This window comes from Macrobrachium nipponense, chromosome 25 (assembly GCF_015104395.2).
Source record: "Macrobrachium nipponense isolate FS-2020 chromosome 25, ASM1510439v2, whole genome shotgun sequence".
Taxonomy (NCBI): domain Eukaryota; kingdom Metazoa; phylum Arthropoda; class Malacostraca; order Decapoda; family Palaemonidae; genus Macrobrachium; species Macrobrachium nipponense.
Genome location: NC_087214.1, coordinates 5,976,839 through 6,048,927, shown reverse-complemented (window position 1 = coordinate 6,048,927; position 72,089 = coordinate 5,976,839).

Below are 72,089 nucleotides of genomic sequence, written 5' to 3'. Positions count from 1 at the left end.
ACATATTTATATAAAGATTGCCTTTCCTTAACATCTATTATTGAATTGTTAATGTTCTTCCATATTCTCTCCCAACGCAACAAAGGATGATTACTTTCAACAATGGCAGGAACTTTAACAAATAAGACTATAAATAATTTTAACAAATAAGACACTATATAAATTTTTACTACTTACATTTAGAAAAATTGGATGTTTACAAACTAAACTCATACTTTCTGTTTCTCTGGAGTAGAAAATTGGAGGAACAAAGGATTCATCAACACATGGATCTGTTTTAATTAAATAACTCAATCAGATTTTGTTATAATACACATTCATAGCCCTTCCAAATAAGGCTTCTTTAAGATTTGTCGCTGCAAGTATGGCAGCAACTTTATGATAAACACTATGTTCAAGTCACCTTCATATTTGGGTAAAGACAAAGTTTCCTTTGCGTATTGGCTGATATTTCCCCTTCCATAAATACCTGAATATAATAGCATTTATTTTCTATGCATACGTTTTATTAAGTGGCAATGAGTGAGATATATACCAGACTTTTGACAACAGCAGTAAATTTACTATAATAGCTTTTTGAAAAATTGTAAGGTATCTATCTGATAACATATTTATACCCGTTTCTGTTTGACAGTAAAGAATTCCCAAAATTTTTAGTTCATCCTCTGTTCTTAACCATGGTATTAGCCACTGCTGTTTGTCCACCCTATTCCTGTGACACTACTTTTATCTCTGTTCAATTTGGCACCTGTTGCTTTTTCAAAATCACTTATTACACTACAGACTTCTACCACTGAATGATTGGTGGCAACAAAAACTGATGTGTCATCAGCAAATCCTTCCCATTGATACATAAAAAACTTCTACATTTTTTATAATAAATTCTTACCCACTCTACGTAGAAGTTTGGTATTCCTAATTTACACATAATTTTGAACAAAAAACTGTGGTGAACAGCATCTAAGGGCTTTGCCAAATCCAGTTTTTACAACATCATCCATTAGTTTTCATTTACATAATGAATTATATCACGGATGTTATTATTACAGTTGACAATGGTTTTCTCTTTGACACTGCAGTATTGTTCTTCAGATATTATTTTACCAATAACATTTTTAAGCCTGTTTCCTAATATCTTAGCTCTGACATTGAGGTGTCTTTGGATTCATTTTAGGGAACTTTTGTTCAGAGATTGGGATGATTTCTGGGAATCTCCCAACTTTTTTTTCAGTGAGGGAGAGAATTGGTGTAGACTCAAATTTTGTTGACGAGTGCTTTCCATACATGAAGGTTTTACAATCAACATTCAAAAGTAAAGTAGGTCTCCAGTCACTTAATATCTGACCCTTGGTCCCCTTACAACCAGTGTTTTGTGGTGAAGTCAGACGTTTACATTGAAAAACTTTCTTAACAACCAATAATAACTCATCTTTTATAACAGACCGAATTCCTTATAGAATTCAGCCGGTAGACCATCCATACCTGGTGCTTTCCCATTATTCAGGCTCATAATAACAACCATTAACTCCTTTTCATTAACATTTGCATTTAGCATGTCACAGTCATCTTCGTCAAGTTTATTATTACAGAGGGCCAGAAACTCCTGAAGATTCATAGCAACATTCACTTTCCAGATAAACGATTGTAAAAGTCTGTAGCATAGTGTAATATGGCATCTGAATTATACAATACTTGTCCTGGTCCCTTGATATAAGATAATGTGTTGTCATTTTGTGTTCTTTTCTTTTCCCTTAGCAACACGACAACCTTCTCACCTTCAACTTGTCCCTAATTCTCTCGCCCTAGTTTTCACCCCTTTACAAATGCCATTTTTCAAACGCTCAATCTTAGTTTTTATTGAAGTTATTGTTGCAAATTCCACCTTGTCGTCATTTGCTTCCATGTGTAATCCTTTTAACCTGTACTGCAAGAGACCATATTTCTCCGATGCCATCCTTTTAGCTAGCTTGATAAGTAATGCTTTAATCTGAACCTTAGATAATCCCACCATTCTAGTATATCAGAGAAATTACACTTCTCTTTTTAAAACCTCCCATAAGGCCCTGAAGTTTTCCTTTACCTCATCATTTGTCAGTAAACTTACATTTAATTTCCATACGCCCCTACCAGTTACAATAGTTTGATATTTTATTTTTGACAAAACCACGTTGTGATCTGAAAAGGATATGGGCACCGTTTCACATAAATTAATATTTGAATAAAGTGATTTTTTTTTTACATATAGTCTATCAATACGTGAAGCATAGTTCTCTCGTACATACGTGTATTCTTTTGTTACGTTTATATTTGAGACATCCTTCAAACCAATTTCCTTACATAAATTAATGAATTTCTTAGACATTATTTTGAGCATACGCATTCAATAAAAAGACCATCTGTTCGCCAATGCCTATTCTCAAACTCAATACTCTACGTTCATCGTCTTCTTGGCGAATTACTTTCAAAGGTGGCAATCGTTTAGTAATTAAAATTGCTACACCTCCTTTTAAAACAAGTTGTATAATTTATAAAGATTTCATAATATTCAACATAATTTAACTAATCAACATTTTTAACATTATGTTCCTGTAAAATTTTTATATCTAATTTATAGTAATTAGCCATCATTATGAGTTTCCTCTGCTTACTTTCTTCATTCAGACCATTAATATTAATTGTAGCAACAATCAGTGCCATGGTCAAGATAAAAAGTAAGCTGCAAATGTAACTAATAAGGAGGAAACTTACAGAACCCAACACACTAAAGTTATTGTGCTATTTTTTCTCTTCTTCGCATTATCTGGCCTTCGGTTCTTGTTCTTTTTCAACTTAAGTTTCCCTCCCTGCTTCATTTTGACTGACCATTCATTACCAACAACACTTTTTATGTCTGATGTACGTAGATACAGTACATTTACGTTCTGTCCAAGTTGATACCTCTAGGTTACCTAGGGCGCCCAGAATACGAAGAAATAACCGGAGCTCGAAAGCAGCACGTCTGTTTACGTTCGCGTTCTTCTCCTCCTCCTCTATGCTGTCACTTTTGTGTGTGTGTGTGTCCAACACAGTTCCTAACATTATAACTGTCTGGTGAATTGCTACTAGTCATGAGAATGGAGTTACACCAAAATTTAGAAGAGAATATAAAGGAGAATAAATACAAAAGTGGAGTGCAGCCTAAGAATTAAGGCTTTAAATTTTATATATATAGATTACTGCTCCATTTAATGCTTAAAAGGAGGTAAAATTGGCACTTTTTGTGAAGCAGATCCTGGAAGAAAATGAATGCTTCTGTCCAAAAACACAGACGACAAACCTTGCAAATGTTATTGATTAAGGGTAGGTCAGTAATGGGAAACCAAACTCGACTTGCATCTTATGCTATGCTTGCTTATACAAGCTTCAAGTAAGAAAAACCAAGACTTAAACTTTTTTGGATAAGAGGATCAAAGGTCATACAGCCTGTAAATTTAACTAGTTGACACTAAAATTTTTACATTACCTCTATGCTACAAATTATTGTACTAACTACAATAATGTATATAAAAAAAATTGTTCTCTCAATAGCAATATCAATCTATAGTTACTATAGGGACTGTTAACAGAGGTTTGTGGTAATTTCCTAAATCCTTTTTCCTTGTTTTCTCTTATTTTACTATTGTGCATATTATTTGTCAGATCTGTTTCTAAAATAACAACATCCGAGTCCAAAGAATTTATTACTTCTACATCACTGCATCTCTCAGGATCACTACAAGACTTTACGTTATTCAATGGATTACTTTTTTCCGGAAAATGACCCTGCCTGAGAATAATTTTCTCCTTTAACGCTGTGTAATCTCATATTCTCCCTGTATTCAACAGCTGTATTACCCAAATCCTGGTTAGATTTCTCTCATGTTCTTGAGTTAACATTCTCCTTTTGTTCATTTCCAGCCAGACTAACATCAGTTTTTGGGCAAACATCATTGTCATCTACTTGCACATTACACTCCTCCCTTTTACTTTTAGAAACTTCGACAACTATGCCCTTTTTCTCTGTATTTTCTTAAACATATGGGACTTTTTAATATGACGATTCAAATGGCTCAGAGTTACATATGACGTCTCACACAATTCACAAGAGTATGGCCTATCTTGATGTAACCTTAAATGAATTTTGACAGTCTTTACCAAGTTTCTTGAATCAGATTGGTCAGGATTACGAGCTCTTTGAGTTATTTATTGTCTTTGAGTATTTATGTTACAGAAACATTTTCAGAGGCAGTTGAAGAACTTTGTAAGGTAATGGGCCTAGGGTTCCTATTACTGCACACTGATAAGTAGACACTACAGCAGTCCACATTATTTCAAAGGCTACTTTTTCTCCTGTACCACTTTTTCTTTTATTTAAAAATCATATCATATTAGATGCTCTTCGGAGGGAAACTGCCCTCTTCATTACATTTTAACGTCACACTGATGAGGAACACCGTTCAAGTGTTCGAAAGTCTGTTTTATATTTTTACATGGAAATATATTTTTATATATAATTGTGGATATTTTTTAAACAATAATACATATTCTATATATGTAATTTATGCACACAAATGAAAAAAAAACAATAAAAAAAATCATACACATCAAACCAATTCCTATCTATTTTTCATAAACTTTAAAATACACAGTTGAGGTACTTATCTGTAAAAAAATTAATTAATTTTTTCTTTAAGGAGAATTTTCATCAAATACCTATCATAACTAAATTTACTTTTTATATACTGATATATTTCATTTATATCAAAATGTAACTGTCTCCCTATCCAAATTGAATATAAGTACCCTGTAGTTTTCGTTATCAATTTCGTCGTGTAATGGCTTGCTAGTCATGCCTGCATAGTTCGTCACTGAAGAAGAAGAAGAAGAAAAAACTCGCTTTAAACGAAATCCACATTTAAAACGGTTCAAATCACACCTAGAGCCATTGAATAATTACAGTCCAATGTAAGGTAATACTGTTCGAATATGTAAAACGTACCTCACTCGTTGGGCAAGACATAGAGGTTAGTTAAAAGCGATGAGTAAGAGTCCCGTATTATATGAAATTTTCCTCCTATTATGATATTGCTTTCGGCCCAATCGTCTACTTTTCGGCTTTATATATATATATATATATATATATATATATATATATATATATATATATATTAGATGTGTGTGTGTGTTGTGTGTGTGTGTGTATATAATATATAACCCGGTTAATCAACTTCGGACACTACTACTTTATAATACAAAACTCTTCTGCTTTGGACACTTCTACTTAATGAAACTTTTATCAATATGATAATAATAGTAACAATAATAGCATTATTACCCCCTCCTCTCTTGTAACACATACGTAAACGCACTTTCGAAATATAACCTCTGTACAATAAATACCTAAAACTTTGCGTCTCTCTCTCTCTCTCTCCCCAACCCCGGTCTTGGCATAGCCAACGACCGGACAGTAGTTGACTACCGTTACTGCGTTGTTTGGAAATTCAGCGGCCGCGTCCAGGCTACACCTCAAGTAATTCCTATTGTAAAGGACCGGCGGTTTGTATAGTTAGAAAAAATACAATTTACTTTCAAGAGTTGTGATATCGGATGGGCCTCTTGACCCCAGAAGAAGAAGAAGCCTTATTTGTTTACAAACGGCCCTTGGAAGGCTCCTCATTATTTCTGGTTTTTAGGCCGTATTTTGAGGTCTCTCTCGTGATTTTGGACTACAACTTGTGAGTAAGATGGCAGTGAACTAGGTAGTGCTTCAAGTTAACCTGTTTGTTGCATAGACTCTTTATTTAGAATTTTTTGCCTCAGACCCTCTAGGCGTTCTCAGGCCCGGGGTTTCGGGTCGCCTCAGGCGATGTGACGTCATCATAGAAAACGGACCGTTCTCTTCCTGATGGCGATGGCAAACTACCCCACCCCTATACCTATGAAACTTAAACCAAAGACTTCTATCGGTTTAAAGTTTCCTGTTCCCCTAATTACGACTCCGCATGTGATGTCATTTTCAATAAGTTGAAAATAAATGAAAAAGACATACGAGGATTTCAGAATATACCAAATAACAGAGTTGCTGTGAAATTTCTTGAGGCCAATGTTTTTGACGTCTTTATACGAGAGTATGAAGACAAAGTGATTAATTTTGGTGATGGGGAAAAGGCCCTAGTAATTAATTTGAGCAGTGTATATACTTATGTATCAGTACGTTATGCACCCTTTGATTTGGAAGACTCCCTTTTAACTAGTGTCCTCAGCCAGTATGGAAAAGTCCTCCATCTAAGACATAACACTTTTTCTCATGGGAGGGCGAGTGGTCTGCTAAATGGAACACGCACTGTGAAAATGGAAATAAAGAAAAACATCCCATCCTCCATAAATATCTGTGGTTATAATGTTGTTTTCTGTACAATGGACAAAAAAAGACGTGTTACAAATGCGGAAGAGACTCTCACATGGCAGTTAATTGTAACATGGATAGTGAACCGAAGTTAAATATTTTCAATTTGAATGACTTTCCAGCAATGCCTGGTAAGGATTCTGGTAAGGGTGATTTTCCTGACGGAAATGGAACTAATGATATTCAGCATGCGAAAAATAATGAAGGAAATGCGGAGCCACCTCTGATGAAATTAATGCTGGCAATGACAAAGCGAAATCTAGCATCCTTGATAAAGACCAGATGAGTAATGTATGCGAAGTAGTAGAACAACTTGTAACTTTTCCTTTATCCGAAAGTGTTTGATGAGTTTATTGGAGACCCAATTGAAATAGAAGATAAATCACAAGACTTGGACTGTAATGTTTCAACTAATAATTATGATATAAAGGATACTGACAGTGACAGTGATATCTTTGCAATAAAAAGTGCACCCGAAGGTGCTTCTCAAGTAATGGAAATAACTGATGATGAAGGACCTCGCTCACAAGACGAACCTCGTGTTTCCTTACACTATTGGGAGTCTCTCTCCCGTTGATGATGATAAAAAGAAGAACTGGACAGTCTTGAAGAAATTGTTGTAGCGGCTTCAGTGTATAGGAATGATGAATCTGTGGATGATATGCCAGAAGAATGTAATATGGATTCAGAGGTAAATAAAGAAAGTGATATTGAAGATGATTTGGAAAATGATGATAAGGTTCAAACATGATGTCAGAAAGTCAGTGGAATTTAGACCTAGAAACTGTAGGTAAATTAAGGTTCACTAAAGGAAAATCCACCAAAGAAAAAAGGAGGGAAGCAAAAATGAATGGGAAAGGTAGGTTGTCAAAGAAAAGAAATTTAATTGTTTAATTTTCGGTGATATAATGGCTCTTTCTGTTGCCACTTTAAATATTAATGGCTTAAATGAGGTAAATAAGCAAATGAAGGTTGTGTCTCTTATCATAGTACTATAAAATTGATATCCTGTTAATTCAAGAGCATAATGTTAAAGATTTTTTCAGTTTTGAGTTATCTCGCTCATTTTACAGTATAGTGTTTAATCCATCAATCAATTTAAAAGGAGGTACAATGATATGTATAAAATAATAAAACAAGTGTAAAACTTTTAACTAAGGAAATGGACACTAATGGAAGAATTGTGGGTGTAAGAATATGTTACAATAAATGTATTATACCTGTCCTAAATGTGTATGCTCCGTCTGGTACAAGTAAATCTGCAGAAAGGGAAAGAATTCTTTAGAAATGAAATTTTGTACTAACCTGAGACTAATAATGATTATCTAATCTTTGGGGTGACTTCAACTGCATAACAACACAAGAGATTGCAGTAATAATAACAAAGCCTTGTTGTCTAAGTCTATGAGTACTCTTGTGAAAAATCTGCCTTGAAAGATAATTACAAATTCTCAAACAGAATACCAGAGTACATTATACGAAAACTATGGATCAAGGATAGATAGGATGTATACTGTCAAGTTATTTGATAATATAATATCTGCTGACACTGTTCCAATAAGTTTTTCAGACCACAGTATGGTTGTTTTGAGGCTAAGAATTAACACGTCATGTAATTTGCACAGGGTATTGGAAGTTAAATGTGAAAGTTTTAGATTCTGATGAAACTGATGGAAATTTATGCATGTATGGCAGTGTATAAAGCAGAAAAAAGGTACATTTGATAACATACTTGTATGGTGGGACTGGGCAAAATTACAGTGTAAAACATTCTTTGTCAAATTATGTAAAAAGATATCACAAGAAAAGTATGGCTTGCTGAACTTGCTACAAACAAGATTACGGCATCTTTATGACATAAACTACAAAACTAGTGTAAATTATGACAATATTAAGCTTCTCAAAAATAGGATTTGTGACATCCAGAATGAAATTTTAGAGGGTATAAAGATAAGAGCCAAACTAAATGATCTACAATGGTGAAAAAATGTCTGCACATCTACTTGGTGCTGAAAAAAAGAAAAATCATACTAGCATTACCAGCATAAAACAACCAGATGGTTTCCATTATAGAAAGTACAGAGGAATATCTGCTTTTATTCAAGAGCATTTTGAAAGATTATTTAGTATGGTCTCAGGTCAGGAAAAAAGTCAAGACTATTTTCTTAGCTTCTGTAATTCTAGTTTGGACCAAGATGATGTACATTTGTTGAGCAGAGATTTAGAGGAAGCTGAGGTTTTCGATGCTGTCAAGAGTATGTGTAAAGGTAAATCACCAGGATATGACGGGCTTCCTATAGAATTCTACAAAAAGTTTTGGTGTATAATAAAATCTGATATAATGGAGGTGTTCAAATTCATTGCAACTATGAAATGCATGTCAGATAGTCAATCCTTAGGTATAAATAAAATTATTAGCTAAAACAGGAGATTTATCCGTGGTGGAAAACTGGAGACCTATAACCCTACTGAATGTGGACTATAAAATCTTTGCTAAAGTTTTAGCAAACAGATTGAGATGTGTTTTACTGAGAAGATTATCTCCCCGGAACAATATTGTGCAGTGAAAGGAAGGTCAATTGTGAATTGTAATAATACGATTCGAGATGTAATTTTTTCATGCAAAACAAAACAAAATGTCTAGATTTGGCAATCTTAAGCTTAGATTGGTCTAAAGCCTTTGATAGGGTAATATGGATTTTGTTTTTAAAATAATGAAGAAATTTGGTTTACCAGAGGAATTTGTGGACCTAGTTCGAGTTTTGTATAAGGATTGTAAAAGTCGTATTTTTGTAAATGGGTTTATTGGTTCCCCCTTTAGTATTAAAAGATCTGTAAGACAGGGCTGCCCGATGTCAATGCTGTTATATTGTATATTTCAAGAACCTTTATATAGGGCAATGAAGAGTAACAACAAGATAATAGGGCCAAGCCTACCTAACAGTGTAAATATAGTCTGCAGGGTTATGCAGATGATTTATCTATGATTTTGTCAACTGATGATTCAGTTAGAGAGTGCTATGAAGAAATACAATTGTTTGAAATTGCGACAGGTGCACAGCTAAACAAGGACAAAACTAGTATAATTGGGTTTGGTAAATGGGAGAACCGAAACACCTGGCCTCTCAGTTGGTTAAAAACTGTTGAAAGTATAAAAATTCTTGGTATGGTTTATTATAATGATTTTGAGATGACGTGTGAAGAGAATTGGTCTCGCCTTGCTAAAAATATTGAAATATCAGTAGCTATGCTTAGTCCAAGACAACTGTCTATTTTCCAGAAGGCTATTATTATTAATTCTCTAGTTTTGTCCAAAGTTTGGTATATTTCTCACACCTTGCCTCCATCAAAAAAAATACATTGCTCAAATAAATATGCATATTTTCCGGTATGTCTGGAGGGGTACTTACCATCCTGTAAGCAGAGAGACTCTTTGTTTGTCTAAAAAAAAGAAAAAAGGTGGATGGGAATAATAAATGTTTTTTTTAAATCATTAGCGATTTTCAGTTCGACAGCTTTGAGTGATATTAAAAAGGATATAGGTTTGAGCAATTTCTATTGCAAGATGAGAATAAGCTTCTTGTTAGATTTGAAGGAAATTAATGAAATTTCATTTTTATCAACATCATTTTACTCAGTAGCAATTGATGTCATCAGGAAAGTTTCTCGGCATGAAAAATTCCCAAACTTGAATAGTAAAGACTGCTATACTTTATAAGGCCAGAAAAATGCACCAAAAATTGAAGAGAGTTATCCACTTTTGGACTGGGAAATGGTATGGGAGAGCATAAACAAACCTTTCATTGGTATCATGGAAAGGGAGTTTGCCTTTAAATATGCACATGGAACCTTGGCGACCAACAACAGGCTAAAAATGTTAAATATCAAAAACAGTGATAGATGTGATCATTGTGAAGATGTTGAATACACCTTGCATATTTTTTACTTTTGTAGTCACATAAAAACATCATTGGAGTATTTCAAAAGTGTGCTATTCAATACTTGTAAAATAAATAGAGATAATGTTTTGAAAACATTAATGTTTAGTTTCAATTATAGGACTAAAAAGGATCTTAATAGTGCCACTGTATTAATTGTAGGGTATTTATATGCTGTTTGGGTTAGTAAAAAGAAACATTACACAAAAGAGGAAACAGATGCCTTTATTAAAAGCAAAATTTTGTTATATTAGTGGCTATTAAAGAACAATTACAAAGAAAGAATAAAAAATATTTTCACAATAGAGTACATTAATTACTGTTTTTAAATAGCCAGTATTAATTTTGTAAGTAATATCACAATTAATATATAGTGTTAAGGAAAAAAAGTTTTAAAGTCTAGTTAATAATAAAAAATAAAATCCAGTAATTTGTAAATATTGTAGGTGTACAATTTGTAATATTTTGTAATATTTTGTAATACCTTACTTATGTAAATGACATGTAATATTTTTCTAATAAAAGTTAAAAAAAAAAAACTTTGCGTCTCTCTCTCTCTCTCTCCCCAACCCCGGTCTTGGCATAGCCAACGACCGGACAGTAGTTGACTACCGTTACTGCGTTGTTTGGAAATTCAGCGGCCGCGTCCAGGCTACACCTCAAGTAATTCCTATTGTAAAGGACCGGCGGTTTGTATAGTTAGAAAAAATACAATTTACTTTCAAGAGTTGTGATATCGGATGGGCCTCTTGACCCGAGTATATTCTTGTAGAGTCTGCCCCGGGTTGGTTGAATTTGGCCGGTTAGTTCTCCTGGGTTGAATTTACACAAGTTGAAAGTCTTTTGCACAAATACATCAATTGCTCTATATATTATCCCATTGTTTTCCGTCTGAGTGGGAGAGAGAGAGAGAGAATTTCCCACTTTTTAAACCAAAATTGAAACTATTGGGAAAAACTTGATTACTATCCATTATATATTTGTAAGGATGTAAGTGTTTCTTCAAGAAACGAAGCTAAGCAAAAGAAAACTGCATAAGCCAGGTTCAGTACATCAATATTCAAAGTGTCAAGTTGAAACTTCTCTTCGTTTTTGCAAATTGCAAAGTCTGATGGATGTCATATTGCAGCCCTTGGCTCTGACTTCCAGTTTATGGCAGGAATATAATTTATTTTTTATCGTATTTCTTAGGAGCGGATTTAGCAGGAATGCCGACATTCACCGGTGCTGGTTAATAATATAAGTCTTCTGCAATTCTCTGGAAAGCTTTTGATCTTTGAATGAGTTTCAGTTCACTTATATAGGCCTAGGACTATGATGACTTTGTTCATTTATCTCTTATTTAAAAAAATGCATTTTAACGTTCATTTTACAATTCAATACGTATCCAGTATATGTAATTTACGTACATTTACTATGTATATGAATACGTATACAGATATCCACATACTGTAATTACATACCCATTACACTGACGTATATGTATATAATAAAATTCCAGGTAATTACGCGTAAAATGAAAACAAATGTTTTTTTTAAATGATTTACGCAATACATACCTATTCCTGTTATATACTTTCTCTTAGAACAATTAAGTGTGGATAGTCTTAAAAAAAACATATCTATATCCAAAACGTAACCTCATCATGAGTCATATCGAGGTGAACTCTACCATAAGTAAAATTAGTATTATGACCGAGTGGAGATTGTGGGAGGATTCATGCAATATTCCTTTTCCTCATTTGTTTCATAATCGTGTTATATTATTTCTAGCTTTTATATCTGTTCTGTTTATCACAGTAGTTGTTTAATATGTGCACTGACTCGTTCTCACTTCATAATGTTGCCATATATATATATATATAATGTAGATATATATATATTTAGATATATATATATATATATATATATATATATATATATATATATATATTCTATATATATATATATATATATATATATATTACGTTACAGTTGAGGGCAGGCCCTTGAAAGATGCTAACCTTGTGTTAGTCTTTCTTTAAGTTTGTCTTCCTTTAAAGGGGGGGGGGGGGGGGGGGGGGGGTGGGGGGGGGGGGGGGGGGCGTTGGATGTCACACGTTCTGCTATGTTTGGTTAGATTAGTATGGTAACCGATATGTTAGTGTTCCTTTCATTTTTTTTCCAAAAGCAGGTCCCATATAAAAATACGATCTTTTCCGGAAATAGACAGTAATGATAATAATGAATATTCTTGAATCTTGATAACATTTCATTCCTTATTACCTGCGTTACCCTCCGACTTCTATCTATATTACAATTTATACTTGAATAGTATGTGTAAATTCACACACACACATATATATGTGTGTATGTATGAATGATTCATAATTACTATGTAAAATGGGTGTCCCTGCCACAACATTTCATTGCACTATTGTTTCCTTTAATAATAATACACTATCTTTGGTTTCATGGAAATAAAAGAAACTTTTCACGATTTTACTCAGTATTACTTGTAAAGTTAACATTAACGCGCCCCCCCCCCCCCACCCCAAAAACTGGCGCCTCTGAACCTGTTCGTCTTTGTTTTACTCAGTATTGCGCACTTTTCTTTTTTCAAATTCGGCGTCAGTGTCACATAAGGTGGGAAATCAACCCGCCCACAATTCTTCCGACCAATCGGAGTCTTCATCACCCACGCACAACGTGTGAAATCAACCCCGCTCCCCCCGCAATAACCCGCCCACAATTCTTCCGATCAATCAGATACATTATCACCAACGAACAAGCATTGTGATAGGCGTACAGTGCACGCGTTCGCTACTTGTGCTAATGTCTGACGCCAGACGGTGAGACCTAGCTTACCCACGCCACCAGCACATAGTAACAGACACGTGGCAAAGTCCATCGGTGTAGCATCCTTTGTGCTCTTGTATTTTAGGTAAGATCATTGTGGTAAATGTTTTCCCTCATTCCCTCTAAACTCGCTCACTCTCTTTCCAATGTGTCGCATTGTAATTTTCATTGAAACGCATGGAGAATAGCCAGCGTAGCATTATTTATTTATCCAAAATTTCGAAATTGGGTCTTGTGTTCAGGGCTATCTCTGAGATGGCCCAAAAGACGATACCCAAAGTCTTGAAAATTCGGATAAGTAATGAATAATGCTACCCTGGCTTTTCGACATCCTGTTTGTATTTAGCAAGGTAAATAGAATAAGGGATCTATATACCTTGGTATTTAGAATTACGGCGTTCCAGATGCCCCAACCTTCCGTATAATTGAGGGCGTAAAGGCACTGAAGCTAAGCCTTTAAACTCGCGTGTGTTATACGCTAATAATTATATCCAGTCTCGTATATATTACATTTTCCCTCATTCTGGTTTTTGGTTTATTGAGAGTAATTTCCTTTTCAGGATGCAATTGCACTCATGTTGAGAAAGTAGGCCCATCTCCGTCACCTAATCGGTCAAGTTTGCCGGTAAGTGTTTCTGTGGTTATCCCTTATTATAGAGATGTGTAATGCAGACAGGAAACGGCTGTATAGGCCCTAGTGAACGTTGCACGTCTTAAAATGTAAACATAATTGCAGTTTCCCATAGCCCCCGGGGTGGGGTGAGGGTCATATCCCAATACATATGAATTTGTAACCTACCATTTTGTAACGAGCTCTTCACTCGTTATTTTGAACCCCATAAACACTTTGCAAATTATTAATAACTCGGATAATGTGTTTAACTTTATGGTAGGTCTATACAGGCTGATACTGTGGTTATGTAAATTCTAATATTTATGAAGTTGTAACTACAATTTGTAATGAGGTCTTCACTCGTTATTTTGAACCCCAGAAATGGATATTGAATTTAAATAATTAAACGTCATTATTACATTACCTTATACGCCAGCTACGGCAGGTTGAGACTTGAAATACAATTAGCGGCGTTGACACCTCCAATCTTGCCAATGGAGGTATTTAATTTAATGCAAAAGGGTACATTCATAGCGAATTTGTTTTAATGTATAAGTAATATATGTCATGTGCATGTATGCTTGCTTGTAAGGTATTCGTCCCCGCGAATACGAAAGCCATCAGGAAATGGGCCGTTAAATGTATTTCGCCCTGTTTAGGTCGAGTCCCTGTGGGATAATTACAGTCGTCTGATTAAATGTTCTCAAAATTCTTGTTCAGGAGGCAAAACTTAATAGAAAAAACAGCAACTGCTATAGTTTAGGCAGCCGCCGAATAGTAATATACTACCGAATTTAGGTCGAAGTAGTATAATGTTTTGATCAACGTGTTTTGCTTTTGTACCGACGAATGGAAGGAGGTTACAAGTAATTTTTATAAAGGCACAATGACTCTGAGGTCACTTCCCTTAATCATCCATACATGAGGGAATGGCAGTGCCGCTCTAAAAAGAAAGAAAAATACTAAATCCACCAAATTGTCACTTATTTCCTGAAAACTTTGAACGAGTTTGTGAAAATATGGCAGCAGTGCCAATCACCCTCAAGTCTTACAGATCAGTTGACCCAGTCGTCTCCAACGAGTTTGATTCCAGTGGGCTGGGTGTGGATTTGTTCTTTCTCCTTTTCTTCATGTCCTACCACGCATCCGAATTCCCCCAATGAATTTGAATTGCTTCCGGTGACGAAGTGGCAAATTACGTTGATGCCTGTTAATGGACCTTTAGGTGGGGTATAAGAATGGGTTTTCTGGCATATGTTCACGCGTTTTGAACGAATTTGGTCTACTTTCGTCGGAAATACAAAGTTTTGGGGGTAAAGGTATAGACACGAAGACCAAACCGTTCGATTGTGTTTTTTTTTCCTTGTCAATGAATTTCCGAAGGGAGTTTGTGTTCGGAAGACTACAGCCACCTCTTAACATTAAATATTCCCATCTGGAAGTGAATCTTGTTATCGCGCAGGGGTATTTTTTTTTTTTTTTTTGGGGGGGGGGGGGGCTAATTAATATCTGCACCTCTCGCCCCACGCTTTATTTCAACCTTTGGGCAACAGGTGTCGCCAATTGCGCGGTGGAAATAAATTCTAAAATTGATTTTCACCTGGAAGTGTTTCTTGAATTTATATATATGAAAAATGGTCAGTTACATTCACTGCCATTGTATTATTTAATATCCATTTCGTAAAACAAACAATACATGTGAGTAGGCGGAGTTCGATTTTGAAACTGACCCCTTGCTTGTTTTTATTTTATTTTTTTTTTAAGGTCAGTATCTGCCAAAGCACATGTTTGCTGTTCTTAGAGATCTTGAAGGTTTTGTGGCCGTAGAGCAGATCAGTAGTATTGCACTTTCGAGACTGAGGACGGTTGCGTTGATCTACCTTTATTGTTATGGCCACCCCAGCATTTCTCTCTCTCTCTCTCTCTCTCTCTCTCTCTCTCTCTCTCTCTCTCTCTCTCTCTCTCTCTCTCTCTCTCTCTCTCTCGTCGTTTTTGTCGAACGTAGCATTGTGAGCAACTAGGAAACTCACGGGCCCATAGCCTCCAGCCACTCTAGAAAACTTTCGTAGAGAATTGTCCATAGGCAACGATTCCCATTTCAACGGTTTCGCAGACGTTCTTTCATGAGAGTGCCGCTTTCGTTTTTCAGTTCATTCATCTTGAGCTCTGGGATGAACTGGCTTGGAGGGCGTTACATACTGCATAAACACGCCCTCATTGTGCGCAGCTGCTATTTGCAGTATGTCAACTCCTACATTGAGCCCACCGGTTTCTAAGTTGAAATAAACAAGTTTGCATTAAGCTGCGTCGCCTGGGCCTTTCCTTTTCCAGGTCTCGTTATAAGTTGGCTGGCATTCTCTTGCAAAGCCTGTGTCCTTCTTTTGCTTCCTCCTTAGAATATAATAAAATGCATTTTGCACGAGTCTCATTCACCTGCATCTTCTGACTTCCGTAGATGGGACTGAATTGAATGGGGAATGCAGAGCTGTCCACTCAACTTGTAAGAAGGATTTCTCTGTTGATTAGAATACCCATTGATGTTTCTTCTCGTAGAATCTTTGGAGGTGGCATTTTCGGGAGATAACTGACTCATGAGCATGACTGAAATTGAGCATCATTAAAAAAAATTTCTCTTGCTTCAAAATTAGATCCGTTTATACTAACTGTGAACTTTAATGTCCATTTGTCTCTGTCAGCCAACTTGAAGCAACTGGCTCACTGCAGACAGTCTTAGCTGATGTATTAGGTGCAAGAGTTGCGGGTTTGGCAGAACATTCACTAAAACTTTGTGTGTGTGTGTGTGGTCTGAACTCGCAGTTTGTGCAGACATTGAGAAACCACCAGTTAACGTCTTTATTGTATAATATTCACATCTAGCAAGTCATTATGCATTCGTGCGTGCGATACATCAGCTGCTATTGAAAGTCCTTTTGTAACTTTTACACTGACAGTTCTCTGATGACTATTCTCAACCTTTCCATGCAACGAAATTCTCATTTCTTCCTGTGTTCCCAATTTCAAAGTTGAGATTCTTGTTGTCGGGACACGTTGGATTTACATGTGAGACTCTCACTTGCGTCTATCTTCGATAATTTGGAGTGTTTCCAGAGAAGGGTTACCTGTCCTGTCTTCCGTCTAAATTTTGAAGGACTGCCAGTTTTTTTCTATTTACGATTTGTCAAGTGTAAGTGCTTCGAGGTGCCGTCATACCTCCCTTTACCATCCTCGATCATGATGTTCACGAAACGCTGGGAATTTTCTTTGGCAGGACACTCCAGTTTTTTCCCTTGTTGCAGTATGTGATGTATCCCTTTGATACCCTGTACTTTCGGGTGTGCGGCAAATGTCTCGATCATTTGCTCGACAGTAAATTCCTCGAAAGCCATTGCTCGAAAAATAATTGGTCGAACTGTCAATTCCTCGAAAGCCAATATTTTTTAAGAATATTAATGACCATTTTAAGAATGGATGTTGGCTTTCGAGAAAAATACTCTTTCTAGTTTACATGAGGAAAAAGGTTAAAGTAAGACGGCAATTAAGCAAATTGTAGTTGAAACAACATAGATTAAAATTTTGTTTAGCGAACAAATTTTACTTGAAATAATAATGACAGGCACGTTTTCATTATCGTTGTTCATTTTCATACGTCTCAAAAATATTTTTGCAATATGTTCAACTCTATCTTTCATAAGTGAAAAGGTTAAAAAAGTAAAACAAAATAAAGTATTATTGCCAAAATTTACTCGATCAAAATGAAGTATTATACGATTATTGATGGCAAGTACTTCATTGGTGTTCGAAAGTGTTGTGCCGCCCCTCGACTGCGTTGCTTGTTTTTGGCGTTCCTATGACATACTGAAAACAGTTCCATAATTCATGTTTGAAGAAAGGAGCGCGGCTACGGTTTATTTCTATATGGCCACCCTATCCAAGTGTCTAAAATTATGTGAGATTGTTCTGGGTTGCAAGAATTAAATTACGACCATTTGCGAGACCAGTCACAAGCAAGGAATACATCTTTGATGGTTTTTGTAAACACTTCCAGGATGATAAGATCGAAGCAGTTATTAAAATTCAAAGCAGGGCCAGCATTTTCCTTAGCTCGTAAATTGCGTGTAGTTCTTTTTCATATTTGCTACTGAAGGGAGCTTCACCGCCACGGCATCACTTACTCCATTGAAGCACATGATACAAAAGAATGTGGTGTATCTCAACTGTTAATTGCATGCGATTTCACATTCTCTTGGATTTTAGCAGCATCAGGTTTAGTACCGTCTCCTGCATAGTTGTGATCTCCACTTCGTTTTTGGATATCATCGATAGTGATAGCCAGTATTTTCTGACAAACTATTTAAAACTGGATCTAATTTATACTTTCTGTGATAGGAATTTACCGTTAAAACTTGAACGCGAGAACTGCATATATTTTAACTGTTATAACAACCGTTAACGGGAAACCCAAATAGCTAGTATTACTTTTTAAGTTTGTACCTGGTATTTGATGGCCTCATGCACCGAAATCCTGTTGTAGGTAGCATTTGAAGTATTCGGACATTAAAAATATTGTTAAAGTGGAAAAGTGGCGGAGTTTTCATGTCCTCTGCCAAATCTAATGATCCGTTTAACATAGTCAGTCTGGAGGGGGGAGATGTTAAACCACCTCACTGAATGCTACCTTAAGGTGGGTACACACGTGCGAACCGAACCTTGTATTGTAACCGATTCTTGTAACAAAAACGCTAGTGTGGACGGTTCCTCGAACCCGAACCCGCGAGGTTCGAGGCTCGGTTCGCCCTCCGTCCCGCCAATTGTCGGTTTTTGGGCCCCGCATCAAAGGGAGGTCTCTTTGAACGTTACACCATGTGTGGACGGGGCCTGTATGACACGCGTAACAACAGAGGTTGCTGAACTTGTTAACACCGACTATGAACAAGACCGTCCACAGTAGAGTCCCTTGTTTTGGTCAGTCAGTACGTATATGTCTACCATGGCTGATTGAAGTGACGAAGAGGTCCTTCAATTTATTAGCTATTATTAGTTTTATTGACAGGTTACTTGTATGCAATGGGGGTGGGTAAAGTGAAAAAGATGTCGTTGTCTGATTTGATAATGTATCTTAAGGGTAAACTTAATTATGATAGATGGGTTTTGCGGAATACATATAAAAAGAACTTTGGTAAGGTTTTCTCAAGGAAATATATGGAATATGTTTTTTAGAAAAGGATGCCTCAATTTGATATGATGCTGTTCTTAACATTTACGGTCTGTTAGCTCGAATTCTGTCCAAGAAGGGTATTAATTATTGTGTGTGACTCGGTTGAAGACTCCTGTCTAAAAATGTAAGGAAATTATTGTGAGCTGAATGTTTGTACAATTTTTTTTGTATACAAAAAAAAAAAAAGTGCTATTAAATTTATTAAGTGCTGTATATGAAAAATAAAATTAATAGTGCTCCTTAACAATGTAATAAAAAATGTATTGTACATTAGATATTTTAAATAAAAGAAAAAAAAAAAAAAGCTATTACGAAGAACAGACTTCTTGGAATCTCAAGTCAGCGAGTAATTCCCGTCCACTATTTCTACCCTTCTAGTATATAACCATCTTCTTTTATTTCGCTTCATCTTCGTTAAATAATGTGTATAAATGTACGCGGCAGCTGCTACTTGCATGGTGGCCATCGTCGGTAAACAACCCGGACAGAGACAGACTGGTGATCGCAGTGGATTGAAATGAAGTTACGTGCTTAACGTGGTTACGGTTCGTCCTCTACATTTTGACACCTTGTAACCGTATATGCGTAACTCAGTTACGCATACAAGGTTCGGCTCTCACGTGTGTACCCACCTTTAGGACAGGAAGAACCTTAAGGCCTACTTTCCTAAGTCATGGCCGCCTTCATTCATACGGGAAACATTAGCTTGTGTATCTATGTCGGGAATTCAATATTTTCAGTAATTTTATTCATCCATATTTTTACAAAGCATTTTTTTTTTTTTTTTACGACATACAGAACGGTTGGCTATTCAAGATGGAACTACTTTTCCTTCGCTGTTGGATTGAATTACGCAAATTTGAAAGAACTAGTAGCGTAGGAGAGATGATATTCAAATAAAAATATTTGGATTACAAGAAACAGCTGATGAGCCTCACTGCATATATCGATAAACGAATCAATGCCCATAAGTGTAATCAGCCAATCAGAGCCACCCTTACGTCCAGCCATTCGTTTGAAGTTCTAGGTAAATATCTTTCTCTCATTTCGTGTATTATGTGAATTTTATCAATATTTTTCGGTCGTTTTACCTATATTATTTGTTGTTTCAATGGGAAAATCAGAACTAGCTTTAAAAGGTTTAAGAGGTAAGAGAAAATCGTTACCGAAGTTATACATGGTTGGATAGTTGTCTATCTTACAAACATCTCCCTCTTCCCGAACACCCCCTTACCGACCCTGCTCTTCCATTTTCTACGTCATTTTCTAGAGTCAAACGCAATTGTATGATGACATTACTTTTTGTAATTTCCCTCTGTTACCGACTTATGTAATCTTGAAAAATCATGTATAAAACCATGAATCGCATTGTAGTTTGGTATTATTATTTTTTTCTTTTATCAGGTAATTTTATTTCTGTTCAAATATGCAAGTGAAATATGTTTTAGCCGGTAAGGAAAAGTCTCCACCAATAAGGCTTGCCTTTGCCGCCACAGCGATTCATTCTTACAACACTATCACATAAACAAAAGCGGCGTTGCCATTTAGCGGACTACACACACACACACACACACACACACACACACACACACACACACACACACACTCTCTCTCTCTCTCTCTCTCTCTCTCTCTCTCTCTCTCTCTCTCTCTCTCTCTCTCTCGATGTAGAATCATAAATAACAGTCTGTAAATATACCGACCGGTAGCTCGAATTTTAACACCGGGCCGCCTCCCCTTGAATTAAAGACACGGTTATCAGGTTTGAAAACCACATTTTGTCCATTTAGTGGAGTGTGCCAAGGTAGGCTACCGTGGCTCGGAAAAACACAACCAGCTGCTTTGTGTGTTACTTCTGAAGAACTTTTACACTGCAATACAGTTACGGGACAATCTGCCTGTCTCAAAGAAAACTATTTCCAAAGCAGACTGCGTTACACATAGTACACTGAACTTTTTATTTAGGGTGCAATCAATTTTAACTCTCCTCAGACTTGAAACACACATAATCAATAGTGTGCATGAGCAAAAGCAACAAATCAACTAATTTTTACACATTTCCAACATTTGTATTTAACTTTTAAATTTAAATTAAAGTTTTTCTTGACCTAAACCCTTACTGAATATATCGGCAATCATATCATATTTTTTGGGCAATATTGCAACTGAATTACATTTTTGTCACATTGATCTCGTACATAACGAAATTCAATAACAATATGGTTTGCAATACCATGAATCTTAAGAATCCTTGACATTACAATGGTAGACTGGACTGTCTTCTAAAATCAAAATTGGGCCTTACATTCAAAAATCAAATCTCTTAGCTTCTGCAACCAAACAGCTTCTCCTGTTGCGACAGCTAACTCTATGTACTCTGCTTCAGCAGTTGATCAAGCCCCACACTTTTGTTTTTTTACTACAACTCACAAACCACCACTAAGGTGAAAACAATAACCAGAAGTTGACTTGCGATCATTGGTGTCACCTGCCCAATCAGCATCTGAATGGCCAGTGATCTCTGAAATACCATTAATAAAATTCCAAAATATGTTTACCCTTTAGAGATATCATTATACGCTTCACTGCTTTCCAATGCTGAATGGTAGGTTTAGCACAATACTTATCAACACTACTCACTGCAAATACGATGACAGCCCTTGTTTTTAGACAAATACAATAAACTCCCAACAGCTGACTTGATACATGTTCTGGTAAAGTTCTATGTATTGATCAGATGCTTTACATAACTTCAGACTTGGATCAACTGGAGTTTCTATAAGCTTTGAATCCTCGCTACATTTTCAGTATAAGATGGTTGATCAATCCACACTCGACCTTTGGAAGAATCTTGTACAACTTTGACACCTAAAAAATAAGCAAGCTCACCATGGTCTCTCTCTCTCTCTCTCTCTCTCTCTCTCTCTCTCTCTCTCTCTCTCTCTCTCTCTCTCTCTGAGTGTGTGTGTGTGTGTGTATAGATTCATTTTTGAACAGCAAAGACAATCACAATACGAATAGGTTCAAATCTTACAAAAGGTTTCATCATAATCCACACGAAACTTGTGAAAAAAACTTTACATGTTCCTTTTGAAAACCCATCTGCTGTTATGGGTTTTTCTACCCTCAGGAAGTTCAACTAAATCATAAACTTCATTATCATGAATAGAATTAATTTTCTCATTCCATTAATCCAATACTCTCTCAGCTCATCAATGCTTCAGTGAATGATGCTAGTTCATTTGTCTCGTGCAACTGAAACCCACTCACCATAGTACATCTTTGGTGGTCGCTTCACTAGGAATATGAGCATACAAACACACCCAAAAACTAAAATGTTTAAAATTTGGCTAAATTCCAGTAAATTAAGTGCCCTAGCAGGACTTTTGTATTTCAGATAATAAGCAATTGACAATGCCTCTGCCTAAAATTTGAGGCAACTGTCCTTTAGTACATGTTTCACAAAACTCCAAATCTTTATTAACATCAAATTTCAAACCACCTACTAAACCTTCTTTCACTAACAGCCTTAAGCTATCATCAATACCTCAATGGCCATACTTTCTATGCCACATTTTCATTAGGCCTAACTAGTACAGACGACGTACTCGTATGATAATTTTTTTGCACATTTTAAATACTAATACAAATTACCTTTTTTCTCTGCAAATGCAATCAACTTATTGGCATAAAGTTTTACACATCCCCACAAAACGGAGTGACATGTACAAGTTTTGTAGAGCTTTACACAAACTAAGTAAATTAAAGACAACTTTGGTACATACATCATTCAATGTACAGTTCTTCACTTTACCATCAGGCAACAAGATTTTTATGGCTACTTTGCCAGAACCACAAGCCTCTAATGAATTACCATCTAATATCTTTATTACGTATAACAGGATGGTTTTTCTGGAATAGTTTCACGCATTTTGACCGAATTTGATGTCTGATTTTCCTCGGAAATACAAATTTTTGGGGTAAGGGTATCGACACCCTACACCCTAACTCCACTACTGTTGATTTCCGAACAAAATCGTCGTCAGATTCCTATAAACACGTGAGAATATTTCAGAAAAAAAACAATCTTTTCCAATTAGGAATATTGCAAATAATAAAATTCTACCGACATTTCAAACATTTCAAATAAGAATCGAAAATATTCGATTAAAAAAATCGATTTTGGAGCCGTTTCATAGGCGAAAACCAACTATTGCTACTACCTGTTACGATGCCTAATCCTACGGTGCATGCGCCATGTTACAGGGGAGCTTCCTCTCTCTCCTCTCATCTCTCTCTCTCTCTCTCTCTCTCTCTCTCTCTCTCTCTCTCTCTCTCTCTCTCTCTCTCTCCAGACCCACCTAATTGAGAGGAATGGTAAAAAGTGGGGAGGGGGTGTGGATTCATATACATTGAGTTACAAATACCTTTTCCTCATTTGTTTATCATGTTATATTATTTCAACTTTATATTTGTCTGTTCCCGTTTATCATAGTATTTGTTGAATTATGTGCCATTGTCGTCGTGTTCTCACTTCTTAATTTTGCTCTATCTCTCGCAATGTTGCCTTGTAATTGTCTTGGGGGTTGAGACCAGAAGGGGGTTTGCAGGACGATTCGATAAGTTTTTGTCAGTGACGTCAAATCAGAGGTTGCTTAGGGTTTTTTCATCCATGAATTATACAAGATTTGTACACAAGTCACTCTGCTTTCCATTATTCACGCCTGGCTCATTTCGTTTCATCTTTTAGAATGCATTTCTCACCCATAATTTCTGTTAAAATTGGACATTATTATTAGTAGAAACCGCTCGGACAATTGGAAACATACAATCATCCACCGGTGTCAAAAACTTCCAGTGCCACAGAGAACTCTCAAACTAACATTAATTTCCTCCCAACTCTCTGATCTCTGATTAGCTCCCCAAAATTAATTAAGTGTGCATACCCCATTGATTGATCAGCAACGCAAGCAGGGTTACGTCTCGCAATGAACTCCCAGTGAACAGAAACTGTACAGTTGCGTACGAATGAGTTTCCATAACTGATGATTATGGTGGTGGTTATTATTTTTATTATTTTTATCAATTTAATTATTATTTAATGTTTATTAATTATTATTATTAATTTTTATTTATTATTGACCAATGGTCACAGGACTTCATATTTAGTATCCATAAGACGCTTCCTGTTTTATTTCTGTTTTCCAATTTTAAATTTGGCTCTGTGGCAGAACTTAAATTTCGTGATTTTTTGTTCATATATATATACTTACGTTTCCCTTTAATCGTTAATATCATCATCAGTTTCAGTATTTTATAATTCTATTGTTGCTAATTATGAGTCTTCTTGTTAATGACTGCTTATTCTGGATGCTTTTAATACACCTACATTATAGATTTTTATCGCCACCGCTCGGCTCTCTCTCTCTCTACATTATAGATTTTTATCGCCACCGCTCGGCTCTCTCTCTCTCTCTCTCTCTCTCTCTCTCTCTCTCTCTCTCTCTCTCTCTCTCTCTCTCTCCAGAGACCCTTTATTGCTCACACCGCTGGACTGTTCCTGGTGCACTCCAGGCATTACTTGAACCCTAGTAATTGTGGTGTCCCTTCGGCCTCCCCTTAACTGCAACCCCTCTCATTCGTTTTGCTGTAACTACGTTCATATTTTATTTTTGTCAAAACTGATTTTAATTTTCCTCAACCCTTCCCAACAATTCTCAACCCCCTCCCAACAATGGTTCCATCACAGCCTTCTGATTGTCAAGTTCCGTGTCAGCGCTGAATAACCCCGTAGGTCTCTCTCTCTCTCTCTCTCTCTCTCTCTCTCTCTCTCTCTCTCTCTCTCTCTCTCTCTCTCTCTCTCTCTCTCTCCAGATAGGTGTCTCTCTTGTCTCCCAGGTAGGTGAGCGCATGATGTCTCCCCGGATGTGGACTTAAGTCTTTTAGACGTCTCTCTCTCTCTCTCTCCAGATAGGTGTCTCTCTTGTCTCCCAGGTAGGTGAGCGCATGATGTCTCCCCTTAAGACCTTACAGACCTTACATCTTGTTCGGGTTGCCCCAGGTCCCTCAGTGTGAGGCACCTCTAATGTCTACCAGAGAGTTGCTAGTACATCTTCCGGTATATTTTGCATCTTCCAATCTTGGATGGTCTGGGATGCAGTTTAGATATTTGTCGAGCTTATTCTTAAACACATCTACGCTCACTCCTGATATATTCCTCAGATGAGCTGGCAACGCATTGAATAGATGCTGCATTATCGATGCTGGTGCGTAGTGGATTAATGTCTTGTGTGCTTTCCTTATTTTTCCTGGTATATTTTTGGGCACTATTAATCTACCTCTGCTTGCTCTTTCTGATATTTTTAGTTCCATGATATTTTCTGCTATTCCTTCTATCTGTTTCCATGCTGAATTATCATGTAGCGTTCTCTTCTCCTTTCCAGACTATATAATTTAAGAATTGTAGTCTTTCCCAGTAGTCTAGGTCCTTAACTTCTTCTATTCTAGCTGTAAAGGACCTTTGTACACTCTCTATTTGTGCAATATCCTTTTGATAGTGTGGGTACCATATCATATTGCAATATTCAAGTGGACTACGAACATATGTTTTATAAAGCATAATCATGTGTTCAGCTTTTCTTGTTTTGAAGTGCCGTAACAACATTCCCATTTTTGCTTTACATTTTGCCACCAGAGTTGCTATTTGATCATTGCATAACATGTTCCTATTCATCATCACACCAAGGTCTTTAACTGCTTCCTTATTTTGTGATGGTCTCATTATTAGGTCCCTTATATGCATAGCTTTCTTTCTTTCTCTCTGTCTCCATAATTTATTGATTCAAATTTATCAGAGTTAAATACCATCCTATTTACCTCTGCCCAATCATATACTTTGTTAAGGTCTCTTTGTAGAGCGTTCCTATCTTCATCACAAGTAATTTCTCTACTTATTCTTGTGTCATCTGCGAAAAACTACTCACTACCGAATCCTTAACATTATTGTCTATGTCTTCAATCATAATCAACAAACAGTATTGCAGCTAACACCGTACCTTGCGGCACACCGGATATTACCTTGGCTTCATCCGATTTCTCGTCGTTTTGCAATAACTATCTGTTTTCGTGTTGTGTAAAAATTCTTTTAACCATCTTCCTACTTTATCCACGATATTGTGTTTTCTAATTTTCTTCGCTAATATATTATGGTCTACTTTATCAAAAGCTTTTGCAAAGTCTAAATAAACCACATCTGTTTTCATTTCCGCTTTTCATATTTTTGAATATGTTTTCACGGTGGACTAACAGTTGGGTTTGTGTACTTTTTCCGGGCGGTACGAAACCATGTTGTTCCTTTATTAAACAAATTATTTTTTATTAAAGTTTCATAATATTTTTCCTTCATTACCCTTTCATACACTTTCATTATATGTGATGTTAGACTCACAGGCCATAATTACTTGCCTCTAGTCTTGATCCACTTTTGAAAGTAGGGGTAATATACGCTAATTTGTGCTCATCATATATCTTGCCTGTATCTACACTTGTCTTAATAAATATTGCAAGTGTCTTTGCGATAGAATGAACTACTTTCTTTAACAAAATAGCAGGAATTCCATCAGGCCCTGCAGCAGCTCCATTTTAATTCATTAATAGCCTGCACAATATCAGCTTCATTAATATCTATGTCAGCTAAAATATTCACTATTTTCATCCCTTACTTCTATATCATTATCTTCATTATCTATTCTAGGGGTGAATTCTCTCTTATATCGTTCTGCCAGTATGTTGCAAATTTCCTTTTTTTCATTCGTTAATCTCCCTTCAATTCTCAGAGGCCTATTTCTATTCTTCTTTTATTCATCTTCTTCGCATATGAGTATAATAGTTTGGGTTTTGGCTTGATATTTAATAGGGTGGTTTTTCTTCCAAGTCCCGTTTTTCATTTTCTTTTGATTGTATAACTTTTTTTCTGCATTTTCTATCTTACTTTTTAGTTCTATAACTTTCCATGCATTTTTTTCTTTGCAAGACCTTTTTTCCACTTTCTGATTTTCTGGAACAAGATTCTTCTGTCTCTTGGTATGCATGAATGATGTTTACTTTTCTTCTTCGGTATATATTTTTCCACTATTATCTCAATATTTTATATAATATCTCCGTATTTACCCTTATGTCATCACTTACGAAAATGTTATCCCAATCTTTGTTTAATTCTTCATTAATTTCTGACCATTTATATTTTTACTGTAGAAGTTGTTATTTTTCCATAATCCTTCCCACTTTTTCATTTCTTGCTTATCTCTATTTTCACTTGCTTTGAATGAACTGTTAATTCTATGACATTATGGTCTGAAATACTCGCATTATAAACTATTATTTCTTTAACATAATTCATCTCGTTCACAAATACTAGGTCTAAAGTATTTTCCTTTCTTGTTGGCAGGTGATTTATTTGTTGAATGTTGTATTCTAGTAGCATATCTAATAGCTTTTCAAATTGCCTCTTATCTTCTGCACTACTATTACTCTCTTTTTTATATGTATAAGTACAACCACAATCTCCTATTCGTTCTTTCCATTCTACGAAAGGAAAGTTGAAGTCACAGATAGGAGAATAGTCCAGTCCTTGTGATTTCTACATATATCATCCAATTTTCAATTATTAAGTCAAACTCTTTAGTATTAGGAGGTCATATATATTACTATGTTCATCAATTTTTCAGATTCAATTCTACCGCTATTAGTTCACATTCTGAGTTACTATATTTCTCATATATTTTTCCTGTGTCTTTCCCATATATTGCGGTTCCCCCTTGATTCCTATTTTTTTCTATCTGATCTATAAGTTTGGAACCCTTTTATTTGATCATCATTCCCAGTCTCCTTGGGAATACCAGGTTTCACTTATATCATTATATCTATTTTCTTTTCATTTGGGTTAGTTCTTCTAAGTACTCTATTTTTCTTTTTGAGTTACTCGTAACTAAACCCTGCGCATTCATCACTATGATGGTTTGCGTGTTTTCTCCTTCATTTAATACTGATAGTAATAAGGATTTTCCCATGTCCTCTTTCCTGTTCTGGTATGTTGTTCTTTTTTCATTTCCAGAAATTCTGACATTAAAAAATCCAACTTTTCCATAATATTTGATCTTCCTTCATCATAATTATTCATTTTGTGTCTGAATCTGCAATTTTCTCCGTGTTTCTGCAATATCCTCTTGCATAATAAATACAGTTATTATCTCTTGAGTAGAATTTCGGAGCTGATGCTTTGAAATTCTTGCTGACACCTCTGCATATCTCATTCTGGTGTTTGCTTTTCTCTTTTACCTGATCTTCTTGATTTCTCTCTTATTTGTTTCTTTCTTATTTTGGATTTTGTTATTACTTGGTTGGTATTTATTTGATTATGATTCATGGCTACAGGGTGCATATATTTGCATTTTTTGTCGAAACTTACATCCTTTTCTTCTTTAGGTTTTACATATTTTTGGATGCGATCTCTGCAATCATCCCCATATCCATCTAAGTTATGCACATTTACCATATATTTCATAGTTTTGACATATCTTAGGATGTTTGTAGTAACATCTTTCTCCAAATCTGCAATTCCCTCTTTTCAAAAGGTTGCAGATTTTGTCTTTCTTGTCTATTTTTCCTCTTTCCCGTCATTGTATAGATCTGGGTAGAGCCTCTTCGGGATTTGCTTTTCTGTTGTCATATCGTAATTTATTTTCTTCGTAGGTATGCTGCTTTATTGCCTCATATGTAGTATCAATGAGTATCTCTGCATCCATACTTTTATCTTGTTCTTTGTTTTCCTTATTTTTTTCTGTCATTTCATTTTTGTTTACTTCTCTTCCGTTTTCCTCTTCTTCTTCTTCCTCTTCCTCTTCTTCTTCATCCTCAACTATTTGTACATTCAATCTTGATTTAATAACATTGTCTATCCATGATAGACATGTTGAACAAAAAACAAAAAATTCTTGTATCTTTTCTCAAATCTTGTATTACCTCAGCACACTGTGGATGGGTCGGAATGTTGCATGCAGGCACATTTTCTGATTAGGTTTTGTGGATTGACTATGCTATACCCAACCTTACACAGTTTGCATGCTTTTGGCATTCTTTTTCCTAATGCATCAATTAGGATATTCACAAGATTCACCTTATTCATTTTCTTTGTCGGAATATGTTGGTTTATGTATATTTTCTTATGAGTCTCTTGACCACTTGGATTTTATTTGGAACTTCTTCAATTATTTTCAAGATGTTTTCATTAGATTTGTTCCAGTTTGAAGGATTATATCCTAATATATCTATGAAGCTTTTGTATCTTTTTGGTTAGGACTGTTGCTGATTTCATAGATGAGAAATGCCAGTTCCCTTCCTGCTACCTCATCGTATTGCGAATGCTAGACACGCCAAATTACGCCACCTTTTCCCGCAGTTGGAACTTACTGCCATCTTGTTCTGATTTATAGTATTACACTTGATAAACTAACTTAGAAGACGCTTTATCCTACTATTTTCACACTAATCTTATCACCGATAGTTCACGAACACTTCTAGATATTTCTCAAATTCTAGTCGTATGTTAAACTTGTGATATCTGTTGATTATTGTGACTTCACGCGGGTACGTCTCACCAAGCAAGATGGCTACTACGAGAGAGAGGATGGACTTAAGTCTTTTAGACGTCCTGATTCTCTCTCTCTCTCTCTCTCTCTCTCTCTCTCTCTCTCTCTCTCTCTCTCTCTCTCTGTATTCTAATCTCATTATTTTGACTTTAAAAAAATTCTTCTCGACCTTGCATAGTTTTATTCTTGATCTTTGTATTTACCTGGTGACACTCCAAATGTAGCCAACTTCAGTATTTTCCAGCGAATAGCAGGCGGGGTTTTATCAAACCTGGTCTGTTTTTAATTCTGAAAGGTATATGGAAGGTAGATTGAATTCTAAATTTTTTGTTTTCAACTTATAAACGTAAACGTCTCTAAAGATTGTGTTAAAAATTAACGCACAGAGACCATAGTTTCGTATTGTAGGTCCAGGATCCATTCAGTCTGTATGGATCCTGTGTAGGTCTAGCCACGAATCATGAACTCGCTCAAGACGTTCGTAGTGTTCCCCTTGGCGTCCCCCTTGGACGGCAATGCTGTCAGTCCACCTCATGGTTGGGTGCAGTGTTACTTCGGCCCTTTAACCTTTTTACTTGACCTCCAGTGTGCTTCCTTCCTTTCTTCAGAATTTGTTGCGTCCCTTCGGCCCTGTTTAGCTGCAACCCCTTACATTCCTGCTAATGTATCTCCGGTTATGTTTTCTAGTTCAAACTGATTTTCATTGTCCTCTGCCCTTCCCCCCAACATTCTCTCTCTCTCTCTCTCTCTCTCTCTCTCTCTCTCTCTCTCTCTCTCTCTCTCTCTCTCTCTCGGTACCGCGAGTATTGTAAAGTAATATTATTTATTATCAATTATATTCATTATCATTATTCATTATCATCATTATCGTAATTAACATTATTATTATCGTAATTATCATTATCATCATTATTATTATCATTATTATTATATCATTATCATCCTTATTATCATTATCATCATTATCATCATCATCATCATCATCATTATTATTATTAATTTTTTTTTTTGCTCTATCACAGTCCTCCAATTCGACTGGGTGGTATTTATAGTGTGGGGTTCCGGGTTGCATCCTGCCTCCTTAGGAGTCCATCACTTTTCTTACTGTGTGTGCCGTTTCTAGGATCACACACTTCTGCATGGGTCCTGGAGCTACTTCAGCCTCTAGTTTTTCTAGATTCCTTTTCAGGGATCTTGGGATCGTGCCTAGTGCTCCTATGATTATGGGTACGATTTCCACTGGCATATCCTATATCCTTCTTATTTCTATTTTCAGATCTTGATACTTAAACATTTTTCCCTCTCTTTCTCTTCAACTCTGGTGTCCCATGGTATTGCGACATCAATGAGTGATACTTTGTTCTTGACTTTGTCAATCAACGTCACGTCTGGTCTGTTTGCACGTATCACCCTATCCGTTCTGATACCATAGTCCCAGAGGATCTTTGCCTAATCGTTTTCTATCACTCCCTCAGGTTGGTGCTCGTACCACTTATTACTGCAAGGTAGCTGATGTTTCTTGCACAGGCTCCAGTGGAGGGCTTTTGCCACTGAATCATGCCTCTTTTTGTACTGGTTCTGTGCAAGTGCCGGGCATTCACTTGCTATGTGGTTTATGGTTTCATTTTTCGTATTGCACTTCCTACATATGGGAGAGATGTTATTTCCGTCTATCGTTCTTTGAACATATCGGTTCTTAGGGCTGATCGTGTGCGCTGTTATCATTCCTTCAGTTTCCTTCTTGAGTCTCCCTCTGTAGCCATTTGCCAATTGTCATCGCTGGCTAGTTCTTTAGTCTGTCTCATGTATTGTCCGTGCATTGGTTTGTTGTGCCAGTCCTCTGTTCTGTCTGTCTTTCTCTGTCTCTGTATATTTGGTCTCGGGTCTTTCTGTAGTCTTTTTTTTTCTCCTCCACTTTTCTATATTTCGTCTTCATTCATGTTTTCAGTCTCTTTCATCTTGCCATCTACGTCTTCACTGGTTTTCAGATATTGCCCCAGTGCTCTATTTTCGATGTTGACGCAGTCTTCTATACTTAGTAGTCCTCTCCCTCCTTCCTTTCGTGTTATGTATAGTCTGTCCGTATTTGCTCTGGTGTAGTGCTTTGTGTATTGTCAATATGTTTCCTGGGTTTTCTGATCTATGCTGCGGATTTCTGTCTTCGTCCATTCCACTATTCCTGCGCTGTATTCTGATTACTGGCACTGCCATGTGTTTAGGCTTTTATCATATTTCCGGCATTGAGTTTTGACTTGAGTATCGCCTTGAGTCTCAGCGTATATTCTTTCCTGATCGTGTCCTTCATCTCTTGGTGTTTTATATCCCCTCCTTCCATTATTCCCAGTTATTTGTATCCTGTCTCATCTATGTGTTTGATGTTGCTCCCATCTGGTAGCTTTATCCCTTCAGTTTTCGTTACTTTGCCTTTTAGTATGTTGACTAATGCGCATTTTTCAATTCCAAACTCCATCCTGATGTCCCCAGATAACAATCCTTACAGTCTGGATTAGGGTATCTATTTCCTTGATGCTCTTACCATAGAGCTTGATGTCGTCCATTATTATTATTATTGTTGTTGTTGTTGTTGTTGGGACTCGCTAGTACCAAGAAGTAAATCACAAAGAATTAGGAAGAATATTTATACGTATCTGTATGGTATGATGGAGAGGGTCTGCTGTTTTTTTTTTAAAACAAAATATATATATACATTCAAAAGCTGTTGTTTTTTTTATAAACTAAAAATATATATACATTCAAAAGCTGTTGTGTCTCAGGTTCATACTGAGAGAAATTCTCCTGCACCTTCCTTTTTTCACGTTTTATCTTGAATCATACTGACAAGAAAATTTTATAGAGAAAGATCTCTTCTCGAACTTGTAGCTCAATTGATGTTAGTTGCTCAATTGATATTAGTGAAGTTATAGTTGTGATATTGATATTAGTGAAGTTATAGTTGTGATATTGAAGTTAGTTATTTATTATAACGTTATAGTTACCGGGGGCAGATTGCTGACACTTTTGATTCATATTTATATATAAAATGTATGTATGTGTATATATATGTTTGATGGAGATGTCATTTTATTTTCAAATTTTTAAATAGGATTCTTGTTTCATCTTGAGGGTGATGCAGCCCCTGCTTGGAGACCCTCCCTCCATTTATTCAAGACTTACAGAAAGGAGCAGGAGTGGCTGCATGTGAACTACGAAGGCGAAGTTGCCCAAAGCAATATAAGTATCCTTTTTATCATTTCTTTACTGGTTTTCAATCATTTTTCTGGTTCTTTCTGCTCTTGTTTGCAACTCTTAATAATCACAGTCCTTTTTGTTTATTGTTTTGAACTTGATGTGTTATTTTTGGTCTTTCTCAAAATATTTTGTGCATACATTTAAATAGTCATAATTATAGGTTATGGAGTCCTTTAGCAATTTTTTGACAGTGGATTCATTTACATAATTAGAAGTCTTTTATTAATTTGCTCTGAGATCGATAGGTAGGAATTCAGGGTCTTCTCATTTCCAGTCTTTTTGTAGGTATGATAAATAGAGCTATTGCAAATCGTGATTTAGACCTTATTAGATATTCAAATTTAATTCATGGCAAATCATGCCTATTCAAATCTTGTCCCTCATCAGGGTCATACCTGGTGACCTAATGCCGAAACCTATAAAATGCAAGTCTTTTTACATTGGAATATAGTTTGAGACGTTAAATAATAAACTGTTTTCCATGGATCAGAAATGGTCATACTAAGTATTAGTGGAGTCTCTCTTGAGATTTTCGTAATCTTTGGAACTCTTTTGGTACACGAAGAGTATGAGCATTAAAAAATGGGCAGACATACTGTCATGAAAAATGTGAAAGAAATAGTATGTAACTTGAGGAAGAAATGGCTGAAACTTGACTCGTTTGTAAATGATTAGGATGTTTGTTCTGAGGCTTTGTAAAACAGGACTGTAGATTTCGAGGCAATAGAGTAAGAGAACAAAGTGAATTAATGTTTTGTGTTAGATATATATTTAGATTTAAATCATATAGAGTTTGAGACATAAAATAATACTGTTTTCCATGGATCAGAAATTATTCATACTAAGTATTATTGGAGGCATTGAGATTTTCATAATCTTTAGAACTTTTGGTATTGAGTGTATGAGTATTGTCATCTTGCCATGTAATTAGATTTTATTAATATTAGTTAAATATTGAATGTTAACTGATAAAACATTTTGTTCCAGCGCGTAGGGGCATACTGAGGCCTCCGTTAGGTCCCCGTCGCTCATACGACGATTCGAAGTCTCCGAAGTCTTGGGCGGCTGCGGCTTCGAACAAGGCATGGACTGGATCTGGCGGGTTAGAGCAAATACTACTACGGGAATTTTCTGGTCGGGATTTGACAAATCCTGGTAATTTCCTAGAAAAGTAGTTTGAGGTAAGTATTGCTAGGAAAAATACAAATTACTAAGAGTTTGGTATATTAGTCTGTTAGCTTTGTAGGGTGTGTGAGTGACTTCTCTTCAGCCCCCTCCACCCTGGGTGGCTTAGTTTTTTTTTTTTTTTTTTTTTTTTTTTTTTTTTTTTTTTTTTTTTTTTCCTCCAAATATGACTTTTCTTATGGGTAATTTTTTTATTCGGTTCAGCAGCTGTACTTTTCTATGTTAACGTAATGTTAAGTTGTTTTATTCCTTGATTCCTCCTCGTGTTGCAGACTACCTTACTATGGTGTTAACTGTAGTGCGGTGAGAGGTCGGGCCTGACATTGGATGCTCTGGACCACGTGACATTTCTTCAGTCTGTGTGTAAGACTACTCAGCCCTCTCCCCCCCCCCCCTCCCCCTCCACCCTGGGTGGCCGAGGGATACTGTACTGCCATGTGGGATGATTTAACAGTCTAAGTTTAAGATAATGAACAATATTCTTTAAAGGTGGTAACAGTATACATGAAATTCGAAAACAAATATTTACATGAAATTCTAAAACTAATATATATTATTTTAAGGAGAAAATGGCAGAGTTGGGTATCAAACATGTTACTTCATCTCCTTATCCTGAAAGTCAGGGTGCTCTGAAGAGGTGGGAGGAAACCTTTGCAACTTTGCCATATCAATATGTTAAAGGAATATAAGGGAACGGGGTTATAGAGTATTCCTGTGGCAATATGGGAAGGATTAGTAATAACCTTTATTCTTTTCCAGAGGAAGAATTTAAATGAGGGTAAATATGGTATTGATGATGGTAACTCGTCATCAGGTATTAAGACTTCTTTGGAAAATTGATGGTTCAGTTTCTCATGAGAGTTATGAGAAACGTTGATGTTGGGAATGCCACGCCACACTGTCTTAGAGCATAACGTTGATGTTGGGAATGCCACGCCACTGAAACAATCTCCATGGAAAAATATGAAAGAAATCACCCGAGGTCAATAACCTTTATTCTTCTTGCAGTTGCAGAGAAAACTCAAATGAGGGTCACTATGGTTGGTATTGATAGTAATTGGCCATCAGGTAATAAGATAAGAAACGTAGGTATCTGAAGAAGTTTGTGTTCGAATATAAAGAATTGTTTTCGGGTATACCAGATTGAACGAACATCTGTCGAAGAACATGCGTATGATTATTGCCACGCCAGTGAAACATCCTTATATTGCAAAGGAGGTGAAATATGTACGTATATGGTAAAACACGGTTTGATCAAGAACACGGTGTACGATTTAGAAGGGTGTGGTTTATATTGATAGACTATTTAATGATGATTGGGACACTCATTTAAAGCTTATCAAGGCCTTATTTTGAGGTAATGAGGGAAAGTGAATTAGCAAAAGCGAAGGTTGAGAAGGGATTCTTGCAGAGGGCTGAATGGATATTAAGGTATTATCAGTATCGTTCTAGTTACGGTGTGCTAGAATTATAAACTTAAGAATGGTCTAATATTAAGTTGAGGGTATAGGTGAAGGTAATAGATGATAATCGTTGGAATTTTTGGCAATGTTAGTTTTAATGAAGGTGGGTGATGTGTTATAATGCGGTTTGAAATAAGCGTTATCAGGTAGAGATGGTATTGTAACGTTTTGTGGTACAATAAATGTAGTGTTTGTATTGTAACGTTTATGGTACCAGTGTGTGTAGTATATAGGTATAGGGATGTTATTTGGTGGATGGTACAACACGGTTATTAAATTCGTGATTAGGGTACTAATTTAAGACTACTTTGTTGAATGATTGCTACTAATCTGGGCATTCTGTTTTCAGGTGTGTATTTTGAATCCAAGATTAGAGCAGTGTAGCTCTAAATATCACTACGTGAGAGCCTTTGAAACTCTTGCGTTGAAATGTATTTGGTGTTGGTTATATTGAGGCTTTTTGTGTTGTAGATTCCATTGTATATTAATTATTTATTTTATTTCGGTGCCTTGTTTGTGCAAATCTGCACCCTTGTTCCTGACCTCTCCCCCCTCTTTTTTTTTTTTTTTTTTTTTTTTTTTTTTTTTTTTTTTTTTTTTTTTTTTTTTTTTTTTTTTTTTTTTTTTAAATATAAGCATATTCTTTCTTTCTTGGTATTACAGTTTTTCTTTTGCAGATTTGTATGGAATCTTTTGTGTTTTAGTGTGTTGAATTCTATTAAGTTGGGTGAATTTTCCCTTGCGTTCAGTAAAGTATAATTTGTGGATTTACAGATTCAGATAACATTTCTGTCTTGAAAGCCTTCTGTTCAGTAAAGTATAATTGGTTCAAAATATATTTATATTTTTTTGTGTATTTATAGGTACAGGTGTCATTTGTGTATGAGGACATCTTCAAGTAAGGGTGACATGTTTCTCGGGTATAGTGCAAATGTTGTAAACATTGCCAACATATTAGATAAGGGCTTAGGCTAAACGTATAATATTTGTATTTTCATTGTAGCTTGCAAAGAACCATATCGAGTAAGTTTACTCAAAACTTTTTTCAGAATCTGACAGCTCCTACCTTGAGCTGGTGTTCTGCTTGTAAGTATAGACTGTATTTTATAAAAAAAAAAAAAAACTATCTGGTGTTCAACCCATCCCCATTTGGTATTTATATGTATATATATATAATATATAAAATTAGTGAAAGTGTTTGTTACAGCACATTCCTTGAACTTTACCTAACGTTTCTCTGCCTTTATTTCAGAATCTGGTATGTAGCACCTGTGGGAGACCAGCGGTTAAACGGGAAGGTCGTCCTAGACAATAGAATAATCAGAGCCAGGTGGCAAAGTAAGTTTCTGAAGACATCTCGAGTTTAAAGGTTGTGATTGCTTGGTGAAAGTCGAGTCACAGATTACCTGAAGGAACAGCTACAGGAACCGACTGACTGCCTGGCAGTGCATTCCTTAGAAACTGAATTAGAGTAGTAGTCCTTCATGCCAAACTCCAAAATTCAGCAAACACCCCCCCCCCCCCCCAACCCCCCCCCCTTTTTTTTTTTTTTTTTTTTTTAAACATTCTTGATTGTACAGTTTTCCTTTTTTTTTTTTTTTTTTATATTTTTTTTTTAAACATTTTTTTATTTTTTATTTATTATAACATTATTCTTTCTTGATTGGACAGTTTTCCTTTTTTTTTTTTTTTTTTTTTTTTTTTTTTTTTAACATTATTCTTTCTTGATTGGACAGTTTTCCTTTGGCAGATTTGTATGGAATCTTTTGTGTTTTAGTGTGTTGAATTCTATTGTTTAGTTGGGTGATTGATTTTTGCCTAGTGTTCAGTAAAGTATAATTTGTGGATTTAGAGATTCAGGTATCATTTCTGTCTTGAAAGCCTTGTATTCAGGAAAGTATAATTGTTTTTCAAAAATTTTTTTTTGTATATTTTTAGGTTCAGGTTTCATTTCTGTGTGAGGACATCTTCAAGTAAGGGTGACATGTTTCTCGGGTATAGTCCAAATGTAATTAGTTTGAATCTCCTTTTAACTGTGTACTGATATATTTTTGGTAATAGAAAAAATTCACTGAACTTCTTAAACATTGCCAACATATTAGATAAGGGCTTAGGCTAAACGTAGAATATTTTTATTTTCATTTTAGCTTGCAAAAAACCACATTGAGTAAGTATACGCCAAACATTTTTTTCAGAATCTGACAGCTCCTACCTTGAGCTGGTATTCTGCTTGTAAGTATAAACTGTTTTATAAAAAAAACTTTTCAACCCATCCCCATTTGGTATTTATATATGTTTATATATATAATATAAAATTGGTGAAAATATTTGTTACAGCACACTTCTTGAACTTTAGCTAATGTTTCTCTGCTTTGATTTCAGAATTCTCTGCCTTGATTTCAGAATCTGGTATGTAGCACCTGTGGGAGACCAGCGGATGAACGGGAAGGTCGTCCTAGGCAATAGAATAATCAGAGCCAGGTGGCAACGTGAGTTTTTTGAAGGCATCTCAAGTTTAAGGTTGATTGCTTGGTGAAAGTCTAGTCACAGATTACCTGAAGGAACAACTACAGGAACTGAATTAGAATTGTAGTAGTCCGTCATGCAAGACCCCAAAATTCAGCAGACCCCCTCCCCCCTTTAATAATTCACTTTCTTGGTGCCATAAATGTTGGAAAAAAGTATGCTTACCTTTCATTCCTGCTTGTTTCCTGGCCAGAATTACCCGGAGATATTTCTAAATTGACGTTGTCTAACTCCACCCCCTTGAAGTTGTTTGTTGCAGAATTTGCCAATTGTTCAACTTAAGGGTAGAGGTTCACTATCTAACCTTTTATCACTTGAGTTTGGTCTTTTCAATATTTTAAAGCCTTACTCTATGATAATTCTAATGGCTAACCTGCATATTTCAAAATGTTAGCCATTTCTCTCTTGGTATATAGCTTGTTTTCTTAACATTGTAACTTTTCTTACTAATTTTCACCCTTTCCACTTGATGTTAATAATAATGATTATTATTTCCAGACCTCTGGAGTCCTGTTTAGATATAACTTGAATTTTTTTTTCTTTTTTTTTTTATAACGAAACTAAATAGACACCATTCACGAAACTCCATATGAGACTGCACAAAGTATACAAAATCTTCACTAAGTAATTACGCTTTATCAGTTTAGTTGGGAAATGTCCTCACTGCTTTTTACTGTACCTTTGGCCTGAATTTCCCACGTGGTATATTTCTTTTTTACCATTTTCGTAACGACTTATAGTTTTTCTGTTGGTCTTTATATTCCTTTTTGAGGACATACGGATTGTCCCTTCTTATCAAACGATGTAGCTGCACTGGAGCTGGAGTCTTATCACATCACCCGTCTGTGTCGATTGATTTTCAGACCTTGCATAACTCAAATTAACGTGATTTATTGCATGGGCTCGTTATGAGGCATGTAAGGAGGCAACTGCCAGGTAAGTCTCTCTCTCTCTCTCTCTCTCTCTCTCTCTCTCTCTCTCTTCTCTCTCTCTCTCTCTCTCTCTCTCTCTCTCATGAGGGTGTATAAGATGTGACGAGGAGAGCATCTTTTCAAAGATGTGAAGGGGGACTACAGAGACTTTTGGCTTAGGCTTCGTACCTCACTCACAGCCGTTACCTGATTCTCTCTCTCTCTCTCTCTCTCTCTCTCTCTCTCTCTCTCTCTCTCTCTCTCTCTCTCTCTCTCTCTCTAATATATAGTTACAGCACATTTCTTGAACATCAGCTAATGTTTCTCTGCTTTGATTTCAGAATATGGTATGTAGCACCTCCGGAGACCATCGGATAAACGGGAAGGTCGTCCCAGGCAATAGAATAATCAGAGCCAGTTGGCAAAGTAAGTTTCTGAGGACACCTAGAGGCAAAGTAAGGTGAGGACATCTCAAGTTTGAAGGTTGATTGCTTTGTAAAAGTCTGAGCCACAGAATACCTGAAGGAACGGCTACAGGAACTGACTGACTGACAGTGCATTCCTTAAAAACTGAACAAGAATAGTAGTAGTCCATTATGCAAGACCCCAAAATTCAGTAGACCCCCTTTCCCTTTTAATAATTCACTTTCTTGGTGCCAAAAGTGTGCGAAAAAGTATGCCTACCTTTCATTCCTGCTGGTTTCTTGGTCAGCATTTACCTGGAGACATTTCAAAATTGACCCTGTCAAACACCACCCCGTTGAAGTTGTTTGTTGCAGAATTTGCCAGCTGTGCAACTTTAAGGAAGAGGTTCACTATCTAACCCTTTATCACTTTTGTGTTTGCTGCTTTTTCAATATTTTAACCCCTTCTCTCTCGCATATTGGCCGTCGCGTGTGGTATTTGAGCTCTTATGTATTTTCTTGTATACTTTTTTCTTGTTTCTGTTATGATTTTTTTTTTGCTATTACATGACTAACATCATTTCGTACCAGTACTATGTAGGTCAGACGAAAAAGAACAAAACCTTTTGCACTTAATAAATAAGAGTTTCGCATTATTAAATACAATACACAAGTAATTTGCTTTATTGAAAACACACACACACACACACACACACACACACACACACACACACACACACACACACACACACACACACACTACTACTACTACTACTACTACTACTACTACTACTACTACTACTACTAGTAGTAGTAGTAGTAGTAGTAGAATGACATCTAGAGGTATTAAAGATAAGCCAATGAAGATTGAACTTAATAATGATTTATGCGTTGAGCTTTGGGTGAAAGAGCTCTGTCGGAAATAATTCTTATAAGTTAAAATAATTCAGGAATTATCCAAAATGATTAAAACTAAAGTAGATAAAGTAGGGCATAAGTTTTTGGGAACGTCGTTCAATGCGAGACCATATTTTTGTGGTTGATGGCTTTCCTTAATGACATACTGTATCTATGCTTCTCATGTATTCTCAGGGTGTTGCTGTATTTATGGTTCTCATCCTCCATCCTTTGGTTATTACTCTTATAAAAGCATCGGCTTTTCCTTCCTCCCCAGGATGTTGACGGGAGTCATTGCCGAGTCGGGGTGGACTGTAGAGGGTATATATATACCTAGAGGTGCGATCTCGAATTGAATCTATTTTGTAAGTAATCAGTGAGTGTTTAGCCAGTCTGTAAGGTTTTCATAAATGTTTTGTGAATGTTTGTGTAAGTAATCAGTGAATGTTTAGTTTGTGTGTCTTGTGAATGTTATTGATTAGTTTGAGTGTTCAGTGAGTGTTTAGAGTTGAGTAAAAATGTTGATTACATAAGCAATCGGTGAATGTTTAGTGAGCTAAGTTGTTAGTGAATTAATGATCGATAAGTATGTTTAGTGAGTATTTAGAAATTAGTGAAATTCAGTTAGTGGTTAGGCTTTAGTGAATTAGTGAGTAATCATTGTTGGGAGATGTTTATACATTTATAGAGTTAGGGATATTTGGTATTCATTGCCCCTCTGAATATCTTTTTGAATTAGTTTTTAAGGTGAGTACCACCATGATTATTTATTTAAGAGGTTTAAGGCACTCCTTACTTTATCTTATGAAAGTTTAGGACCACCACGGTTAGGTAGGAGGCTTAAGGCTTTTCTTACTTGATCATACGCCCGTGAGCAGAGTTTGGGTTTGGAGCAACTGTGGGAGAGGTTACAATATTTAATTTAGTGTTGCTTACCAAACCTTCCCCCCCCCGTAGGTCATCCAATATGAAGGATTTTTTTTTGTCTCTCTCTCTCTCTCTCTCTCTCTCTCTCTCTCTCTCTCTCTCTCTCTCTCATTTGGCCTCATTTTTTAATTGCCTTTTCTCTTCACAGTTGAATATAAAAAAAACCGTTGGAAGACCAAGGGCCTTGATATCAAGTCTGCCTAATGCGAGTAGGCCTAAATCCCCTTTCATTCAAAGGTAAGAAACAGCGTAGTTTACGGTATTTAAGCTCTTGTATATTTTCTTATATAGGTTTTTCGTGTTACTTGTTATGAAGTTTTGCTATTACATGACTAACATCACTTGGTAATAATCGAACATCTCCCTATTATCAAAAGTATTGCGCTTGTGTTGACAGTTGCCTAATGGCTGATTTCTGTTCAGAATTAGCAAAACGGGTCAGCATTCCTATAGTAGTTATTTCCTGTACTTATGCGTTCTCTCTCTCTCTCTCTCTCAAGTTGAGAACTTTAATTAGTTTTATTGTGTGTGAGAGAGAGAGAGAGATGAAATGGACCGAGTGCTCTCTGTCTCTGAGCAGCAATCTTCTGTGATGCCTTCGTCGGCCAGTCACCAACCACAATCGTTTCCGTTCTACAACACAACCCCCTGAACACGTGTTCAGCCAAGGAAGTTGAAAGTTACCTAGAACTAATATTGCGACAGAATTCAAGATTCGAATGAATTTTTCTCATATTTAAACCATTCGTATCACTGATGAACATCTAAATCGTGCATTTATAACCTACATCTCGAAAGGAGACAGACAGACGAAGCAGTTTTGTTTTCTGTTGCCATACTTGGTATTTCAAACTTGGATTTTTTTTTATTTTTATTCACACGGGAGCAACGGTGTCATAATAACTGTTCACTGGTCACCGTACACAGTAGCCCATTTCCTACACAAGTTAACGTATAATTATATAATTAACAAATATGCACTTCAAGAAAACCCTGACACAAAACGTACATGCATGTGCACATGCCCATTGCTGTTGACCTGATTTTATCTGTAATCGTCTTTGTTATTTCATGGTTTAGTTGTTATTGTTATTCAGAAGATGAAGAAACCCATTTATATAGAAACTTCCAAAGATTATCATCACTATTATAATTATTGTTAATATTATCCAAAGTTTATCGTCATTATTATAATTATTATTAAACCAAACAAAAACTTCTTTCAGTTTTCTTCTGAAGATTGAAAAAGAAACCCACAAAATCAATTTGTAACTTGTTTACTTCTGTAAATACTTGGAAGTAAACAAGTTACAAGTGATTTTGTGGGTTTCTTTTTCAATTATTGTTAATATTATTATTAGATACAGCAAGGGAAGAGGTGTAAGGTTAAACTTTTAGGTTCTACTTGTGGACGAATGAGAATTTTTTTTTTTTTTTTTTTTTTTTTTTGAGGGGGTTATTTCCTTTTTTTTTTTTTTTTTGGAAAGGGGGTTATTTCCTTTCTTAAAACTAGAAACTGAGTGTTGGTTGTATGTTCATCCAATAGATGGCGTTGGTTGTCCATTCTATCATCCTTGGGTGTTCTTTGCATTCGCTTTAATAGATGCCGTTGGTTGTTCTGTTCGTTATTTTAGTGTCCTTGGTATTACTTATTGTTTACTTTTTATTTACTTTCCAAGTGATATCCACTACTTTACGAACCTCGTCACCTTTCACATGACACTCTGCCTTGCCTTGCCTTGCCTTCCCTTGCTTGACATTATCGTGCCTAATGGTGTCTTGTCTGTGCCTAATGGTGTCTTGTCTGTTTGACATCTTGTCTTAACTTGTACGACCTGTTGGATGTACCATTTTACTTACCTGGTGCAAGATCTGTCATCATGGATCTACCATCTTCAGCCATCTAGACAATTTCAAGAATGTACCCACATTCTAAACCACTACGTACCATCTTCAGCCATCTAGATAATTTCAAGAGTGTACCCACATTCCAACCTACGTGTCATCTATTACTATTATAAGTTATTCTATTTATTGTTAAGAAATTAATAATTTTTATAATTCTTTTTACTTGATACCAGTCTAGCCGAAGTGTTAGGTAACAAGCGCCTAATACATTTCCATCTATGCAAATAAAAGCTTGACAAATAATAATAAACTTCATTTCTACAGTACTTTGAGTCTATGTTGGTCTACAGTGAGGACAGCGTCCTTATAGTTAGTGTTTTAAAGCCTTATTCCAACCGGAATTTAGTTGCTAGATTGGATTCCAACTGGAATTTTAGGTACTATACTAGATTGCAACCGGAATTGTAGGTACTTGATATAATTTTAGGTCTAAAACCATTCTCTCTCTCTCTCTCTCTCTCTCTCTCTCTCTCTCTCTCTCTCTCTCTCTCTCTCTCTCTTATTCCGACTTTACCATACTCTGGTCAGATTAGTGTATAATTTCGACTTTACCATAAAATATCAAAAGAAGCCTATACATCTTTAGAAATTTTTTATCCCCTTGGACTAATCTATTATGGTTATGCCTATATATATGATTAGCAGTTTTTGACTAGGAAAATAGACCAGTAACCGGGATCAGTTGATGCAGTGTGCGATGCAATGTGGATGTTAGGTATAGTTTAGTCGTCAGAGGTCGTGTTAATGGTAGATAATAAACTTTATCGTTATGTGAGAGAGAGAGAGAGAATGAATGAAATATAAAAGTGAGGGAATTTAACATTTGCCAAACAGGGCGCTCACGATTATGTCACTTGGTAATTTTTAAAATATGATGTTTCCTTTTTAGGGTTGCAGAGCTCCGCCCTCACGACTACTAGAGGGAGGACTGCACGCACTCATTCAGTGTAAGGTTAAGTGATCCAATTATAATAATATTTTCCAATCATGTTTGCAATGTCTGCTGTGTTCATCACACAATCTCTTCGTCTTCCCTTCTTCCTTCTACCCCGCACTTCCCTTTCCATCGTATGTCTTCCAGCATGATGTTCTTCTCTTCGTAACAGGTGTCCAAACCACTGAAGCCTTCCCTCTGTATTTTCTTTGATATTTTAACTATCTTTGGCGACAAATAATCAGGGCGTAGTGGAAGGTTCCACCTAACCCTGAAATCTATTCGTAAAAAAGTACTGCTATGAGCAAGGAGAGGATTTGGGATAAAGGGCTTCCCCTTGCTCTCTTTGCTATACGTAATCATCCAAATTGTTCCACGGGTATCTCTAGAAATTTTCCTTGAATTGTTGACAAAGAATTGATGATTAAGAGTTTAATCATAAAGAAATGAATGTGGGCGAGTTCTTTGAGCATCTGAGAAGGAGATTATCGACAGCCTGGAAATTTGCCCAGGATCATTTAGAATTGTCTAGGGCCTCAATGAAGGGAAATTATGATAAGAAAAGTAAGGCACGATGTTAAATATGAAGTGGAAGCTCTTGGGACCAAACGGAAAGTGCCGGATATTCCATATCTAGACAAGCAAAGTCCTTATCGATTAAATCCATTAAAGCGAGATATTGTCGAGAAGTTATGTTGGAGCATGATTTAATTAGACCTTTGGTAAGTCCTTGGAGTTCACCTTTGAACTTGGTACTCTCTCGTAGTAGCCATCTTGCTTGGTGAGACGTACCCGCGTGAAGTCACAATAATCAACAGATATCACAAGTTTAACATACGACTAGAATTTGAGAAATATCTAGAAGTGTTCGTGAACTATCGGTGATAAGATTAGTGTGAAAAATAGTTAGGATAAAGCGTCTTCTAGTTTAGTTATCAAGTGTAATACTATAAATCAGAACAAGATGCAGTAAGTTCCAACTGCGGGAAAAGGTGGCGTAATTTGGCGTGTTTAGCAGATTCGCAATACGATGAGGTAGCAGGAAGGGAACTGGCATTTCTCATCTATGAAATCAGCAACAGTCCTAACCAAAAAGATACAAAAGCATTCATAGATATATTAGAAGGATATAATCCTTCAAACTGGAACAAATCTAATGAAAACATCTTGAAAATAATTGAAGAAGTTCCAAATAAAATCCAAGTGGTCAAGAGACTCATAAAGAAAATATACATAAACCAACATATTCCGACAAAGAAAATGAATAAGGTGAATCTTGTGAATATACTAATTGATGCATTAGGAAAAAGAATGCCAAAAGCATGCAAACTGTGTAAGGTTTGGTATAGCATAGTCAATCCACAAAACCTAATCAGAAAATGTGCTGCATGCAACATTCCGACCCATCCACAGTGTGCTGAGGTAATACAAGATTTGAGAAAAGATACAAGAATTTTTTGTTCAACATGTCTATCATGGATAGACAATGTTATTAAATCAAGATTGAATAGTACAAATAGTTGAGGATGAAGAAGAAGAGGAAGAGGAAGAAAAAGAAGAAGAGGAAAACGGAAAGGAAGAGAAGTAACAAAATGAAATGACAGAAAAAAATAAGGAAAACAAAGAACAAGATAAAAGTATGGATGCAGAGATACTCATTGATACTACATATGAGGCAATAAAGCAGCATACCTACGAAGAAATAAAACTTACGATATGACAACAGAAAAGCAAATCCCGAAGAGGCTCTACCCAGATCTATACAATGACGGGAAAGAGGAAAAAATAGACAAGAAAGACAAAATCTGCAACCTTTTGAAAAGAGGGAATTGCAGATTTGGAGAAAGATGTTACTACAAACATCCTAAGATATGTCAAAACTATGAAATATATGGTAAATGTGCATACTTAGATGGATATGGGGATGATTGCAGAGATCTGCATCCAAAAATATGTAAAAACCTAAAAGAAGGAAAAGGATGTAAGTTCGACAAAAAATGCAAATATATGCACCCTGTAGCCATGAATCATAATCAAATAAATAACCAACCAAGTAATAAAATCCAAAATAAGAAAGAAACAAATAAAGAGAGAAATCAAGAATATCAGGTAAAAGAGAAAAAGCAAACCACCAATGAGATATGCAGAGGTGTCAGCAAAGAATTTCAAAGCATCAGCTCCGAAATTCTACTCAAGAGATAATAACTGTATTTATTATGCAAGAGGATATTGCAGAAACTGAGAAAATTGCAGATTCAGACACAAAATGAATATTATGATGAAGGAAGATCAAATATTATGGAAAAGTTTGGATTTTTTAATGTCAGAATTTCTGGAAATGAAAAAAAGAACAACATACCAGAACAGGAAAGAGACATGGGAAAATCCTTATTACTATCAGTATTAAATGAAGGAGAAAACACGCAAACCATCATAGTGATGAATGCGCATGGGTTTAGTTACGAGTAACTCAAAAAGAAAAATAGAGTACTTAGAAGAACTAACCCAAAATGAAAAGAAAATAGATTATAATGAATATAAGTGAAAACCTGGTATTCCCAAGAGACTGGGAATGATGATCAAATAAAAGGGTTCCAAACTTATAGATCAGATAGAAAAAATAGGAATCAAGGGGGAACCGCAATATATGGGAAAGACAAAAAACAAGGAAAAATATATGAGAAATATAGTAACTCAGAATGTGAACTAATAGCGGTAGAATTGAATCTGAAAAATTGATGAACATAGTAATATATAGACCTCCTAATACTAAAGAGTTGACTTAATAATTGAAAAATTGGATGATATATGTAGAAATCACAAGGACTGGACTATTCTCCTATCTGGTGACTTCAACTTTCCTTTCGTAGAATGGAAAGAACGAATAGGAGATTGTGGTTGTACTTATACATATAAAAAAGAGAGTAATAGTAGTGCAGAAGATAAGAGGCAATTTGAAAAGCTATTAGATATGCTACTAGAATACAACATTCAACAAATAAATCACCTGCCAACAAGGAAAGGAAAATACTTTAGACCTAGTATTGTGAACGAGATGAATTATGTTAAAGAAATAATAGTTATAATGCGAGTATTTCAGACCATAATGTCATAGAATTAACAGTTCATTCCAAAGCAAGTGAAAATAGAGATAAGCAAGAAATGAAAAAGTGGGAAGGATATGGAAAATACAACTTCTACAGTAAAAAATATAAAATGTCAGAAATTAATGAAGAATTAAACAAAGATTGGGATAACATTTTCGTAAGTGATGACATAAGGGTAAATACGGAGATATTATATAAAATATTGGAGATAATAGTGGAAAAATATATACCGAAGAAGAAAAGTAAACATCATTCATGCATACCAAGAGATAGAAGAATCTTGTTCTAGAAAATCAGAAAGTGGAAAAAAGGTCTTGCAAAAGAAAAAAATGCATGGAAAGTTATAGAACTAAAAAGTAAGATAGAAAATGCAGAACAAAAGATTATACAATCAAAAGAAAATGAAAAACGGGACTTGGAAGAAAAAACCCTATTAAATATCAAGCAAAACCCCAAACTATTATACTCATATGCGAAGAAGATGATAAAAGAAGAATAGAAATAGGCCCTCTGAGAATTGAAGGGAGATTAACGAATGAAAAAAAAAAGGAAATTTGCAACATACTGGCAGAACGATATAAGAGAGAATTCACCCTAGAATAGATAATGAAGATAATGATATAGAAGTAAGGGATGAAAATAGTGAATATTTAGCTGACATAGATATTAATGAAGCTGATATTGTGCAGGCTATTAATGAAATTAAAAAATGGAGACATAGATATAATGAAGCTGATATTGTGCAGGCTATTAATGAAATTAAAAATGGAGCTGCTGCAGGGCCTGATGGAATTCCTGCTATTTGTTAAAGAAAGTAGTTCATTCTATCGCAAAGCCACTTGCAATATTATTAAGACAAAGTGTAGATACAGGCAAGATATATGATGAGCACAAAATTAGCGTATATTACCCCTACTTTCAAAAAGTGGATCAAGACTAGAGCAAGTAATTATAGCCTGTGAGTCTAACATCACATATAATGAAAGTGTATAAAGAAAGGGTAATGAAGAAAAATATTATGAAAACATTAATAAAAAATAATTTGTTTAATAAAGGACAACATGGTTTCGTACCCGGAAAAAGTACACAAACCCAACTGTTAGTCCACCGTGAAAACATATTCAAAAATATGAAAAGCGGAAATGAAACAGATGTGGTTTATTTAGACTTTGCAAAAGCTTTTGATAAAGTAGACCATAATATATTAGCGAAGAAAATTAGAAAACACAATATCGTGGATAAAGTAGGAAGATGGTTAAAAGAATTTTTACACAACAGAAAACAGATAGTTATTGCAAACGACGAGAAATCGGATGAAGCCAAGGTAATATCCGGTGTGTCCGCAAGTACGGTGTTAGCTGCAATACTGTTTGTTATTATGATTGAAGACATAGACAATAATGTTAAGGATTCGGTAGTGAGTAGTTTCGCAGATGACACAAGAATAAGTAGAGAAATACTTGTGATGAAGATAGGAACGCTCTACAAAGAGACCTTAACAAAGTATATGATTGGGCAGAGGTAAATAGGATGGTATTTAACTCTGATAAATTTGAATCAATAAATTATGGAGACAGAGAAAGAAAGCTATATGCATATAAGGGACCTAATAATGAGACCATCACAAATAAGGAAGCAGTTAAAGACCTTGGTGTGATGATGAATAGAACATGTTATGCAATGATCAAATAGCAACTCTGTTGGCAAAATGTAAAGCAAAAATGGGAATGTTGTACGGCACTTCAAAACAAGAAAAGCCGGAACACATGATATGCTTTATAAAACATATGTTTCGTAGTCCACTTGAATATTGCAATATGATATGGTACCCACACTATCAAAAGGATTATTGCACAAATAGAGAGTGTACAAAGGTCCTTTACAGCTAGATAGAAGAAGTTAAGGACCTAGACTACTGGGAAAGACTACAATTCTTAAAATTATATAGTCTGGAAAGGAGAAGAGAACGCTACATGATAATTCAGGCATGGAAACAGATAGAAGGAATAGCAGAAAATATCATGAACTAAAAATATCAGAAAGAGCAAGCAGAGGTAGATTAATAGTGGCCAAAAAATATACCAGGAAAAATAAGGAAAGCACACAGGACATTAATCCACTACGCACCAGCATCGATAATGCAGCGTCTATTCAATGCGTTGCCAGCTCATCTGAGGAATATATCAGGAGTGAGCGTAGATGTGTTTAAGAATAAGCTCGACAAATATCTAAACTGCATCCCAGACCATCCAAGATTGGAAGATGCAAAATATACCGGAAGATGTACTAGCAACTCTCTGGTAGACATTAGAGGTGCCTCACACTGAGGGACCTGGGGCAACCCGAACAAGATGTAAGGTAAGGTAAGGTAAGGTAAGAAACCTGACGGGCAGGTTCGCATGTGTATGGAGTTCTGCAAGGTCAAGGTGAATATTAAGAAAGACTTTCCCTTTGCCACGTATCGAGGAATGCCTTGATCGGATAGGGAACTGCTAAAAAAGGGGGTTATTGGCAGGTTCCCCTGTCTAATTGAGCTCGTGAGATTTACGCTTTTGTTACGCCCCTTTGGCCTTTACGAATGTAACGTAATGCCCTTTGGGATGAAGAACCCAGCGTTTGATGAACAGTTATATGTGGTAAGTTTTGACTGTTCCCCAGGAAGGATTGGTGGTAGTGGAGGCGAAATTAATCAAATCGCCTACTAATCTCTCTTCGTGACTACGATAAATTTATTAAGCCAGGATGTCGGTGAGCATTCTGGAAATTGTGTGGTCCTGGGTGGGTTCCCTGATACGGCGGTTTCTGCTCCTTTGGTGGAAGTAAGTGCATTCTTCCCAGGGTATCTCAAGGTGACAGAATTGGCAGTGGTGGAAAGCTCCCCATCCCTTCAGCTTACAGAATGAGGATAAACTAAACTCCATAGCAATTATTACTCGGCTTACAGATGGAGGATAAATTAAACTTGAGTAGGTTAGAGGTATTGGTGGGTCTCCAAGTAGTTTAGAGGTAGAGAGACCCGTGTCTGTAGGTGATGGTGGTAGTAGTGGAAGTAGTATTAGTTTTGTAAATCTGATAATTAATCCTGATTGAGTTTTTATTGAAGCTCTGAAAGCTGAATAGAATTAAGAAAAGAGGGTACGGATGATTTAATAAAACCAAGGTTCTGTGAATAGAGATTTGATGGGTTACTCGTCCTAGTGATTGTGGTACCTACAAAATATCAGAATGATGGTGTCCTTAGGTTAGAACATGAATTACTAAGCCCCTTTGCATACAAATCCTGCGATTGGAGATCCTTTTGCAGAGATTGTGTTGTGGTTGGGCCATTTCCCAGAATTAAATCTGGATTTACTCATGTTTGTTCATAAGCAAATAAACCTTCCCCCTTGAAATTTGTCATTTTAACTATATTGGACAGTCAGGTTTCCTGAACTTTTCGTATGAGGAAAATTACAGCAAAGGTGGTTTCCAGGTATGGGTTGCCTCGTAAAATTCAAACAGATTGTGGCACGAATTTCGCGAGCAAGGTGTATTTCGGAGTAAAGGTGCTGAAGTGGTCATTGCAGCAGCACATTACCAGTGTACCTTACCACCCAGAGTGTCTGGCCTAGTGCTAGTGGAAAGGTCCCACCAAATCCTTAAATTTGAGTTGATTTTTGGACACTCAGTACGTGGTCCTCTTGAAATATTCCATGAATTGGATCATAAAAAATTGAATGTGGGTGAGTTTGTTAAGGACCTTGGGGAGATTTATCAGCTGCCTGGAAATTTTTCCAGGATAATTTAGAATCTTCTCAGGCCTCGATGAAGGAAAATAATGATAAGAAAATTAAGGCACGTTCGTTTGAGCCAGGTGAGTTTCTTTAAGTAGAGAGTACAGACACAATTTTCCGGCCTAGGTATTATAAGGGGCCTTGGAAGGTACCCCGTAAATTGTCTGATGTCAACTATGGAGTGGAAGCTCCTAGGATCAAACGAAACTGCTGGATATTCTATATCAAAATACAGGCAAAGTCCTTATCGATTAAATCCAGTAAAGCGTGATATTGTCGAGTGGGAAATTGATTAGACCTTCGGTGAAGTCCTTGGAGTTACTCGATACCGCAAGGTCAATGCTAATACTAATACTCCCTTTGGCACGTATCGAGGACTCTTAATCGGATACGGCCTGATAAGTGTATAACTGGAGTCGATCATTTAAAAAAGTTATTGCCAGGTTCCCCCTATCTTGATCGAGCTCGCAAGATATCCAAATTGTGATGCCCTTTGGTCTTTACGAATGTAACGTAATGCCCTGTGGGATGAAGAACATTTGGTAATTTGCCAAGGGACAAAAATTTCAATGGTATACTTAATGTGAGAGATACTTGTTACAAAACTCACAACAATATTGATGTCTTAACGGTTAAGTAATTTTTATTTTTCTCTTCTCACCTCGCCCATCTCATTTCTTCGTAGTGTTATGATTGAGTGGTAGATAAAAATCTGTTCTATTTTAAAATATATATATCTTTGAGGGAGGAGGAAGGTGTCAAATTAACTTAATTTATTGATTTTCCTTTTTAGAAGTCCTTTTATCAGCCTTGTTTGTTCTTATTTTCAATTATTTATTTTTTAGTTGTTTTGTTCCGTGATCCCTCCTCCCGTTGCAAACTACCTAAGTAACGCGTTAACGAATTTTTTTTCTCCAATTGCGGTGGAACCAAGTGCTGTAAGTGGAGGCATTCCAAAGTGACTATTGGTCTCAAGCCCTTTGATGGAATACTCGCCTGAAGATATGAGGAAGACCCTGACATGTTTTCCTGACAACTGTTGGTCTCAAGCCCTTGAACGATTACCCCCCCTTAAAAAGATTTGAGGGAGACCTGACTCGTAGGAGTTTCATTTCGTATTTTCATCTGTTGAAGGAGTCATTCTACAACGTCAAATATCACTTTTCCATCAAATTAAACGGGCAACGACTGCTGTTTAAGGCTTTTTCTTTTACCCTCTTGTCAAAAACAAACACAAGATATAAATCTCCTTGTTTCTTTTACCCTCTCTAAAACTTGAATTAAAAGTAAATGACCTCAAACAATTTGAACGAGAAACAAAGTTTGTCTCCTTATTCCATTTTTGGGGGGGAGGGGGCAATCTGGCTGGGACTGCATACCGCAAAAGGTCTGATCAGTATTTACAAGATCATGATAAAAGACTTTAAGCATTCCTCGGAAGTACTGAAATCAGTGGCAACCCTGAGGTGAAGGCTTTTTTTTTTTTTTTTTTTTTTTTTTTTTTTTTTTTTTTTTTTGTCATGGCTTGTTTCATTCTACATATTCAAGGGAGAACAATCTTATTCGTTCATATATGTGACAGTTTCTACTTCATGGTATGACTGGTCTCGAATCTTTGCATATTACTGCTGTGAAAGTTGCAAACCTTTCGTGAATAACTGATGTATACCTTTTCCTAGCAAGGATTATGCGTTAATTAACATTTTTCCGCTCGGTGGCTTCCTTGGCACCAGTGCCTCCGCTTTAGCCCAAAAACACTTCCATCCATCAATCCGCATCCAACGACTAGCAAACTTAAACTTACACTAAGACTGGGCTCAAACTCATAGTTAGGCGGTGCACTGTGGGCATTACTAAAGGTTGTGGTTCCACGTCCATTGAATTTTGAACTGGAAATTCATTCTCTCTCTCTCTCTCTCTCTCTCTCTCTCTCTCTCTCTCTCTCTCTCTCTCTCTCTCTCTCTCTCTCTCTCTCGTTAGCTATCAAGGACTCAGCTTTTAGAAACTTCTCTAAGGCCACTTGTTGGAAGTGAGGGGATGGATAAAGGTGAGAAGCTGAAGAGCAGTCATGCCATCTAAGGGGAGCTTGGCAAGGTTTTAAATTTTTTTTTTTTTTTTCCAGAGGTTGTCATGGCTGAGAAAACTGTTCGTAATATGAGCGAATTCTCTTGTTTTCACAAGAAATAAAACAAGTTAGAAACAAATATGGTTACGAACTATAATTTTATTTCCCATGGAAACTATAAAAATGAAATAGTGGCTATAACACTTCAGTGTCTGCAAAGTCATATTACATTGAAACTAAAAAAAAAAAAATAAAATGCTATAACGCTTTAGTGCAGTCATAATGATGAACTTAACCTGTTCCTGTACACGAAATGGAGAAAGATATATTCAAATTAATGACGACGTCTCTGGTCGATCACAATTATAAATGGGTGATAATTCTTGTGTTAATTTTACTATTAATGTGACTGCATTTATCATAATTTACCAGCCGCTGACTGTTGCTAAGTAGTTAATATATATATATATATATATATATATATATATATATATATATATATATACATTAATATATATACGTAAAGCCGTCGGCCCCGTTGCTGAATAACCACTGGTTCCATGCAACGTAAAAACACCATACCAACAATATATATATATATATATATATATATATATATATATATATATATATATATATATATCATATATATATATATATATATATATATATAATCTTAACAGCCTGTTATACCAGAATAGAGCTACGTATATCTTCTCTGTTTATTGTAAACACAAATTCTAAAGAAGCCTCAAATATAATATGCACTTTTCAATGATACATGCAAAGTTCTTTGCCTAAGACAACAAAAATATACTTAAATATGACAAATAGTCATAAAAAAACTACGTTAATCAATGACCAGCACCAAGTATTTGAAAAAAATTATTGCTATCATGAAAGTTATTAATATTGGCCTTGCTAGAGGTTGAATGAGTGATTCTCGGGGATTCCAAACTTTCCACGTAAATGCTGGTGCAATGGCATTGCAAAAGTATTTATACATTCGTTAGATATGTGTGGTTACGTGATATCAATCTCTCTCTCTCTCTCTCCTTACCGTAAATCATAGTGGCGTGCTGGTTTATACGTGTTGAGTGTAGATGTGTAATAAAAGTGGAACTGTCTAAACTACGCGCGCACCCGAGTAAGCACAACGTGCGACGTACGCTCCCACACAGAAACGTACACGGGTGTGCGAGCGGCCGGGCGCACACGACGCAGCCATGTACACGCCCATTCCTGAACAACCCACTTGACTCCGAAGCAGTTACTATCCCGAGCTGGACACATTCCCTGGGACAGCCTGATGTCCGGCGGGGGATTCCGGAATCTTAGTTAAACTAGCCATAGATAAACACCCAAGCCTTTCGTCTTGAGACCAGAGAGACAGAGATAGATTCATTTCTCCTTAAGAGAAATGTTTCTTGTAAATGTGAAACTTGAATTGTACAAGACGTGTCCGTTATTTATTAAGTCTCTCTCTCTCTCTGAGGGGCCGACGTTTAATGTTATTTGAATGTGACATTGTAACAGACCACGAGTTGTTTAGGCGAAAATTATTGCAAAAACATTTATAACGTTCTTAGTGTTATGGCATCAGATGAAATCTCCATGCTCAGTACTGCAGTAAAATAGGTTGACAGGACTCTCGCTAACGATGTATAGGCCTAAATTATATCCTTGCAATCATTTTCCAATAACAAATGCTTTGTTTGCACTCGTCACTGGAACTGAAAGGTAATTTTGCGGACATAAAAGCCAAATGAAAACTCCATACCTGATCAGAAAAGTTATGATAATCATAATGGAATAATGAACTAGACAGTAGCAAATGAAAGTAGAGCGAACGGTAGAGTCAAGCTTACAATTATATTACTAAAGTCAACAAACCTTTTTAAAGACATTTGACATTTTCAGTTTATGAATTCTTGATTCTGTTAAGAGGTCGCGATATATTACGCAATGTCTACTGTGTTTGATCAAGAATAACTCATACGGGCATGACCGATGAGATCTAAGAATTTTCTGCCTTTTTATTTATTTGTCAAAAATGATAATATATACAGGAATGCACATCTGTAGTATTTCAACAACTACAGAAGAAGAAGAGATTCGGTGCAACTTCAACTTTGAAAGTCTAAAGATACTAAGCCTGTTTAATTAAGCACTGATGGTCACATGAGGAATGAGAAGAGTTGTGGCAAGTTCCAAGCATTTCGAGTTTTTCATGTTATTTCCCATGTCGCCAAAGGCAAGACAATGATTTGTTTATTGTAATTGTTTGCTACTACAATTAACCGTCATGAATGACTGAAAAACCATAGACTTAAAACGCACCTCCCTCGGCGACCCACAAACTAATTTGTTCTTAGACAAAATAATATAAGAGATATTATACTGCGTTAATATAATCCGTAACGTCACGTCACTCCTAAAATAAGGACATCCTTGGCTTGCCACCACGGTGGCCGCGAGTTCGAATCTCGGGCATTCCAATGAGGTGGGAGAGATGTGTATTTCTGGTGATAGAAGTTCACTCTCGATGTGGTAAGGAAGTCGCGTAAAGCCGTCGGCCCCGTTGCTGAATAACCACTGGTTCCATGCAACGTAAAAACACCATACCAACAAACAAACAATTAAATTACTGATCTCTTGTGGAACTAACTCCTCTTGGTTATGAATGTAATGGCGACATATTTGCTTTATTAATTTAAGACATTAAAGAAAATTATCATTAGTATATTTTTTCTATAGCTAATTTAGTTATGTTTAAGTTACTGATCTCGGGGAACTAACTCCTCTTGAGTTATGAATATGATGGCGATAAATTTGTTTTATTAATTTAAGAAATAAAAAAAACTACGTCATTAGTATATTTTTTCCTGTAGCTATTAAGTTATATTTACGTTACTGATCTCTTGTGGAGCTAACTCTTCATGAGTTATGAATATAATGGCAACATATTTGTTTTATTAATTTAAGAAATAAAAATAAAAACAGGACTTGACTGAGCGCGCCCACTTCCTTTTCGGATTTCTTTCAGCAGGAAGTGCGAGGGTATGATTTGCCAACGACGGTCAAAGGGAACGGGAAGTGTTTTTAAATACCTTAAAAAGTTTTTCAGATACCCAGTCTAGTACGCGATCTTATATTCGTACATTTCTCAGCCAGTCTTAGCCTGGGATTCTTCTTAGAGGTTAATGGCCTTTAGTAACACCTTTTTATTTTTTTTATTTTTTATCTTTTTTTTTTTTACGATTTCGATTTCACAGCTCAGGAAATACAATTTTTTTTTTTTTTTTTTTTTTTTTTTTTTTTTTTTTTTTTTTTACGATTTCGATTTCACAGCTCAGGAAATACCATAATATTGTAGTTACATCTGTATTTTTGACCAAGTTTAGGAGGATGTGTTTTCACGCTAATATTTTATGTATCTGATGATTATTATGTAAAGTACTTTTAATGGGTATTTAGATATAAATCTGTGTGTATGTTACTTTAATCAGCAGAGGTTAAATTTTAAACATTTTATGTATATTTTAATCCTGTGCACATTGTAAGAATACCCACGGTAATATTGTGGAATAAAGGTATTATTATATGTAATTGCATTAAACAATGAAATAAAGGCTGCAACATCTAGAGCACTGGATGTTTGTGAAATGTTCCTCCATAAGGGCTTGCGTGAAGGAAATGACTCGGTACCCACCACTCTCTTATAATCAATTTGTACAGAATACGAATTATTATTAAACATTCAAGATAGTTCTCAGTATATCAGAAATTTGTAACTATAATCACTCTCAGTTGCAGTAGAATTACTGAATGTTTTTGAGATATTTTTCCTGGTCTGTGACACGACAACGGAAAGATGTATGTGTATTTCTGGTAACAGAAGTTCACTCAACGTGGTTCGGAAGTCACGTAAAGCCGTTGGTCCCATTGTTGAATAAACACTGGTTCCATGCAACGTAAAAGCACCATACAAACAAACAAACAAGCAACAGATAGATGTAACCAGGGGAATTTTGATAACCAGTGCTGAGATGATTATGAATAGAAGCTCGGGTCTTCATAACGATGTAACAAACTACGATTGGTGTTTTTCATTGGCTCATAGGAACTATATAACTTAAGGAATGATATAGTCGAAAACCTCTGCAATTGTAGACTTATTCATCACATAATTATTTGTATCGAACCCCTTTTCCTAAGGAGTGATTAATGTAGATATATTTTCACAGGGATTTCGCTTTAAGGGCTAAAGGCCCCAAACAAAAAACTTTCGAATTCAGTTCGTTTCAGTAACATCCATGAAGTCGATTCCGATAACAACTCCGGTTGTTTCGGTTCAGTCGGTCAAGACATTGATTGCCCAACAAAAACAGAAAAAAACGTAACAGTTTTAACCAATTGAGGTCACAGCGTGTAACAAAACACTTTCTCTCTTAACTTTCAAGACTTTCAAGTCCAAATACAGCCCTTAATGATTAAGTAAACCCAATTCCTCAACAGAGAACGTACACCTGTCACTCGGTAAAACGAAATTTGCTACACTGCCTAGTATTGCAAATGAATTGTTTCAAGATAATCATTCAAGTACGACATTCGCCTTTGGAACAGTCATTGTCTCGTCAGTCAGACATTGAGAACCGCTTTGCTAAGCGTCGTATTTATAGTACTTTTCTTGTGCAGTAAATTAGCATCTCGGAGTCATCAATTAATTTTACCCTTGAAAATTTACGTTGCTTTCCGAGATAAAGACTAAAAAAAATATTCAAAGCTAAGGAGTAATTTATGGGAGTAGTAAAACATACAAAACATTTGAATGATTTAAACTTATTTCTAAGTGTAAGAGATTTTTGTAAATGTCAGAAGCTAGACAATTATGATAAAGATACACGTAAATATTGAAAGAAATAAGTTTGTTTCAATTGTTTGTGTGGAAACGAACGCAGCTGTATCAGATCGTCTTGATGGATGTATTGAAACGTCATTTTTTTTGTAAATTTATACATCCATATATATACATATTTTTACATAGTAACCTCATGTACAAAATAGTCTTTGCACAGTATTCGTATGCTCTATAAAAGACTACAATATGTGGTTAACCCACAACATAAAAAATACATCAGTGTGGGACCGGGTTTATTGCCCTCCCTGTCGCCAGAGGAGGATCTTATGGCTATCAGCCTCCCCCTCCGAGGAGGGCTCTTATGGAGTGCTCACCGGCCCCTAAGAGAAAGAAACCCTTACATATAGGAAGCACACAAATTCAAGTTACATTGTTTTTGCTATTCTCAAAGAAGCCCTTTTTGCTCATAACACCGCCTCCAAGAAGTCTTCCGTGACTAACTTATTAATCTTTTGCCCATAAACTGACTTTAACATCCATTTACAATAATTAAGCCAACCTTTGAAATAATGAATCATATCTCTTTCATCTAGGTTTTTAACTCTGCTAATCCAAACAACATACATATAATTACACACTAAAATAATTGCTGTATTTTTGTACCTGGTTGTTTTGTAATCAAAATCAAAGTACAAAAGGTTGAACCAACTTCTCTTATTAATAGAACACATTGATGATAATTTAACACTAAACCAATCGAAAAAAGTTTTTATCTTAATGCAAAAATAAAATACATGCATTGTGTATTCTTGTTCATTACAAAGGTTACAATTTCCATTGTCTCTTAGTTTCATGTTTTTTAGTCTTACATTTGTGGGCAATACCTCATGTACATATTTGAACAAAAATTCTCTCTCAGGAATACCAATTAATTTGTTATTTATGTTTTTCCTTATTCTCCCCCAACACAACAGAGGGTAATTGCTTTCAACTTTTGCGGGAACCTTGGAAAAAAGCTCATAGTAAATATGTTTACTTTTAACAATGGGGAAATATTTATGCTTACACACTGCTCTTATACCCTCAATTGCTGTGGTATAGCATGTAGGAGTAACAAATGACACATCTGTGCAGGGAGCAGTCTCTACCAAATGCCTTAATCTTATCTTACAGTAATATATAGTCATTTCCCTACCATTCAGAGCTTCCTTAAGGCTTGTGGCAGCAAGAATAGCCGCAGCTTTGTGGCATACACTTATGATGTTTAATCCACCTTCATTCATAGGCAAAAACAAAGTAGCTCTACCTACAGGTTGATATTTCCCTTTCCACAAATACCTAAAAATTATGCTATTTATTTTCTGAGCATATATGTTGCTTAATGGTATTGTATGAGCTAGATACCAGACTTTTGACAGCAACATAGAATTTATAATTATGGCTTTCTGAAAAATGGTAAGATATCTATCAGATACCATATTTACTGCTCTTTCTACCTTGCTCACAGTGCTATCCCGTTCTTTGCCATAGTCTCGACTTCTGTCTGACAATAAAAAAATCCCTAAGATCTTCAGTTCAATCTCGGTTTCCAACCAAGGTGTAGGCCAGTCTGTTTTACCCTTCCAGTTTCCTATACCAGTAATACTACTTTTTTTTAATTCAGTTTAGCCCCCAATGCTTCTTCAAATTCATTTATTACCTTACATACTTCCACCAAAGACTGATCATTAACTATAAAAATTGACGAATCATCAGCATATCCTTGAACACATACATTAGTGTTATTTGGAAGTTGAATTGGCTTAATACCTTCATTTTGCTTAATTTCCAAATATAATGACTCCTGATATAAACATACAGTAGCATATATTAGGGCTTGTGCCTTGTATGATAAGGCGCCCTATGAGGTAATGTTAGACTAGCGATAATCTATACGCTAAGTCGGTTGGTATTGCACTTCCATCTTCAATGGAGTGTCTGGGGTTTTGTAGATCACTTACGAAGTCGGTATTATCTTTACGACGATGTGTTGAACTCATGGTTCGGTGAGGTTCTTGTAGAAAACACAAGGTATAAAAATAGTATATTCTTCTGAAGTTTTACATGATGAAGATCAGGTATGATCGTACAAGTCTTCTATGACGATAGCTTGATCGCTTCTGCCAATGATGATGGCTAATCCTATTCCTCTACATGATAAAGCTTAGGTAAAGAGGTACAGGTCTTCTAATGACGATCACTAACTCTGTTCTGCTTGTCTACCATCTCCGTTACAAGTTATGAAGGAACAGACAGTAGTTCGAACATATGAACATACTATCAGATGACATAGTTTCATACGAACACACAATCGAATGAGACACGCTACAGATCACGTAGGCCGTTTGAATAATAGGTCGGGGTAGTTGTCTCAAGCAGGGAGCTTGGACTAATGTTTATAAACAATTGAATGACTACAGGTGACGGCATGTTATCTTAGCTTACATACTTATTGTATACGTCATCTTTAGCGTCTCTAGTCTGATCACATTCCTGCAAGTAATCTGGTTGACCTCTTTAGTTTTAGACTTTTATATATATGGACTAACATTCCATATTTTTATTATGTAAACACTTACATTAGCTCGGTCAGCTACCAAAACCAACTACTGAATATTACTCAAACTTGACTTGCATTTGACTTATAGGAGTGTGATACAAGACACTATGTGAAATATATATAATAATATATTAAGTAAATAAAAACAAATTCATGGTGTACATGAATTGATTCAAGTCAATAAAAATATAAAACAATGATATTGGTAAAAATATAGTTGATCAAATGATAGATAATCAATGATAACAGATTTTTCACTTCATCTCTTTAAGAGAGATACTTATTGCTACAGAAAATACTAATGTACTCTGATAATCGCATAGAATGAAGATTAACATGATAAAAATCATAATTTTTAATGATAAAAATTTCATATATGAATTGATAAAATTATTAATGGTTATGCTGATTGATTCGTTGATTTTTATGCTAAATGTTATATATCTGATTAGTAATTCATATACTAACTCATAAATAACTGCAGATATTGGTAAGATAAAAGGTAACATATTGATTAGAGGCTACCTGATTTGTTTATACATATGTATATTGGATTTCATATATTATGATTAATATATGTGCACTTTAAATAGATTCCTATTGCGTACACGCAAAGATATATTTAGATTCTGTTATTTATGATCATTTATATAAGAGATTCCTATTGCGTACACGCAAAGATATATTTCGACTCTGTTATTTATGATCAATTATATATAGAATACATGATACTTTATATATATAGGATACATGACCGAGGTTATACTACTTCACTTTTAACTAGCTTTCGAACCACTTTTCGTCCATTACACAGTTCCAGACAACCACCTATAGCCAATTGAAACGGCCTTTTTCAATGGTTAAAACAAGGGGAAAATTGTGGGCCTGGGCGGGTCCAACGTTCTATTTGCGCTCATACTTATTCTCTCTGCATCCTAAGCTACACGATTACGTTCGCGATGAATAGATCATCCCAGCACGAGTCCTTCGCAGCAAAGTAGAGTTGAATATCCTTCGGGTCGTAATTGTCGGAAGTATGTCCCTTTTTGTAGTCGAATTCCGACAGCCGCTGGAGCATTCCGCATTAAAACGAGATTAACGACGAGATACGGTGTCGGTCGAAGAAGTCCATGAAATTCCTTTCACATTGTAGGCGGTTGTTACTTGACTGTAGTCGTCCGCTGCGACGAACGATTTTTTGAAGTTGCGATGTGAAACTCTCGTACTGCAGGATACTGTAACCAGGTTCCATTAATCAGCCTGCAAGTGAAATTATACTTGTCACAAGGGCAAAGTAAATTCAGACGACATCCAAATACAGGGGAGGGGAGAGAGCCATTTAGACCAGACTTAACCCACATGAATTCGCTGATATTTCGGAATTCAAAAGAGTCCGCTGTACAAACTTTTTTATCCATGGCATTAACAATGAGTGAACCTATCCAGGTCTATGATGACTTGTAAAAATATCCAGAATTAAAAAATAAAAAAATAAATAGATAATCATTACGAATCTCAAAGAAAATTCGATATTACTGGTAGTAAGTTACTAGACAAAGAAGTGGAAAACGGAGCTAATTGTAAGATTGCCAGGCAACATAAGAGTCAAAGAGAAGATTAATCATGATTCTATGTGCCCTAACAAAGTTTCATATTCAATTTTCTCGTGCGCATCTTCTGAGGTTAACTATTAAAACATTATTAATAGGTAGGAGATGCAACGAAAAAACCCACTATGTAACTAATTTCTATATAAACTTTGGGTTTTTCAAGAAAATGTGACATTTTCCCATGAATGTTTTACTTGAATTGTAATAGGCTAATGTTGCAAGTAAATATTTCATATATACATATCTTGATACTTCTAAATGTCTATGAGGTTCAGAAAAAAAATTAATTCATTTTGTTGTTATAGAAATTCTATTTGCTTATATTGTTCATTAATTTTAAAATGATTACAAGTCCTTAACTAATTGCATTACACACACGGATAAGAATATGTTATGTGGCCTGTCATGTGACCTATGAACCACATGTGAAGTTCATGAACTAAGCATTCCTTTCTCCAGTCAATCTGCTTTTGCAAGCAGAGACGACACACAGATGAAGCCTGTGTAAGCAGATTATTGAGGTTAAAAGGAACAAATGCTGATACGGCAATGATGACGTCGTCACTTGGCAGGAGATTGCTCTCAGCCAGCTAAGAGTTACGTTACTTGCTGTAAGAGATACGACTTTTTTTTAGTATTTTCAAATGATATTTTAGTGTTTTAATTCTCCACCCGCATGAGAAGAATGTCTGAAAAAAAAACAGTACCAAAATTGAACAATATATTAGTTTCATGTTGGCATTATGTTAAATAAATATTCCTTATTCAAACTATATGAAAAGGTTTCCAAACAATTCTATATATATTAGCCCTGTATAACGATTCCATATAGGATTATTCCATAGATAACATTTTTTTCACTTCTAGACTTCCTGACTTTAAAATCTCTTGTATTTTATTTTATTTTTTTATTTATTATTAGTTTATTTATTTATTTATTTATTTAATTTTTTTTTTTTTCATTGACTACGAATATAAATCACCGGGACAGACAATATGTCAGTATTGTGGATATGTGTTTGAACTTTTAGCTTATTTGTCATTACTAAAAGCGTTAAGTTAGAGTTCAAATCTTTACGCATATATATTTGGATATTTAATTATCTATGGTTACGTTTTGCTTATTGATTTTATCGTGATTCCTTTTTTATTATAATTTGTAACCCTTCCGACTTCTTATATTGACTCCACTCGTATCCATATTTATTTTATTTTTTTATTTTATTTATTTATTTATATATATATATTTGATAAATTAATGGTTGGCTTGAATATGTGGAAAAGTGTTCTAGCGGCGTACCGTATAAGGCTACTTGCGGCATCAATTCTATAGATACAAGATTATAAATGATAAAGGTATTTAAAACCGCGAGAACCGCTATAATCCGGTCGGATCCAATATCACGAGTTGTAAACCTCGTAAGACATTGACACTTCCTATTTAATTATCCGTTATTCTACCAAACGATTGACTCTGGGTGATCAAATATATTATTGGTTGTCTTAATGGAAAGGAATTCACACAACGTGTTAAGGAGATTATTGAAAAAGCCCAAACCCACAAATTCAATTTGTAACTTGTTTACTTCTAAGTATTTACATTTAGTTTTACTCCACACTCGAGTACTTTCAGGCCCTTCTGTGGCCCATTCTCAAGAGATGTTGGGATGTTAGCCTGGGTCAAGACCCAGGCTAACATCCCAACATCTCTTGAGAATGGGCCACAGAAGGGCCTGAAAGTACTCGAGTGTGGAGTAAAACTAAATGTAAATACTTAGAAGTAAACAAGTTACAAATTGAATTTGTGGGTTTCTTTTTCAATCTTCAGAAGAAAACTGAAAGAAGTTTTTGTTTGGTTCAAGGAGATTATTATTGATTTACACCACCCGAGTCACAGATTATTATGTGTTGAATTCCATATTTACTGATTTTAGCACTCATAAATATTCCTAACGCACTCAATTGCGGTGTTTGTTTTTAGTGCTATTAATTCTATTATCAAATAACGTGTCAAGGAACTATTAACCACTAAGAAGTGTTTATTCCCTCTGTCAGACTCGTAATTCTGTTAATAATCTACGTATATTCTTTCAAGGATTGATTTGGCACAGGATAGGCCCCTAAACTGACAGGTGTCTTAGTGTATCCCTTGTTTTCATGACACGTGTTACAATTAGTTATGTGCTTTTTTATATCTGTAAGCATTGTAGGCCAGTAAAATAGTGATTTGGCTTTCTGTGACATACTATGGAACCCTGGATGACGGAATGCAACCAGTTTATGACGATTGGTATGAGAGAGATTATTATTACTACCTGGTCGTTAGTCATCTGCTGTGTTCTTCGGGTTTTCCTCGTCACGGACCTACATATAATACTACATTTGATTACATTATTCTGATACACATACCTTAAGTATACTTTTGCTTTAGGGTTTCTGCTCGAAGTGTGTATTGTTTTTGCTTAACCGCTGACCCTGTTTCCGTTTCGAAGTGTTTATTGTTTGGTGTTTATTGCTGCTGACTCTGTTTCCGTTCGAAGTGTTTATTGTTTGGGTTATGTCTGTTGACGCTTGCTTTGTTCAGTTTGTAACAGTTCTGCGCTCCGACCCAGATATTCAATGCTCGCGATCTCTTGGGTTAAGGAATTTTCTTGTTTAGATACGGTTTTAACAATAGGTACGGATGTTTCTATATCTTTTAGTCTAATTAATGGTTCTTTGCTGTATGGTGCGGGATTGCGGGATAATGCGTCAGCTATGATAATTGCTTTCCCAGGTAGATATCTTAACTTGGCTCCAAAGACCTGAATGATCATTTGTCACCGAGTTCCTTTTGGACTGTGATTAAAGCCTTTGAAAAACTCGGTAAAGGGACTTCATGTTCAGTAAGGACTTTATCAGGATAGCCATAGATTATGAACTTAAAATGTACTAGTGTTAAAGATACCTAGCCCTTCCTTGCCTATTACTGCATATTTACTTTCAGAGGGCATTAGTTTACGTGAATAAAAAGCTATAGGGAAGAACTGCTTATCATATGACTGAAGTAATACCCCTCTTACCCCTTGGTCTGAGGCGTCTGTTGCAATAAAAAAAAAAATTCCTTATTTAAATCAGGGATTTTTAAGTTAGGTAAGCTGCATTATTCCGCTTTTAAGATATCGAACGCCTGTTGATGCTTTTCAGACCATAATAAATCTACGCTCTTCTTCGTAGATCTGTTAAAGGAGCTGTCATGATTGAAGAGTTACATATTTACATACGATTGTAATACCCACTACAGCGCAAAAGTGCTGTATCCCCCTTTTACGTTAATAAGTACCGGAAAGTTATGAATAGCCGACACCTTACCATGGACTACTTTTAAGACCTTGACCAGACACATAAAACCTAGATAAACATGTTCGGTTTTTTAAAAACACATTTAGATATTTTACTCTGAGATTATTTGTCTTTGTCTCTGTAGCATCTAGCTCTACTTTATGTGAATGTACTTCTAAGGTATTAGAAAAGATTACAAGATCATCCATATAGGCATGTAGGTTATCCCTAAAAGTCTCCAAACATATATTGTAATTGGGGCGCAACGTAAGCCAGAGGCATATGTAAAAATTGATAATGTCCCCTGAGTGTGCTGAAAACGGTATATGAGGTACAATCACTTAGGTAATGGTATCAGGTAAAAGCCTTTAAGTAAGTCCAAGTTGGTGAAAAAAAAAAAAAAAAAAAATTTATTCTAACCTAACAGAGATAAGATGTCGTCGGTACATGGCACTGGAAACTATCGGGAGTCGTTTCCTTGTTTAAGCGTCAGAAATCTACGCAGATACGCCAAGTCCGATCTTTTATGGCATGACATTTGAGGGAAAAATTATATAGGCTTATTTTGATTTCCTAATGACTCCTATTACTAACTTTTTTCAACTTCGTCATTTATCTCTATTTTGAAATTCATTGAGAGTCTACACGAAGGTACGTATATAGCTTTATGTTTGTCCTTAGACCGTATTTTGTGTTAAATTACATCCGTTTTTTTCCAGAGATCACTCGCCAGCTGGAGAAAACTTCCTGGTATTCAGGTAAAAGATAAAAAAAAATTTTTCTGCTGAATCACCTCTGCTTGAATGACTTTACGGATATTACTTTAGATAGATTATCAGAGAGATTCATCCACGACTGGTTGGGCGTGATTAAAAATTAGCAACAATAAAAATGCGATATTTTATAACTTCCGTATCCCACGATATGTATACTTTTAGGGTTCTTTGTTCGCGGAAATCGTTTAGTTTCAAGAGGTTAGTCGGGAAGGATTAAAATTTCATTTCCCAGCAAAGTCTTTTTACACGCACTAAGACATTCGAGGGTGCATGCTTCTCGAGATTTTTGCGTGCAAAGTACGACTGCGGTTGTGGGAGAATTCTGTTGGGTCATTTGAACAATGTTACGATTTTAATGAGACAAATGTATAGTTCCTTTATATAAGTTATTATTTGATTAACTGTCTCATTTTTGTTCAAACGGATTTTAATATGTTTGAAGGTTTATAGGAGTTTTCCTTTGATAAACACGCCTTATTTTGCAGGATGTAAGATAATATTTGTATACCCCTAGATGGATCTTACAATTACACTACATACAGATCACGTTTTTTATAACTATAGAGGTATCTGTAAACGCTCGCTTATCCGGACTTCTCATTAGGGAAGTTCGAACAACAGACGGTGAGTCCGTAAATACTGGTAATTAATTGTACTAAAGGAATAAACAAGATATTCTAATTTTACGGCGCGTACAGTCGGGCTTAATCCACAGTATTTATTATAAATTAATGTATTAAAATTACTAGAACCTGCTCTGATTACTTGATACTGTCGTGTGATGCATAGAAAAATCCTTTTTAGTTCAAAAAGATATCGGTATGTATGAACCAACATCGCTTTTCCCCACTCTGCTAGAGTCGCTTATTGTATGGAATTTGCTATGCTTTGAACACTTCGCAGATCTGACTAACCTTGACCGCTTGACTAGGTGACACAGTCACCGAGTTTGCTTGTTTGATTCTGAACGGGCTACTGTTTTCTATTTTCTTTTTGTTAATAATTAGGATCCTTCTCTTTATTACCATCGGCACGTATTGTGTTTTTAAGCATTATGTTGCTGGTTACGTATAAAGCAATGAATGACGAACTATTAGGAACTGAGCGATTACTAATAAGACAAGTTATCACTACTGCATACAATATTAACTGTTTGTACTTCATTCTTTGCTAAAATTTGAAATAGTGAGGGATCCTGGTCAGCGCATTTAGCCTGATGAAAGTTTTTTACAGACATGTTATTCCTTGCAATCCAGCCATATTTTTAAAGTTGAGTTGAGTCATTGAGGTTCGATATTTTATATAACTCAAAAAAACTCAAGGCTAAAACTGCGATCGGGACTTTGCAAAGGAGCATTTATTGTCATGACCCGAAATAGTGTTACCTCTAATTTATATAGATTTGTACGGGTGTTCCACTTGTTTTTGTGTGTTTTCTAATCACTACGGTGCTTAACGACCCTATCCATGCATCTGTATAAATACAGACGTCCACTGCGTAAACGCATATTCACTGTTTAATATGATTTGTTACGTAAGGGATTAATAATCACCCAAAATGATAAAATTAACATAGTATATGATTATGATATTTCAGTAGAACTTCTGGAAACAGACACTCAAAGATAAAAACTCGCAGTAGCGAAATCTCAATGATGTGATAATTTCTGTAAAAAAGTAAAGATTAAGAATGTCTCGTAACTTCAGCCACAGGAATAACGAAATTCTACCTGTAAAGGAAACACTCAAAGTTACTCCAAATGAATAAAAAATTGTACTTAGCTTGCTTTTGTGGGAAGTCACGGTGTTCCGATAACGACACACGGCCTTGGTCCTCCTTCTCTATTTAGCGGACGACCTGGTTTGGCTTCAGTTTCCCCGTGCGCGTTGTTTCGATGATTCGAGCCCTTAAAAATCCGATGCTGCAGACGCGTTCGGTTTGTTTCTTGCAGTGCCGGAAACGCTCACTAACGATGTTTTTCTTGAATGATTCTAATGAGAGACGAAGCTTCCGTTGCCGTAGGAAAAGGACACGTCGGTTTTGTTTCTTGAAGTTATTCACTAACGATGATACTAAGTTGCTTGACGAATCTTGTTGTTTTCTGAAGTCGCTCACGAAATGATTGATACTAGGGTGCTTGAAGAATCTGCTGCTTTCGTCGTCGTTGACTTCATGATTTATTATTCTGTTTTTTCTTCGTAGGACGTTGTAGAGTTCTTCTGGTCCGCTGGCCACCAAATATTAGGGCTTGTGCCTTGTATGATAAGGCGCCCTATGAGGTAATGTTAGACTAGCGATAATCTATACGCTAAGTCGGTTGGTATTGCACTTCCATCTTCAATGGAGTGTCTGGGGTTTTGTAGATCACTTACGAAGTCGGTATTATCTTTACGACGATGTGTTGAACTCATGGTTCGGTGAGGTTCTTGTAGAAAACACAAGGTATAAAAATAGTATATTCTTCTGAAGTTTTACATGATGAAGATCAGGTATGATCGTACAAGTCTTCTATGACGATAGCTTGATCGCTTCTGCCAATGATGATGGCTAATCCTATTCCTCTACATGATAAAGCTTAGGTAAAGAGGTACAGGTCTTCTAATGACGATCACTAACTCTGTTCTGCTTGTCTACCATCTCCGTTACAAGTTATGAAGGAACAGACAGTAGTTCGAACATATGAACATACTATCAGATGACATAGTTTCATACGAACACACAATCGAATGAGACACGCTACAGATCACGTAGGCCGTTTGAATAATAGGTCGGGGTAGTTGTCTCAAGCAGGGAGCTTGGACTAATGTTTATAAACAATTGAATGACTACAGGTGACGGCATGTTATCTTAGCTTACATACTTATTGTATACGTCATCTTTAGCGTCTCTAGTCTGATCACATTCCTGCAAGTAATCTGGTTGACCTCTTTAGTTTTAGACTTTTATATATATGGACTAACATTCCATATTTTTATTATGTAAACACTTACACATAGAGAGAGGGCATCCTTGTCTTACTGATCTTTCAATGGGAAAGGGGTTACCTAAATACCCATTAATACATAACCGACTCATACAATTCTTATAAAGGATTTTTATCCACTCGACAAATATGCATGGTATTCCCAGTTTTTGCATTATTTTAAACAAGAAGTCATGATCGACAGTATCAAAGGCCTTTGCCCAATCTAGTCTTAAAAGAGCTCCACTTAATCTATTCTCATTGACATAGTGGATGATATCTCGAATGTTATTATTACAGTTTATGATAGAATTAGATTTCCCTTTTACACTACAATATTGTTCTAAAGAGATTAATTTTGGCATGACAATCTTTAACTTGTTTGCTAATATTTTCGCAATTATTTTATAATCGTCATTTAAAAGTGATATAGGCCTCCAGTCATTAAGGGTATTCCCCTTAGTCCCTATAGTATTTTGTGAAGAAGTGAAATATATGCATTAAAGTACTTTCTTAATGACCATTAATAGCTCATCTTTTATTATGGGTAAAAATTCCTTATAGAATTCTGTCGGTAACCCGTCCATGCCTGGTGCTTTCCCATTATTCAAATTTTTAATTACAGCACTTAACTCATTTTCTGTAATATCATCAAGCAACATTTCACAGTCCTCTTCTTCAGTCTATTATTACATAATGCTATGAACTTCTCCTGCACGTGAAGTTCAACATCAACTTTCCTATATAATTCTTTATAAAATTCTGTAGAGTAGTATAAAATGGCATCTGTTTTATCAAATACTTGTCCTTCAGCCCCCACGACATTACGTAATACACGATTACCTTGTTTTTTCTCTTCCCTTAATAAGTGGCATGATAACCTTTCTCCTTCTATTTTGTCTTTAATTTTTGTTCTTACCTTTACCCCTTCACAAATATCATTTTTCAGTTTTTTTACCCTCTCTTTTATTGAAGTTATCATTGTAAATTCGGCACCATCATCCCCTGCTTTCATGTATAAATCTTTAAGCCTTTGTTGCAAGAGATTGATCAAACCATATTTTTCTGATGCTGTGTTTAGACTCCTTTATAAAGAATCGTTTTATTTGAATTTTACAATGATCCCACCATTCTAGTATATCTCTGAAATTACCTTTTCCCTTTTTAAGACTCACCCACAGAACTTTAAATTTTTCTTTCACCTCATCCTCAGCTAACAGACTTACATTTAATTTCCATACACCTCTTCCAATAGAAGGTGATTCAACTTTGATACTGGTTACAACATATTATGATTTGAAAATGATACAGGAATCGTTTCACATACATTGATATTTGAATACAGTTTAGTCACATATATCCTGTCAATGCGAGAAGCATAGTTTCCTCTTATATAAGTATGGTCCTTTGAAATATTCGTATTGGCAACATCTCTCAAACCAATTGCCTTTGATAACAGTAAATTTATCATCTCCATTACTTATATCTCTAGCGTTAGTTACAGAGTTAAAGTCCCCACCAAGAATGATATCATCATATTTATGCCTCAAATAATAACACAATTCATCAAAAAAATCTTCCCTCTCCTTTTTCTTACCAGTACCTGATGGTGCATACACATTTAACAAGAATAACACTTGTTCACCAATACGAACGCGTAAACTTATTCTACGGCCCTCCACATCTGATTCATGGCTTATGACATATACAGGTGACAAACGCTTACTCATCAATATGGCTACACCTCCTTTCAAGCACGTGGTATAGTTGATGAATATTTCATAATATTTACTAACATAGCTTAATTTACTAATACACTTTATATTATGTTCCTGCAACATTACAATGTCCAGTTTATGATATTTAGCCATTGATATAAACTTAATTTGTTTGTTTTCCTCATTCAAGCCATTTATATTGATTGTGGCAATATTAAATGCCATAATTAAAGATAAAAAGGATTAATAAAGCAGTAAATCTATAAGTTCCTAAACTATTTTCCTCTTTTTCGCAATATTCTTTTTATTCTTGTTCTTTCCCAATTTTAATTTCCCCCCTGACTTCACTTTAACAGACCATTCACTTTTCTTCTCAGAGTCTTTTCCATCATCGATGTCAGGTACTCCTCCCACTTCACTACCATCTTCTGAATTGCTACTTGAGTCGTCATCAATAGTGACAGCTTCTTCCCCGGCATCCTCTGATATACCTTCAGCAAACAAGTCTTGTGAAAACGCTTCCGGTAGTGCTAAATGTACAACTGGACCTGCCTTTACTGTGATATCATGATCAGTTTTATCTTCACTACTAAGGAACTTTAAATCAAGGAAATCTAACGACTGCTCGTCATGCAAAGGACTTCGCTCTCTCAACCTTGATTCTATTTGGGCGTTACTGTCCTCTGGTCCTCCCATATCTTGATGTACTTCTGCTTCTATTATATCAGTTATTGTTCCATCTGGGCTTTGCCCTTTATCCATCTTATTGCCGCCGAAATGATTATTTGCTAAATCTTTGTCATTCACTTCAATTTCCTTTCCATTTCCATTTTTCTCATCTTCCTTTGAACTGTTTTCTTTATTTACATCCATTTCATTTCCAATCGCACTGTCTTCATTTATATCCATTTCATTTCCATTATTCTCGCCTTCCTTTGCACTGTCTTCTTCATTCACATCCATTTCATTATAAAAAAAAAAAGGGAAAATCCATTATTCTCGTCTTTCTTTGCATTCCCTTCTTCATTCACATTAATTTCATTTACATTTTTCTCATCTTCCTTTTCATTTTTGTCTTCGTACACATTAACCTGTTCTTGACTATCCCCAACTACCTGTACCTCTTCAGTGCTGAATATGTTTATTCTATCCTCTTTCTCATATGTGCATTTAACTGCCATATGGTCACTTCTTCCACACTTGTAACAAATTTTGTTT